The sequence below is a fragment of the Pteropus vampyrus genome, unplaced genomic scaffold (genome assembly GCF_000151845.1).
Source record: "Pteropus vampyrus isolate Shadow unplaced genomic scaffold, Pvam_2.0 Scaffold1000000569, whole genome shotgun sequence".
NCBI lineage: Eukaryota > Metazoa > Chordata > Mammalia > Chiroptera > Pteropodidae > Pteropus > Pteropus vampyrus.
Window position 1 is genome coordinate 129,912 of NW_011914971.1, and position 59,150 is coordinate 189,061.

At 39.3% G+C, this 59,150-nt stretch overlaps 1 protein-coding gene and 1 pseudogene across 1 annotated transcript; both read right to left on the bottom strand.

The window, feature by feature from the left end:
• Positions 1-28,693: 28,693 nt before the first annotated feature.
• LOC105311139 (spermatogenesis-associated protein 31C1-like) lies at positions 28,694-34,714 on the bottom strand. Its single transcript, XM_023526949.1, has 5 exons — positions 34,420-34,714; positions 33,822-33,905; positions 33,628-33,685; positions 32,962-33,022; positions 28,694-32,721 (listed from the first exon to the last, which is right to left on the bottom strand). The coding sequence occupies exons 1-5, from the start codon at positions 34,603-34,605 to the stop codon at positions 28,794-28,796; spliced, it is 4,317 nt and encodes a 1,438-aa protein (XP_023382717.1). The 5' UTR covers positions 34,606-34,714; the 3' UTR covers positions 28,694-28,793.
• Positions 34,715-35,360: 646 nt separating this feature from the next.
• Positions 35,361-54,186, bottom strand: LOC105311141 (annotated as a pseudogene).
• Positions 54,187-59,150: the final 4,964 nt, after the last annotated feature.

Genomic DNA, 59,150 nt, shown 5'->3' on the forward strand with positions numbered 1-59,150 from the left:
TCTCAGGCACCGAATGGTGAATTCTGAGTGTGGGGGGAGCCGGACATGCACGCCATGCTCCTGTCAGCAAAGTACCAGAGTGACTGGGATGCTGACGGAAGCAGCAGCAGGACGGGGCGAGTCCCGCTGCTCATCAGTGGTTGCTCAGTCTTTCATAAGGCACAGTAAGGCCAGCTATAGAGAAACCCACACAGGGACCTCTCACACAGAGATGGCACACACAGACACCTCCTAACAGAGACTTCTCACACAGAGACCTACCTCCCGGACACGTCCCAAAAGAGAACTCTTCACACTGAGGCCTCACAGAGATGCCTCACAACAGACATGTCACAGACACATACAGAGACATACAACACAGAGACCTCACAAAGGTACCTCCCAATAGACACCTCTCACAGACACCTTCCAGAGACCTCTTGTTTTCCCACAGAGATCTCATAATAAGACCCCCACAGAGATGTCACAGAGACATCCCACAGAGACCTCCCACATAGCCTGACCCAGAAACAACACACAGACAGCACATGTGGCCTCACGGAAACCACCTGAGCACCACCCACTGACAATTCCTTCTTAGTGAATGCGCAACTCAGACAACTGACAGCAAAGAGAGGTATTACTTGTGTCTCCTTGAGATCCTCGAGACACTCTGACATTGTCAGGTCACCATCATACTAAATGGGGTTCTCTACTTGGAGAAATGCTTGGGAATTTTTGTTCTTTTGTAATGTCATTGCTTCAACAAAAAAATTACAATTTCCACATGTAGATTTGCAAAATTAATTATTCTGCAGGTTTTCAGTAGCTTGCGAATCGTAAATTTTAAACACGACTAAAACACTGTCATCCTCCAATGACAGAAAATCTTATTCGGTTTTAGTGATCGCAGAGCCAAATTGTATGACTGTCGCATATTTTTTGTTGTTGTTGTTGGGGCTACACCTGAACTTGAGATGGCTTATTTGTTTACTTTGGAAACATAATGTCGATGTGCAACAAATGGATTCTAGGAATGAAATAAACCAGGAAAGAGGCATCTGAATGTTGACTCACTTCCCAGAGGGCTTGGTAACTACCACATTTTGCACATACAGTTTGATTGTGGAGTTTGTTTTATTTTTTAACAAGTAACAAATGTGAGGATTTTTTACAAATAAGTCAAATTCCTAGCAACATTCCTATTATATCATCTGACAAAATCATACGTAATATTATTTTTCTTAAAATGTAGTAATCCCTCAGATGATGAGATTACACATTTCTAGGATATGACACTGTCCTAATGTTCAGCTAACATACTTCAAGACAGGTTATTTTTGAGTAATTCTATGAAATCCACATTTTCTGAGAGTCAGGAGACAGTCTGGATCCTTTTTGTATTCATTGAAGAGCTAAAAAAGGACATTGTTTAAAATGATTTTGAAATATTACAAAATATATCTCTAAGTCTATGCTTGAGATACATACAGCCTAACAAAGTTAATGAGAAAGGCCATTTTAACTTCTGAAGACTGTACATTTAACCAACATTTGTATTATGATAGTAATGAAAGGCCTCACTTCTTATATATCCAGGACTTTCCAACGTGTGCACTTTGATAAGACCACTCATTTCACACTGCTCATAACCACCCTGTTGTCCCTGCCTCGGTAAATCTGTTTTCATGACACCTGTCAAACATGTATCATTGGTTAAGTCTCTCAACTCATCCATAGGGATGATAGCATCACAGTCCTTTCTCTAAGAAGAGCAGGGCTGACACGAGGACTGCTCTGACCTATTTATTTCAACAAGATATTCACTTTTTCTATTCTCCATAATTAAAAAATGTATAACTATCCATTTTTCTACTCTATTCCCTTATGAGGTCATTGATTAAACAATGATCTATAATCTACAGATAAAAGCCTCTCTACATGATATTTTGGATATATTACAAACTTGGATCTAAAATAGGTTTTGTTTAAAACAGGTCTCACACTGATTGCAATAAACTAGGCACTGTAGAACGCAATGTGGAGGGAGGCTATTATGTGATGACTTCTTAACACTCCAGGGGGTACAGACCTTTTCCCAGAGTAATCGGTCCGCAGTGTTAACTTTAAGAGTGACTCCCCTTGAAAGGTTACAATATTATTTTCAGTTTCATACACTTTATAACAAATGTTCACAGGAAGACACTTGGGGAAGTGTCCCAGATACGTACAGCTGCACTTTCTGAGGTGCTCATGCCAAGGGAACATTAGGGAACACCCAGGTCCAGAATGACCCAGGGGATCCACAGCTGTGGCCACATCTTTGAGGTTGGGAAGATTCATGATTATTCCTGGAGCAGGATCAGTCTTTATGATTGTGTCCCTGGCCACTTGGATTGTCGCGTTTCTCAAAGGGGCACAAGTCATCTTCCCTACTCGGGTCTGCCACTGCCCCTCAGCCTGCTGCTGCCCGGTGCCCATGAATTATAGTGACCAGGAGCCGCTTCCCCAGGGACACACACTCCGTGCTCTCCACAGCCACATCCTCTCACAGACATGCAAGTGGTGCCGATGGAACTTCCAAAAAGCTGTAAAATAATGTACGCCAGGCACAAAAGATGAGCTTTTTAGAAGATGATAAATTCTACTGGAAGAAATATGGGTGACACAGCTCTCTGGTTCTAGGCATGTTAGCTCGCCCCTGGATCTGGAAATGCAGCTGATATTAGAATTTCTCACCCTGTAGTAATAACATCTGCAGTTCTTCCTCTTTCTGAGTCCAGAAGCTGGAGTTGACACCATCTGCTCCCTGTGATTTCACGATCTCTACCATTTGTATCCAACAACCACCTCAATTCAACCATCTCTCAGGTCAGGTATCACTCTTAAACTTCAGGAGGAAGATCACTGCCCTTCTATTGCCACCTCAACTTTATACTAGTAGCACTTTTTATACCAACTGACAGTGTCAATAAATTTATTTTGTAGAATGTAGGCCCAGGATACCATCTACTAGGTGTGTTACTTGAGCAAGTCATTTGATGCTTAGATTTAAAATTTTATACAAGTGCATTTTATGAAATAAATTTTATGAAATCTTATTTTCTTATTTGATAAAATCTGTAAATCTAGAGATTTAAGCTCAGTTGTTTTTTAAATATTGGTACTTAAATATTTGCCAATTTTCATCTCTTATATACATGAGAAAATATGTTAAGAATTAAGCTGTGAAGGTACCAATTTTTTGTTGGTTTACTTTGTATACTTATTTTTATATCAAACCTCTATTATTTCACAACAAACAAGTTTCGTCTCTTGGAAAACATCAGCCTTAAGGACTGACCAGGTTAAAACTTAGCATGTTAGATCTGAGGGTCACCTTACTTTCTTAAAGGTGTTATTCATGAAATGGTTAAAAAGCCCTATGAGCTTAGGAACAGAAACAAATTGAGAATTAAAAGCCAAATCATTGAAATGAAGTTTCAAAGAAGTTTCAATCATTGTTAGAACAGTTGTGCGTGGAGATGATGGTTCTAGGTACCTCAGAGAAACCAGCAGGAGAGAGTGTTGCCAAAATTGATAATAGCCAACGCCTTCAGGGCTTCTCACAGAGATGCTTTAATGCTGTGAGGTGACCTGATTGCACAGGGAGACCATGGAGAAGATGCAGAGTGTTAAATCACATTCAAGCACCTGTTTACCTGGGTGGTGAGTTCCTTGATATTTGTGGATCAGATGACATTTTGAGGGACAGTGGTGTGGGAAAGATGCATTCTTCTCAGTGCCTTTGCAACCACGAAAGTTTATACAACGGAGATGCTAGTAAAACAAATTCCCTACTACTTTTCTAGTAGGGAAAGCATCCAACACTACATTTTGGGACAGAAATATGTATTGGGAAGAATTTTTCACACAAGAACAGTGATGGGAGGAAATGATGCTTCTGGGCATGGCACAGAATATTCTTTCACAACTTTGTTGTGGTCTCTCCAGGCCTTGTGTGGCTGTTGCCGTCCTGGCCCCCAAGCTGTTGTCCTCACTGTCAGACTCAGGACAAGCCAGGAAGCGGCTTGTCTGAAGGCAGGTGCTCCCTTCCTCTCTTGCCCGCTTGCTGTCAGATGGACGGCACAGCATCATGCACAGCTGACAGGTGTTTATTAACTAGTTTTGTTTCACAAGACGCGGTTCAGGCACTCTATAGTCCTCTTTATCACTGCCTTTTGTTACCTCAAGGTAGAAGTAATCAGTGTTTAAGTCATCCTACTTGAATAACAAAACACATGATTTTTTTCCCCACAGGAGTGGTTATCATATTGGTTTGTCAGGGCTGCCATGACAAAATACCACAGACTGGGTGGCTTAACAACAGACATACATTTTCCCATAGCTCTGGAGGCTAGACGTCCAAGATCAAGGTACCAGCGGGTTTAGTTTCTTTGAGACTTCTGTCTTTGGCTTGCACATGGCCACCTTCTCGTTGTGTCCTCATGTGGTTGCCCCTCAGTCTGTGCACATCTGTGTCCTAATATCCTCCTCTTATTAGAACACCAGTCATTGGATTAGAGCGTTTCTATACAAACTCATTTTACCTTAATACTTTTTCAAAGTCCTATTCCAGATACGGTCACATTCTCTGGTCCTGAGATTTAGGACTTCAACATATGAAAGCTGGAAGGCGACATAATTCTGCCATCATAGTGGTCTAACCTAGTTTTTAAGTAAACTGAGTCTGTTGAAGAGACTTGACTAGAGGTCATGGTGACATAAGAACTAAGCAATGACAGCTGGTAACTGATACATATTAAGAAGCAAAGACCCTGAGATTTGGTAAGGCACAGAGGTTGCTGCTCCAAGATTTGACTCATATCATAGAATCAAATAATTTAAAAACACCTCCTCCACTCTCAGGGGCTGTAAAATCCTAATGTCTTACCCCCAGCGTAACAAACTTTCACTACATTGTTTTATGATAATAAATGTCTTATCAGAAATGGCTTAAAAGTAGAATTATTATTACATGAAAGCAGGGTAGACTTGCTCATTTTAAAATAACAATTGAAACAGTCTACAATCCAAAAAGTAAACATTCTTATATTTTCATTTACTTTTTTTTTATCCTGCTGTGATTCTTCCATTTTATAATCATCTTTCAGTTAAAAGGTCACAGTAATTTAATGATGATATACCATAATTTTATAAGTGGGTGTTAAAGAATACTGCTTTGTCAAAAGAGTGTGGAAAACTTTGGGTAAAGCAAAGCAAAAATTAGTGTTTTATATTTTTAGGCTGGATTGTCAGAGACTATGATATACATGATGGACAGATGTGTTATAATATTCCTTAAACATATTTGAGTTGTATCATTTTGTTTTGTTTTGCTTTGCTTTGTGGAGAAATTCCAAAAACTTTGTGAAACAATTTTTAAGAGTGATCAGATGCTTATTAATCAAGATGGCAAATCCTAAAAATATGTACACAAAGTATATTATGATGAATATTAAATGAACACACAGTCTTTAGTCAGTATTATTTTAAAGGGGTTCCAGCAATATAAAATGATGTTTTATTTTCTCTTCAGTAACATGATGCACGTGATCTTTATTCACAGAAACTTTTTTAAAAAAAAAGATATTTATAAGTATTTATAATTTATTGTAATTTGGTATTTTCTCAGGACAAAATTATAATGTAAATAAAACCAAAACCAAAAACCTCCTTTAGAGAAATTTTCACCTTCTGGGGATTAATTCAAAGGGCTTAAAGTGAAACTGCATTCCCATGTCGGCTGTGGCCTGGCCCCGTGGTCACTGCCATCCCATCACTACAAGACCATTGACCTGGATGCCAGAGTAACAGAACTATGAAAATGTGGCTTTTGCCCCTTAAAACTTATAGTCTCAATGCTTCAAAGAACAAATTTTTATTTAGTGCCTCTTTAATGTAAGATAGTAATGCTGGTACATTTTCAAGATAACCAAATAATAGAAAAGAAACATGTACTAAATATAGTACTTGAATGGATGTGAGACATTTAAAATTTCCCCAGAAACAATTTTTTATGCGTATAAGGGAAAAACATGGAGATCATTTTTGATAAGATAAAGAAATTTATGGTGATAAATCTAATTTGAGAAGGTAGAAAAGAACACAATACACAGGCTCTATGTACTCCACTCTCAGAAAACATTGTCCCATTTCTTTGTAAAGTGCTCTTGTTCCCCATCCCCCATGTCTGTCTGTCTGTCTGGCTCTCTCTCATTCTCTCTCTCTCTCTCTCTCTCTCTCTCTCTTTCGCTCACACACACACACACACACACACACACACACACACACACACAACTCTCTCCAATAAAAAAAAAACAACACATTAAGGAAAGGCTACAAGGTAGGCACTGTGCTAGAACTGGGGATATAATAGTGAGTTAAAAGAGAAATAACATTCTCATTCTAGTGATGATCTTAGCCCAAGACGGAGAAAGCAAACACTAATCAAAGAGCCACAAAAACCACCATAATATGTCAACTACAACTAAGAACTGGATTAAGCTAAGAGAGCCACCATTGTCAGCCCTCTCTCAATCCTCTGTAAAGTGTGTTCCAGGAAACGGCCTCAAGTGAGTCATGCTCTGTAGAGATCAAGGAAAACACTCAGTCTCTCACATCTGAAATTATGTAGTTGGGACATCAGGAACAAAAGTGGGGAAGGAACATTCAGAACTGCAGCTGAGCGGTCTCTCTCTCTTTCTCTGTCCAACTGCTGCAGTAGCCCCCTAGTGGATCCAGTTTCACTCCAGTTCCCCTGGCCTGTTCCCAGAGCTGTCAAAGTGGTTTGCCACTCCCTACTCAAAATCATCCAGTGGTATCCCACCTAACTGTAATAAATCCAAAGGCTTACCCGTACGTCAAGTCCTGCCAGATCTCGTTCCCTTGTCCATATCTCTCTGGCCTCACCATTCTCCCCACTTGCTTGCTGGGATCCAGCTAAATTTGCTTTCCCTCCTAGCTTTTAGTCAAACACTACAGGTAATAAAGAACTCTTACAACTTAATAGACAAACAATTCAATTAAACTCGGCAAAAGATTTAATAAGATACTTCACCAAAGAAGATACGTGAATGGTCAATAAGCACATGTAACCATGCTCAGCATTATTAGTCATCAAAGAAAAATTACAACCACAATGAAAGTAACTTCACACCCCTAGAATGACTAAAATTAAAAAGATTGATTATACCAAATGCGTTAAGGATGTGCAACAACTAGAACTCCCATCCACTGCTCATGAAAATGTAAAATGAAGTGCTACTTGGAAAACAGTTTGGCACTGATTTACCCTGCAACCCAGAAAATCTCACTCCTAGAAATTCACACGAGAAATAAAAACCTATGTCCACACAAAATTAGCACACACATGTTCATAGCAACAACTTTATTCATATTGCCCCAAACTGGAAGCAACTCAAATGTCCATCAATTGGTGAATGAGTAAATACATTTTGGTATATCCATATTCCTGCTTAGCAATAAACAGGACTGGAAGGTTAATATGCACAACAACGTGGTTGAATCTGAAAACATGCTGAGAGAAAGAAAATGAACACTGAGTACACACTGTAAGATTCTATTTACATAAAATTCAAGAATGGGAAAATCATAGTCACTGGAAGCAAATAATTGCTTTGCTTTTTTACAAAGGTGGAGGTTGATCTCCAAGGGGCCCGAGGAAACTGAGTAACAGAAATTTTCTATATATCAATTGCTGTAGTGATTACACAACTGCATACATTTGTCAAAATTCCTCTAACTGTGCTATACTCTTAACATGAGTACCTTTAACTGTATGGAAATTATACCCCAATAGATTTGATTTGAAAAAAAAAATCTATATTACATATGACATAAATATGTGTTAACATATATTACATATGTTTTATCCAAAGAAATAAAATATGTTCTTGTGTGGTTAAATTGCCACTTAGCCAACATCCAGGATGCCAAATAGCCATATCCTTTTCTTGTTCCTTTCTTTAACCTTTTCTAGCAGCATCATTTTGAATATGGCCATATCAACATTATTAATTATATCTGCAATAAACTGAAAACACAGAAGACATTCCCTATAAAAGTACGAACAAAAGTTTCTTCCATCTGTTCTCTAGGTTGTTTTTATTCTTATGTCAAGTTCTTTACACCAATTGATCAATTGACACATATCATACAATTCTGTAAAATGGAGGTTAACTTTTATTTATGCTTTATCTCCAATAAAGGTCACCAGGTGCTCAATCGATGCAACTCTTGGATGGTGTTTCAAAACATGATGATTACATTTCTAATAAAGTCAGTGAGAATTGCATCAATGTTTCAAACAACAGAATGCCTTGTAGCATTTTTCTTTTTTTATTAATTGATCAATTTGTCTGGATTGGAAACATTACCACAAACATAACTGACTTGGGGAATATAATAAAAATGTTGCCCTAAAGGTAAAAAGTAAGGTACAAAGGTAAACCATCTCGAAAAAAAAAGTCTCACATATTTCTCCAGCCTAAAGAAACAGTTTTGCATCCTTTTGTTGCCCAGGACGGTTCACAGGCAGTGTGACATAGCAAATTCTCATCATACAGTCCTTCTTTTTCACCTGAGACTGTGAGATTGATCAAATGGCTATTTGAAATCTAAAGATGTACTACAGTCCAAGGTATTTATTCTTTTTAATCTTTATTCTCTTTATCAAGTAAAATTACTTGCATTTTTCTTTTTATAAATTTCTATTCTTTTGCAACATTTTCAAAGATAAACATTGTTAGCATTAGATATTTACAATTTTTCTCTCGTCTTTATCAAATGATCAAACAAAACGACACTTATTTTATTCAACAAGCCAAGGCATGAAGTTTTTCCTAAATGGTTGTTGTTGTGGGGTGCTGGTAGCGTCATAGAGAGCGGTACAGTGAACGTTTGTTCAAATAGTTTATCTCCAATCTTTTAAGAATATTGATTATTGAACAATTTGCATAGTTCTATAAACATAAAACTGGTTCACGTAGATAAGTGAAATTAGTATTCCATTTTCAACCAGTTACTTTGAAATTGTTGCAAGAGAGCAATTTTTCTTCTAGTTGATTATACATTTTAACATCATGCATGGATTTATACTTTGAGTTTATAGCCCACATAAACTTCCAACTTGGTACACAAAATCAATTACATTCATTAAACGGCCAACTACTTAGAAAGGCTCAAAGACAGTGGTATACCCTTGGAGTTGCTCCAACTCAGTCTTTCAGACTTCAGGCTGCCCAGTCCTTCTCCATAAGCCACCCCTCCTTCAAAACTATAGGAACCATTTAGATCCATGACTTTCCCTAGACACACAATCAAAACGCCAACCCCTAGCCTTTTATAAGAGGCCAGGTCTAAGCAGAGAGAGGATGGGTGCTATCCTTCTCCTCTGGCTCCTTTGGCTCATGAGCCCTCAGAGTATGGAGTTATAACATGACGCTTTCTGTGTCCCCAGCAGTTTTAGACATGGTTTTATTATGCTAAAGCTGTATGATTAACTAGTGATTAGTTCTAAACGATTTCAAAACGAAATGTCCAGGTCGATACAGATATAAATAGAGATGATAGTCAACATATTTAACCTCTACTATGGATAAGCAATAACCAATAAGGACAGCGATGTAGGGCTGGTTTGGGGTTCTCGATAATTTAGCTGCCTAGAGGGTGCAAAGGTTATAGCTAGTCCCAGGTGAGAGGACAGTGCACAGAGCAGCAGGGGGCAGTCAAGGCTCAGGGAAGAAGCTCTTCGCCAACCAGTACAAAGTGTAGGAATGTTGTTACAACTTGACAACTGGAACAGCCTCACTTCTGTGTGCCAACTGAATATCAGCTCTAAGAATACTGACATTTTTCTCACTATTTCCTAATTTGCTCAAGGTTTTCATTAGAAATTGCAATAAGGTTTTAGCAGATGAGTTTTGTGTATTTATTCAGAATGGCTTTTTTTCTTTTTAATCTATTCTGAAATCTAATCACACTGCTTTCTAAAGATTAAAGCAACCTGGCATTCCTAGGATAAACACTACTTGTGTAAGTACTAGCGTTTTTAACGATTGTTGGATTCCATTTGCTAAAATTGTGTTAAATATGTTTCTGTTTATATTCATAAGGGATATTGGCCTGAGGTCTTCTTTTCTTTCAATGTCTTTGGTTTTAGAATCTGGGTACTGTTGGCCTTGTAACATAAATTGAGAAGTAATCCCATCTCTTCCAATTTTCTCTTTAGTTATATAGAATTGGCATTATTTTTTTCCAAATGTTTGGTGAAGCAATTCACTGGTGAAGCAACTTGGACCTAGAGTTTTCTTTGTGGGAAGGTTTTAAACTACAGATTCAATTTAATACACACAGGACTATTGTGGCTATTTCTTATCGAGTGAAATCTGGTAGTTTTGTCTTTTGAGGAATTTATCCATTTCATGTTAGTTATCAAATCTGTTAGCATAATCTCTTTATAATTACATTATCTTTTTAATAACTGTAGAATCTATTATGTTAATTCTTATTCCCAACATGCTATTTTTGTCTTCTTTTCTGATCATCCAGAATAGATGTTTATAAATAATATATATTTCTCATAGAACAGATTTATTTTCATTATTTTTTTATAATTTTTTGCCTGTTTCTATTTTTTTGATTTCCGCACTGTTTTTAATTTCCTGTATTCTTCATACTTTTGGTTTTATTTGCTCCTTTTTCTGGTTTTTAAGATGGAAGCTAAGGTCATTGATTTGAAAGCTTATTTTCTGAGTGACATCAGAAACATGGCAGAGTGAGAGATGTCCCCAGATCTCTCCCCTAGAAACAACGAGTTGATATTCCAAAACTCAACAAAAAACACCCAACCTGCATATCAGCACGTCTGAGCGTGGGACCTGCGAATAAAGGCTACCACAGGACAGAACCACGAAAGTGGGGAGGTACACTGGGAGAAACAAAGAAGCTGCCTCTCACAGCCGGAGCTCCCTGAAGGAGGCAGGGGAGTGGAGACAGTACAGTGGATTCCCTGAATAGCCCTGCCTGGAAGAGCATTGAGTTCCATGTAGCAGCAGTACCCAGGGATAAGGGTAGAAAGCAGAGAAGTGAGGATGGCAGAGAAGTGGGTACGGCAAAGACGCGACAGTTGATTATTACCAGCCACAGTTGCAAAACGCGAGGCCGAGACGCAACCCACATCCATCAACCCAGAGAGCCCCTCCACACATATCCTCCAAGACCAAACACCACGGAGCCACAGGGGAATCTGAACAAATGCTACCAAACTATCCCTAACACTAACAAGGACTGAGTCTGAGTGTAGCGAGCATGATCAAATAATTGTAATAATAATAAAAAAAAAGGCCTTGTAAGACTTTATATAAAGCAGAGATCCAACAGGCTCAGACTCCACCTACTGGAAACAAAATGAAAAATGCCTTCTCTGCAACAGGATAAAGAGAGACCTTTATATAATAAACCTTTCTGGAAAAAAAAGGCAGAATACACTTCCATTAATGCCTAGGCAGAGAAATAGTACATTAAAAAATATGAACAACCGAGGTGACAGGCAGCTGAGAAAGAAAGAGAAAAATCTCTAGAAAATAAGCTTAAAGACTTAGAAATATGCTACATAAATGACACAGCATTCAGGATGGTATTTCTGAAAAAACTCAATGAGATCCGAAACGAGTCATATCAACAATTCCAGGAACTGAAAAAAAAACTAGATCAGCAGAATGAGTTTTTTAGCAAGGAGATTGAAAACCTCAAACAACAACAACAACAACAAAAAACAGGAGAAAACTTCTAGAGATGAAGAACACACTGAAAGAGATGAAAAAGGAAATAGCAAGCTTGGGAAATAAGAGTCAACAAAATGAAAGAAAGGATCAGTGAGATCGAAGACAGAAATCTAGAAATAAATCAGAAGGAAGACCAGAGAAACTAAAGAATGAAGAATAATGAAAGAGAAATACAAGAACTAGCTGATATCATCAGGAGCGGAAATATAAGATTAATGGGCATTATCAAAGGTGCAGAAAAGGAGCAGGGATTAGAAATCATTTTCAGACAAATAGTTGAGAATTTTCAAATCTAGGGAACGAGCTGGAGTTTGGAATACAAGAAGTCAACAGAACACCCAATTATCTCAACCCAAAAAGGTCTTCTCCAAGACACATTATATTAAATTTATCAAAAAATCAATGACAAAGAAAAAATTCTCAGGGCAGCCAGGGAAGACGGTAACCTATGAAGGAAAACCCATTTGATTATCGTCGGACTTCTTAGCACAAACCTTACAATCCAGAAAGGAGTAAAATCAGATATTCGAACTATTAAATGAAAGGAACTACCAGCCAAGAATAATGCATCCAGCAAAGTTCTCCTTTAGGTAGGAAGGAGAAATAAAGACGTTTCCAGACATATAAAAATTGAGGGAATTCTCCATGACGAGGCCTGCATTACAAAAATACTGAAAGGGGTAAACACACCAAAAATAAAATGATGAAAAGAAATACATAACTATGAGTAAGGTGACTAGGAGGGAGATAGAAGCAGAAGAGTGCAACCCTTACTAAGAACAGGGCATTGAAAGCTTAAACAGTAAGAAGAGATTTGCTATGCAAGATAGTAATGAACGTGTAGCATACATAGGGACAAATTGAGACAACAATAACAGAAAAGGAGAAGATTCAAACATCCAAATTCGCAAAGGGGAATGGAGATAAGGCACATGCAGAAGAAAATGGACTATAACATATTTATATATATATAACTATCCTCTACATACTCCTAATGGTAACCACACGCCAAAGATTCAGAACTGCAGTATATAACATAAAACAAGGACCAAAGCAAAAATCTAGAAAATCCAACCAAAATTTTAAAAAAAGGACACGGAGGACAAGGAAGCAACAGAAACACCAAGCAACTAGAAAGCAAAAGATAAAATGGCTATAAGAAAGCCTCATATTTAAATAATCACCCTAAATGTAAATGGACTGAACTCACCAATAACAAGGTACAGAGTTGCAGATTGGATCAAAAAATAAAACACAACAAAATGCTGCCACCAGGAGACACATCTCAGTTACAAAGACAAATGGAGACTCAAAGTGAAAGGGTGGAAAATGATATTTCAGTCAAATGGCATTCAGAGAAAAGCAGAAGTAGCGGTACTAATATCGGATGAAATAGACTTTGAAATAAAAAAGGTAAAGAAAGATACTTCATAATGGTAAAGGGAATCGTACACCAAGAAGACATAACACTTATTAATATCTATGCTCCCAAACAGGGAACCCCGAAATGAATAAAGCAGTTACTAACAGAACTAAAGGAAGAAACAGACCAAAACACTATCATTGTAGGAAACATAAATACCCCACTGCTGGACATGGACAGATAATCCAAACAGAAAACCAATAAGGAAATAACATTCCTAAATGACACTTTAGTCCAACTGGACTTAATTGACATTTACAGAGCCTTCCATCCCAAAACAGCTGCTTATACATTCTTCTCTAGTGCACATGGAACATGCTCAAAGATTGACCACATGCTGAGACATAGAGATAGCCTCAACAAATATAAGAAAATTTAAATCATACCAACTTTATTCTCTGATCATAATGCTTTAAAGCTGGAGATTAACTGTAAAAAGAAAATGGGAAAAACCACAAATATATGGAGATTAAACAACATGCTACTGAAGAATAACAAGGTCAGAGAAGAAATAAAAAGAGATCAAGAGATACATAGAAACGAATGATAATGATAATGATAATGATACAACATATCAAAACCTTTGGGAAATGGCAAAAGCAGTCAAAAAAAGGAAAGTTCACATAATTACAGGCCTACCTAAAAAACAAGAATGAGGCCAAATAAACAACCTAATGCTTCATCTTAAAAAAACTAGAAAAGGAAGAATAAATGAAGCTTAAAGTCAGCAGAAGGAACGAAATAATCAAAATCAGAGCAGAATTGAAAGAAATAGAAAACAAAAAACAATAGAAAAAATAAATGCAACAAAGAGGTGGTTCTTTGAGAAGGTTAATAAAATTGACAAACCCCTGGCTAGACTCCCTAAAGAAAAAAGAGAAAGGACACAAAGAAACAAAATCAGGGTGAAAGAGAAGAAATTACAACAGATACTGCAGAAATAAAAAGAATCATATGACAACACTGAAAAAGCATATAATACCAAATTTAATAATGTAGAAGAAATGCACAAATACTCAGAAAGATGCACCATTTTAGACTGAATCCAGAAGAACTGGAAAATCTAAATATGCCTATCAGCAGTATGGAAATTGAAACAATATTCAAAAACCTACCAAAAAGTAAAAGCCCAGGACCAGATGGCTTCACCAAACATTCAAAGAGTATTTAATACCTATGCTCCTCAAACTCTTCCAAAAAAGCAAAGAGGAGGCAATACTTTCTAACTCATTTTATGAAGCCAGTATTACCCTGATACCAAAACCTGGTAAAGATAACACAAAAAAAGAAAACTACAGACCGATATCTCTCATGAACACAGATGCAAGAATCCTAAATAAGATACTAGGGAACCAAACACAGCAACATATTAAAAAGATTACACACCACGATCATGTGGACTTCATCCAAGGGCACAGGGATGATTCAATATATGCAAATCAATTAAGGTGCTATACCACATTAACAAATTAAAAAAGAATCATATGATCATATCGATAGATGCAGAAAAAGCCTTTGACAAGATACAGCATCCATTTATGATCAAAACACTTAACAAAATTAGTATATTAAGTACCTTAACATAACAAAAGCCATATAAGACAAAACCTCAGCCAACATTATACTTAATGATGAAAAACTAAAAACAGTCCAAGATAAGGAACAAGGCAAGGATGTCCACTATAGCCACTCTTAGTCAATATAACACTGGAGGCCCTAGCGAGTGCAATCAGGCAAGAGATAGATATAAAAGGCATTCAAATAGGAAATGAAGAAGTCAAACTGTCACTAAAGACTCCACAAGAACACTACCAGAAACAATAAGCAAATACAGTAAAGTTTCTGGACACAAAATCAATCTTAAAAAATCCATAGCATTCCTATTCTCTAATAATGAAGTGTTAGAAAATGAAGTGGAAAAAATGATTCCTTTTGCAACTGCAACAAAAAGAATAAAATATCTAGGAATAAATTTAATGAAACATGTGAAAGACTTATATGATGAACACTGTAGTCCCTATTAAAGAAATCGAAGAAGATACAAAGAAATGGATAGATATTCCGTGTTCTTGGTCTGGAAGAATCAACATAGTTAAAATGACCTCATTACATAAAGTGTTATACAGAGTCAACGCAATCTCCATCAAAATCCCATTGGCATTTTTTAAAGAAATAGAACAAAAAATCATCAGATTTGTATGGAAGCACGAAAGACCCAGAATTGCCAAAGTGATCCTGAGAAAAATGAACGAGGCTGGAGGCATCACTCTGCCTGACTTCAAATGTACTACAAAGCGGCAATAATCAAAACTGCATGATATTGGCAGAAAAACAGACACACGGACCAGGGGAACAGAATTGAGAGGCCAGAAGTAAACCCATTTTTTATATGGGCAAATAATTTTTGACAAAAAGGCCAAAACATGCAGTGGAGAAAGGAAAGTCTCTTCAATAAATGGTGCTGGGAAAACTGGAAAGCCATCTGCAAAAGAATGAAACCAGACTGTTGTCTATCACCACACACCAAAATTAAATCAAAATGGATTCAGGACCCGAATATAAGACCTGAAACATTAAAATGTATGGAAGATAATATGGGAACTAAACTCATGGATCTTGGACATAGAGAAGATTTCATGAATTTGACCTCAAAGGCAAGGAAAGTAAAAGCAAAAATAAATGAATGAGACTATATCAAACTATAAAGCTTCTGCACAGCAAATGAAACCGTCAACAAGATAAAGAGACAATCATCCAAATGGGAAAATATATTTGCAAGCAATCCCTCCAATAAGGGCCTAATATCCTAAATATGCAAAGAATTCATACGACTCGATTACAACAACAACAACAAAAACAGTCCAATCAAAAAAATGGGCACAGGGCTTGAACAGGTACTTCTCCCAAGAAGATATACAAATGGCCAACACACATACCAAAAACTGCTCAACATCGCTAGCTATTAGGGACATGCAAATCAAAACCACAATGAGATACCATCTCACACCTGGTAGAATAGCTGTTATCAACAGGCCAAGTAATAACAAGTGTTAGAGAGGATGCAGAGAAAAAGGAACTCTCATACACTGGTGGTGGGACTGCAAATTGGTACAACCACTATGGAAAACAGTATGGAGGTTCTTCAAAAAACTAAGAATTGATCTACCATATGACCGAGCAATCCCTCTGCTGGGCATTTACCCCAAAGACTTCAAATCTTGCATCCGAAAAGATATTTGCACACCGATATTCATAGCAGCATTATTCACAGTGGTCAGGACATGGAAGCAACCAAAATGTCCTACGATAGATGACTGGATAAAGAAGTGGTGGTACATATCTACAATGGGATATTACTCAGCCATAAGAAGAGATGAAATATTGCCATTTGCAACAACATAGATGGACCTCGAGATTATCATGCTAAGCAAAATAAGCCAGACAGAAAAAGCTGAAAATCACATGATATCACTTACATGTGGGATATAAACCTAAAAGGAGCAAATGAACAGGACAAACAAACAGAGACACATGGACAATGGACTAGTGTTTACCAGAGGGGAGGTGGGAGGGGGGAAGGTAAATAGGGTAAAAGGGGTCAAATATGTGGCGACAGAAAGAAATCTAACTATGGGCAGTGAACACACAATGTAATATATATATATGCCTTACTGCTAAAATGTACAGCTGAAACTTACTGGATTTTGTTAACCAATGTCATCATAATAAAAATGTTTTAAAACTAAAGATAAAAATAAGTTAAAAAATGAAATCTTATTTTCTAACATTATCTGTTAGTGCTATAAATATCCCTCTACGTACTCAATGAAGCAGCTCCCACTAATCCTGAAATGCTTTTTCATTTTCATTCAGGTCAAAATATATTTTGTTTGGCTCTATTCCAACCCATGAGTTGTTTATACCTGTTTTACTTGGTCTTCAAGTATGTGAGAAAATTCTAGCGATCTTTCTGTTAACAGCTTCTAATTTAATTCCATTATTGTTGTGCTAAAATATAACAAATCCTATTAAATTTGAGAGTACTATATCTTTCACAGCAACAGCCAGAACATACATGGATACTGTTTTTCCAGGAAGGTTATAAGGTCCACATGGGCAGAATATATTCCCAGTACCTTGTATAAAGTCTGTTTTATACGTGTTTAATAAATGCTCATTATTATAAATATTCAAAGGTCCCGCACTTCAAATACCATCACATTGGAGAATAGGGCTTCAAAATGTAGATTTTGGGGGGCGACACATTCAGTCTATTGCACAGGAGATGAAAAAGGATATCACATATAACTCATCCCTACCTCACAACAATTTTCTATTTCAATATCAGATTTGGAAGTCCTTATGATGGGGCTAAAATTAAGATCCAAGAGTCTAGAACCTTCCAAAACCAAACTTTGTGTATTACTTTGACTAATGGCAAGAATTTCAAAAAGATTGATGGGATGGATAATCTCTCCATATTTCATCAAGTTAGGCCTGACTTTTCAAATATTCTGTTGCATTGTGGGTGGGATTGCCATGTTTCTCTATACTTATCCAACACAACCCTATGTGACTGGAAATGGCCCAAAGAGGAAGCCCTGGTCATTTCATCTTGCTACCATCACTATCACTGACATCAAGGGGGAAGACTGATTTTAAAATTAATGGTAATTGAGGGCAATGTGAGATTGTTGCTGGGTGGAGAGGAACCAATAAATTGTTGTTATAAAAGCAAATAATCTAAAATAACATTGATGCCTTAAGAGAGGCTTAGAACAAGTGAAAAATGCCCTATTAACTTAGACTCAGATGCTTTTTGGGCAAAAGACTGCCAAAACTTCCTCTACTTTTAAAGAAATGAAGGAGCTATGCAATGGGCAGGCTAATATGCATATTTCTAGGATTGATCCATGTCCCCTCCACCCCCCCAATCAATGAGCAGATCAGAGCCCAATGACTATGGAATGATACCAATGTGGTTGTCTTGTATGGTTCTCATTTCACAAAACATTATGTATATGGAATAGAACTAGGTCTAAAGATTTAGACTTAAATCTTCACAAATTCATTAGGATTCTTAATTATTCAACAGATATATACTATAAAGTGTAGACAACTATAGGTCAGGGAAGCCAAAAAGAAAAGAGGAAAAGTGTAAAATTATGAAAATATGAGACAATTTGTGCCCGTGTTCTAGGATGGTTTTAAATTATACAATCCTTCACTGATTATTACAACTCTTCAAAATCTGTATGTGTACTTTGATGATCTATTGAAAGGCAAATGACTGCTATCAAACCAAAGTAATGGGTTTTTTTTTTGTAAAAGGCTTTGACTAAAAATCATGAGGGTGACATATGCTGTGAAGGTTAAGTCCATTGGACCTGGAATAGGCCTGAGCTAACGTATCTGTATATCACTATTTGTTACTCAAGAAATGAAATACATTGACTAATAGTGTTGCTTTGTAACCATGGAACCAAGCTGTTTGGGGGCAGGTTTTAACAGCTTATCAGCAGTGTTTGATAACAATGCTGATAATTTACACCAGTTCTCATGTGACCTTCAGAGACTTCTGATGGGGCTGGTTACATGGCAAGAATATGTCTGTGTATCCAGCACAGTATAAGAAATCTCAGCAGTGAATCAAGTTTTGGCTTCTGGGGTACTCTGTGCACATGTCTGTACAATAGAGGAAAATGGGAGCTCATGCCTGGCCCTCATCCAAACCCCTTGCTGTGAAGCAACCTTTGACAGTGATGCAATGTACCTTTTTTCCTTAAAAAATTGTAGATTTGTAATTATTACCCTTTGGGATACTTTGAGTCTTTAGCAATTTAACCTTATTTAACTGTCACTGTTAGTGCACCACATTATTTGGAATGTGGCAGTTCTATAGTTTCAGACCTTGAAGCACTTTCTTATGTGTAACCTTTTTCTTTCTAACGAATTATGTATCTATAAGACGTGCATAACCTAGTTCTTTTTTTTTTTTAATGCTATTCATTCAGTGATCTCTTTCGTTGCTTCCCTTATTTTCTGTGCCAATTTTCTCAGTGTACTTGTTGCTTTCTATTTCTCTGGGATTTGCTGTGCTCTCTAGCCACCAATAATGTTATGTTTTCCTGAGCAGTCTAACAATAAAGTCTTATTCCTGTTTATCATGATAGAGACATGATTACATTCTACCTATGCTGTTTTTTAAAAATAACTTTTTTTTCAACTACGGTTGGCTTACAATATTATATTAGTTTCAAGTGTATAACATGGTGATTAGACACTTATATAACTTACTAAGTGATCACTCCAAAAATCTAGTATCCATCTGATACCGTATATAGTTATTACAATATTACTTACTATATTCCTTAGGCTTCACTTTAGATCCCCATGACTATTTTGTAACTAACAATTTGTACTTTTTAATCCTTTCCCCTTTTCAACCCCACCCCCAAACTCCCTCCCATCTGGCAACCATCAAAATGTTTTGTTCTTTAGATCCACATGTCAGTGAAACCATATGGCATGTCTCTCTGTCTCACTTACTCCACTCAGTGAAATACCTTCTAGGTACATCTATGTTGTTTCAGGTGGCAAGATTTCATTCTTTTTTAATAGCCGATTAATATTCCATTGTATATATGTACCACCTCTTCTTGATCCATTCATCTATTGATAGACACCCAGGTTACCTCCATATCTTGGCTATTGTAAATAATGCTTCAAGAACATATGGATTTACGTGTCCCTTCAAAGTAGTCTTTTGGGTGTGTTTGGATAAATACCCAGAAGTAGGATTACTAGGTCCTTCTTTGTCTCTTGTTATATAGCCTTTGTTTTAAAGTCTACTCTGTCTGGTATAAGTATTGCCACTCTAGCTTTTGTTTGTTTCCATTTTCCTGAAATATCTTTTTCCATCCTTTTACTTTCAGTATGTGTATGTCTTTCAATTTGAAGTGTCTTGTAAGCAGCATATGTAAGGGTCTTGTTTTCTTATTCAGCCACCCTATTTTTCGATTGGAGCATTTAATCCATTTACACTGAAAGTAATTGTTGATAGATAATGTAGTTATTGCTATTTTATTTATATTTTTAATATTTTTTCTTCTTCTTAAAGAGGTCCCTCCAACATTTCCTATAATACTGGCTTGGTGGTGATGAACCCCTTTAGCTTTTTCTTGTCTGGTAAGCTCTTGATCTGTCATTTGATTTTAAATGATAGCTTGGCTGGGTAATCTTGGCTATAGGTCCTTGCTTTTCATCAATTTGAGTATTTTGTACCAATGCCTTCTGGCCTGCAGAGTTTCTGTTGAGAAATCAGCTGACAGTCTTATGAGAGTTCGCTTGTAGGGAACTAATTGCTTTCTCTGCTGCTTTGAAAATTCTGTCTTCATTTTTAGCCTTTGGTATTTTAATGATGATGTTCCTTGGTGTGGGTCTCTTTGGGTTCATCTTCTTTGGTACTCCCTGTGCTTTCTGGGCTTTTATAGCTATTTCTTTCACCAGGTTAGGAACGTTTTCCATCATTATTTCTTCAAATAGGTTTTCAAATCTTGCTCTCTCTCTTCTCCTTCTGGTACCTCTATGATGCGATATTTGGTACACTTGGTCTTGTCCCAGAGAGCCCTTAAAATACCATTTTGGATTCTCTTCTTGCTGCTGTTCTAATTTGGTGTTTTATGTTACCTTATCTTCTAAATCGCTGATTCCGTCCTCTGCCTCATCCAGTCTATTGTTGATTCCTCCTAAGGAATTCTTCATTTCAGTTATTGTAGTCTTCATTTCTGACTGGTTTTTATGTTTTCTATCTCCATTTTTATATTGTATCTCTTTGTTAAAGTTCTCACAGAATTCATCTATTCTTTTCTCTAAGTTCAATAAGCATCATTAAAACCAGTGTTTTGAATTCTGCATGTTAGATTGTGTCACCATTTTTTTTTCTGGAGCTTTATTGTGTTCTTTCATTTGGGACGCTTGTCTTTCCATTTCAGCTGTTTCTCTGTGTTTCCTTCTATGTACTGGATAGGGCTGCTATTTCTCCTAGTCTTAGTAGAGTGGTCTTGTACAGTAAGTGTCGTGTGGGGCCCAGTGGCACAGTCTTCCCTGGTCACCTGAGCCAGATGCTCCAGCTGTGTGCCTTCTATGGATTGTGTGTGTCTCTTATTGTATGTGAGCTATGGATTGTGTGTGTCTCTTATTGTATGTGAGCCTTGGTTGTTGTTTGCACATCACTGAGAGGGATTGATCCTTAGGCTGATTCATTGTGAGAACTGGCCGGTGTGGGGCTGACCCCACATAGAAGGATTTGTTTTACCAGGGCTCTAGTGCCTACCCGGTCCGCCCATTATGTGTGTTGTGTTCAGATGCAGCCCCAAGTGCTGCTCAGACTCGGTCCACAGCCAGCCCTTGGGTGTGCCGGCCCTGTGGCCTGCTGCACGAGGCCTAGCTGCAGGACACATTCAGCTGTAGCCGATGCCCTACCCAGGGCCACCTGCCAAGAGTAACCAAGCAATTTGTAGGTGGCTACCACCCACACGAGGCTTAGGGGCACATCAAGTGGCCAAGCCATGAACCAGGCAGGCGCTGCTAACGCCAGACTTAGGTCTGTTCATCAAGAATTACAAGGTACACTGAGGCCAGATACTGTTTGGGTTTTGAGATCCTTTGAGAAGTTTTAGGAAAGTCTGAAGCATGAACCAAGGCAGGCCGTTTGTATGGAAAAGCTACTGGAAGTGGCTCAGTGGGACTGCAAGTTCAGTGAGGCAGGGTATCAGGATATCACCAGGGCGGATCGACCAGTGTTAGCCAAACTGATGGAAATTCAGTCATAATGGCTACCTGCAAGTGCATACCAGGTATGGGTAGGACTCACTGAAGAAATAGTTGCCTCCACCAGCACTTCTGCCTTGAGAAAGCTGTCCCTCTGGCCCCCTCACTGAAGCTAGATACCTCATTTCCTCTCCTTATGTCCCTGGAGCCTTTCGATCTGCTGCCCCAGACTTGGAGCTGATGCAGAGTCCATTAGCAAATAAGTTCTGCAAGCAAAGCCTCTTAAAAGGAATGTCTATGACTCCATTCACCTTCTATTTCATTCAGCTACAATCTTCACTGGTGTTCACAGTCAGAAAACATGAGGACTTCTCTTCTTGGCACTGGAACCCTAGGCTGGGAAGCCCAGTGTGGGGCCAGGACCTCATGCTCCTCTCAGGGGACCTCCATAGCTGAGATATCCCTCCCAATTCTCAACTGCCACACACAAATGTGCGACCAGCCCGGTCTATATCTCCACCCTTACTACCAGTCTCAAGGTAGCCTTTTCTGTATGTTTCCAATTGAAAGACTTCTGTTCAGCTAGACTTCAGGCAACTCCCCATGATGACTGTTCTGCAGTTTAGTTGTAATTTTGGTGTGGTTGTGAGAAGAGGAAAGCATAGCATTTACCTACTCCACCATCTTGATCAGAAGCCCAGGTTATTATCCTCTATGATAAATGCATGCCTGTTTGGAAACACGTTGTTTATCAATAGAACTGCTTGCCACATTTCTTCCAATTAACTTTGTTCTCTCCCAGAGGTGTTATTTTATGAGTTCCTATTAGATTTTCATCCACACTTAAGTCTGATGATATGCATTGTATGTGTGTAATAACATATGCTCATGTATTCTTGCTTCACTAGGAATTCTTGCTGCTTTAGAACCCTTCCATAGTTTCACTATTACACTAATATCTGGGAGTGACCATCAGCTCATAATCTTATATGTATCCATCTCATTATGTCAACTGCCAGTGGCCCATATGTCCCAAACTAATGATAACATAGCCATTCTTTTAAAATCTTATTAGTACCATAAATTTATCAATGCTTTTAAAAAACTCTATGCAGGCATTTGGCTTTTGATACCCCATCTAGCTCTTAAGACTGATTTATTTCTCCTACCATCATAGATTTCTTAGTTATCATGGCTGGTCATTTTTGTATTGCTTCCATTTTCTGCATTAACATAATCAACTCTGGGCTGATTGGCTCATAAAATGCAAACAAATTTCTGTCAATCCTTTCCTTACTCAAGCTCTAAACTCCAAGATTAAGAGGTATTATGAATTGGATACCTCTCTCCTAATGAGATGTGAAGATAAATAAAATCCTAAAGTTAAATCCTGGGGAACAAAGAAAAGGGCAACGATTCATTCATATTCTAATAAACACTAAAAACCAAAAATTTGGACTCTGAACTGGATCGGCTTGAGGCTATTTTTAAATTCTGGGTGTTGTTATTTTCTATTTATATTTTTTCCAACATTAAAATCAGAAACATGTAAAAAATCTGATCTTATTTTATGTACAATTTGATAAACAATTTATAAAAGAAATCTTTACCAAGTAGCAAGCACGGTGCTTTACCTGCTTTTAAGTTGAGGGACACTACTCCAACCAAGTGATCAAGTTTAGCATTATCAGTGATCATTCACATTGACATCATATACTACTGATAGGATGAGAATAGCTTCATTCTGTGGTCTTCCTACAAAAACCCTGTAACACCAGTGCAATCATAAAAAAGATAATAGAAACCCATATTGAGAGATATTCTACAAAATACTTGACAAAGACTCCTCAAAACTGTCTGGGTAATCAAAACCATGGAAGGTATGAGAAATTGTCACGGACCAGTAGAAGCTAAGAAGCCATGACAATTCAATGTAATGTGGTATCCAGGATGAAATCCTGGAATACAAAAACACTAGAGAAAAACTAGTGAAATCAGAAAAATAATGTGTTTAGTTAATAATGTATCAAAGTTACTTATGGCAAATGCACCAGAGGTATAAAAGATGTTAAGAAGGGGAACTGTGTGAGGAGTATATAGGAATTACCATTGTAACTTTTCTTTATATCTACAACAATTCTAAACTGAAGTTAATTTTTTTTTTTTTAAATTTTAAAGTATTCCAAGTTAGATAATTTTCTTTGGTTTTCTATAAGTCAAGTTTCCTGAAAAAATCAAGCATGTAGAAAAAGATGCTTTTTGACTTTCATTTCCCTTTTGGTACAGTGCAGTAAGCTCACATTGCATTAAGCTGTCAGAATGAGGAGTAAACATTCCCATAGCTACTTGAATTCTCCTGCCAAGAGTGCTGATCCAGTCTCTGGTGCGCTAGTCCTAGTGGTACTATGATACAGCCTTCATCCAATGGTGGGTTCTTACTCCTGGCTCTTTTCTTTGGCAGTGATGCCACTAAGTTAAGTGATAATAAGCCACTGTCGAAGAAATACCTGTCTTCCAATTAATGCTAAAGATATACCATCATTTTCCCTCATGCCGTATCGAAAGGAGATGGGGAACGGAAAACTTACTCGTGGGAATCGACTGACATATTGTCCACATACTCAATCTACCAGATCATACTTGCAGAAAGCAATTTGCCAGGATTGAGAGAAACTTTTAGTGGTCCAGGTTTAAAAATGAGAATCCCATTTATGTCCTTCTCTGTGCTGACCAAACCACATCCTGAAATGACAAGCGACTGACCAAATATTTTCCTGGCTAAGACTATACTATACTGTTTCCCCCAAAAGTGAGTACTTTTCAATACTATGTGGTACTGGACATGAAAGTAGCATTGATTTTATTCCAATTCTAAAACCTGCTATCCAAGCAAGGTAAAATTAACTGGTTTGCAATGCTGCAGTGTGAGCAAGCATCATGGAGTTAAGGAAAAGGTCCCAGATTGGATGCTCAGGTTACATGCATCCAAGACTGCTAGGAAGACTCGCTTTTTAATTACTCGGTGAAAAACGAACCATTAGAATGGCATAAAATGAAAGCCAAAAGAACATGTAAGAACCAACACCTGGGGATCACTTCATAAATAATATATAAATGTCAAACCACTATGCTGTACACCTGAAATACAAAATAGTGAATAAAAATTGTAATTGAAAACTTTAAATTAAAAAATCAGCATCCACCTCCCTCCCACCCTTACCCACCCTCCACCTACACACACAGCCTTGAGAAATCTCATGGATCTACAAGATCCTAGAAACAGGGCTAGATCAACATTCTGACATAGCAGGCAGGGAAAAATCTAACAGCATTAAGTTGAAGGACACCAACAGAGGAAGGATAGAGATTGTCACTCAAAAACAGAAAGTGAACAGATCCAGAGTTCTCCATTACAAAGATTCATATAAATGTACCACATAGCTCAGAAACTGGCTCTCTGATGTCTACTGAGGTTTGATTTCTGGGAGAAGGTTTTCCCACATTCATTACATTCATAGGGTTTTTCTCCTGTGTGAATTCTTTGATGGACTATGAGATTCAACAATGAGTTCTCCATTACATAGGTGCATATAAATGTACCACATAGCTCAGAAACTGGCCACAAACATATACTGGTGATGTCATTCTTCCATCTTTAAAACTTCACATTCCTCAGTGAATTTGTGCACAGCAAGTGTTTTCTTATATATTTTCTATAAAACAATATTACATATAAAATGTAGTTTTGTTATATTAGTTCTAGGTAGATTTTATCTTCAATTCTGAAACTGATACATTTCCACAGAAAAAAATTATGACACAAACTCAGTATGTATTCAAAAATGTAAGTTACCAATATACAAGATTTTAGTCTAATCTTACTTGATGTTTACTGAAGCCAACTTCACAGTAAAGGCTTTTGTTTTTCCCTGAGGTTTCTAAGATTTTAATGGTCTTCAGCTCAATCAGGACAATGACAGAAGTTTTATTCCTCATGTAAAGTCTTTGATGTACCGTATGTTGAATTCTGAAGGTCAAGCTACTGAAAACCTGAAGAATAATTAATTTTGCAAATCTACATGTGGAATTTGTTATTTTTTTGTTGAGGCAATGACATTACAAAAGAACAAAAATTCCCAAGCATTTCTCCAAGTAGAGAACACCATTTAGTATGATGCTGACCTGACAATGTCAGAGTGTCTCGAGGATCTCAAGGGGACACAAGTAATACCTCTCTTTGCTGTCAGTTGTCTGAGTTGCGCATTCACTAAGAAGGAATTGTCAGTGGGTGGTGCTCAGGTGGTTTCCGTGAGGCCACATGTGCTGTCTGTGTGTTGTTTCTGGGTGAAGTCTATATGGGTGGTCTCTGTGGGATGTCTGTGAAATCTGTGTGGAGGTCTTATTATGAAGTCTCTGTAGGACAACAAGAGGTCTCTCTGGAAGGTGTCTGTGAGAGGTGTCTGTTAGGAGGTACCTTTGTGAAGTCTGTGTTGTGTGGCTCTGTGACATGTCTGTTGTGAGGCATCTCTGTGAGGCCTCAGTGTGAAGAGTTCTCTTTTGGGAGGTGTCTGGGGTTAGGTCTCTGTGTGACTGGTCTCTGTTAGGAGGTGTCTGTGTGTGTCATCTCTATGTGAGAGGTCCCTGTGTGGGTCCCTCTATAGCTGGCCTTACTGTGCCTTATGAAAGACAGCAACAACAGATGAGCAGTGGGACTTGCCCCTTCCTGCTGCTGCTTCCGTCAGCATCCCAGTCACTCTGGTACTTATGCTGACAGGAGCATGGGGTGCATGTCCAGCTCCCCCCCGACTCTCAGAATTCACCATTCGGTGCCTGAGACGACCCATGAGCACAGCCAGGCTCAAGGTCTCAGCTGTGTGACACCCTCTCCCAAGCACTCGAAGACCTGGGGCACTTCCTGCCCTGGGTCCCACCCTTCCACAGGTCCAGGCTGCACTGCTGTGCCCAGCCTGGTGGCTGCTCAGGATCCCAGAAGCAGGAACTAGCTCCAGGAAGATCCTGTGTCATGAGAATGCCTATGCTCCTGCACCCCTCAACCCTGGTCCTGGTCCCACATGTTGGGGTCCTGACAGGTGTGGGAGCAGGACCATTCCTGCTGTCATCAGATCAGGGTTGTTCTAGAACAGGACTCTCCACCACTGCAAGGACACCCGAGCTGGGCCCCCTGTGTGCCAAGTGTGGCACAAAGTGCAGAATCACTCTAGAAAGATTGTTCCTGGTCTCCCTTTTTTCTGTGTGGTTTGGGGCCAGAGAGGAGGCAAGCGACACTAGGAGCAGGCCACGCCGAGGACCAATCCTGGACTGCACCACCCATTGTGGACAGGTCACTTCTGCGCTCCCGTGTGATAAATCCTGTGTGGTGTCTTCGTCTCCTGCAGGGCTCTGGGATAAGCAAGGCTAGAATCACATAAGAATTATTACGTGATGGCAGGCCAGTCTCTCATCCTTTTAAGTCCCCAACTCTCCCCTGGAGCAGACCTTGGGCCATGTGTTTATGTAAAGGTCACCAGACTGGGAGTGACACTGAGTTCTCTAGTCCTGGCTTTTCCACCTGTTGTTAAGTCATCTTTTCTAGAATTCAGGAGGCAAGGATGTGCAAGCTTAGAAACTGTATTGTGGAGACAATTAACCATTCCTGACTTGCTTTAATTCTGCAGATTTGGCCCTAGAGGTGGCTTCTTTATATCTGTGATCTCAGAGCTGAAGAAGGTGGAGACAGAGGTTGGGGCCCTTTCCCCTTCCCTCCTCCCATACCTGTAGATGATGATGGGACATCAGGGCTTCTCGGTCGCTGCGTATTTATGGACACTCTGTGTCACTTTGCCTCCTTTCTTGGATCCAACCTTTTCAATTCTTCACCCACATCCCACCCAAATTTCACGGTATCCGACTGTCAGATAGTTACCCACATACAGTCACACACTGTTCTATTCATCCAGAATTCCTCCCCTGGGGTTAATAGAGGGAAAGGCAGGTCACCAGTGACCATGACCATTCACTCATTTGTGGCAGGAGTGAACACAGCCCTCATCATCATCCTCCCTGAGGCTCACACCTACGCACACGCAAAGCAGGAAGTGCCATCTGTCTGGTCTCTACATGTGGGAAAGGCAGAGGTGGAGGAGGGCGAGCTGTACATTTTATTCAGGCTAAGCTGAGAGGGGTTCACAAGGCCATCCCCATCGCAGCCTTCATTAGAGTGAGAAGGGACCTGAAGGAGCCTTTAGGGCCCAAGAGATCCAGGGGCAAGATTTCTCTTGCTTCTGAACTCAGGGCCCAGGAGCTCCCCACCCCAAAACTTCCTGACAATTCTTGGAGCCTGAGTGGGAATGTCCAACCCTGTGAGGCCCCTGTAAACCTATTTCCTACAGCTGCACGATTTCAAAGCTGAGTGGAAGCAGGAGAAAGATGAGTTGAACCAGATCCTCGAGTGGAGTTTTTATGGGTTTTTTTCATCTTGTTTTAGAGTAGTTTTTGTTGTTTGAGTAATGAAAGTATTGTGAAAATATCAGGGGCAATGAAGGGACTTCGGATAAGGAGTAAGCTCGCAATGCCACGATCAGCCTCCCTCCATGCCCCTTTCTTCTCGAGGCCAAAGCACACACCTAGCAAGCACAAGAAGTCACTACACCACCCTTTTATGAGAAAAAAAAAAAAACATATATTGGGGAAAAGTAAATATTTTGAATATGCTAATGAGAAAAACGTTTTTCTATATGGACTAATTTTTTTTTTCTTGGAGACATATTTGCCTACTAGAAAAGGCTAGTGAAGCATGGACCAGGCAAGACCCTTCCTCGAAAAAGATAATGCCATGGGCAGTGTGGTTGGTGGCCTGGCGTGCACGGCATCCTTGGCCTATACTGGCAGGCACTGACTGGAGACAGTGTTTTCTTGGGGGCCAGGGAGGGGGTGCGACTCACTTCCAGCTGCTCATCATCGAATCTGACACTTTTCAAGGACTTCCCAGGTCTGACTTGCTTTTCCCTGATAGAACAATTTTGGTCTTTGGAGTCAGCCTGCTGACTGTGAGGGGTGTAATTCATCATTCTCGCTTGCTCTGTGGAGTAAGGAAGGCAGCAGACACACACACATACTGGGGCTGGGTGTTCCCGTTTGTGCTCCTTTAACTTCGTGGCATGAAGTCCATGGTGAATGGCCATTTTCTTCTCTAGAATCTGTCCCACAGCTGTCATGAGCTCCTGAGCCTCCACATTCTCGCTATCCAGAATTGATCTGCTTTTGACTGACTGTTGGCTCTGGGCAGTGGCTGATTTGGGCTTGCACTTTTGCAAAGCATCTTGACCTTGGAATTTTTTATGGGGGAAAATCCTCATTTTTCTTTTGAAGAAGCTTTGTAAAACACTTTGTTTTTTCTCTGGCAGCAGCTGGAGGTATTTCTTCCCAACAGAGCCTACAGTTTTTCTGGCTTGGGCAGAGGAACTCATACTCCTGTCTTGACAGGTCCCCAATTTCTCGAGCTTTTCTGCATGCTCTCCTGGGTTGGGCCACCTGCAGTCCTCTCTCTCATAAGTAGGGACAAACATCTCGCTCTGATTCTTCCAAAAGCCTTGATATCTTTTGGTCCTGGGCTCCTGCTGCTCTGGACTGCTGCTTGAGGCTGCCTTGAGGCCACACAGCATCTGGAAAACTAGCTTGTTTCCATTGGGCACTCCCTGGGGATGGCACTGAGGCACCTGAGAGGCCAAGTTGTCAGTAGCAAGGGGCTTGTGTCTGGGACACTCGTGTGGCAGGTTCTCTGACTGTACCTTTACGTTGGACTTAAACTCACTAACCATCTCTGTGTTAAGGCGTGGCTCTCCTGGATCTTGGAGAACAGTCATTCTAGGGTATAGGGGACTTTTACTGGTCCCTGGAGCCTCTAAACTACCCAAATGTGCATTTTTGTTTTGGGACTTTGTCAGCACATTGGTTCCCAAGATGTCTCTAGACTCTGGTTGAAAAGCAGGGGACAATGTGGCCTTCCCTGCCTCCCTGGCTTCCTTGGCCCTCAAAGATTGGGGTCCTATGTTCATCTCTGGCACTGTTACCTGATGGCTGGGGTCTCGTGAGGCATGTAGACCACTCTTCCCTCCTGGCTCGTTCCTGGACATTGTTGAACCTGGACTGGGCTCTGTGCTGTCCTTCATGGCCCACTCCACAATCCCACTCTGCCAGGTGAGTGTGATGGCCTGAGGTGGCGACCTGCCCTCCTGTCTAGCCAGAGAGGCCTTTGTGGTCCCATGGTCATCACCAAGTGGGATCTGTCCCAGAGCCCTCTGGATTTCCTCACACACAGGTAAGGGGGCCAGGAGAGTCCTCTCCAGGGTGGGAACTGACTCCTCTCCTATCGCTTTCTCTCCCAGATGGGGCTGAGGAAGTTTTCCAAGGACCTCAGCAAGCTGGACTATCGAGTGGTCTCCAGGGACACAGGGAGCTGAGGGCCGAAAGGCAAACTGCAGAGTGGGTGAGGGTTGAACCTTTTTCAACGTAAAGTGATTAATGGACTTGATGAGCTTGAGGGGCAGGCCCCACATGTGCCTCACCCAAAACTTTGTCATATGTGCTTCCAGCATCTTTTGAGTGTTTGTGTCGAGGAAGGAAACCCTGTGGGAGGTGTTCACCCAGGGTTCCCAACCCTTTAAGATTCCCAAATTCCTGGTTTCCATGTGAGCGTTGGACTTGGGAGAAGCATGGTTGACAGCAAGCCAGGATCGACGCACACTCACGGGGATTAAACCCTCGCTGGTTTGCCCCCAATTCCTGCCTAAATGGCCTTTTGGGATGTTTTCTAGATTTTTGTCTAAGCTCCTCGGCAAACCACTTGTCAAGTCCTTTCTTAAAAGCATCCAGTCATTTTCTGACCCTTCAGAGTCTACTTCCTGAAATGCCACTATAGGCCTCTCGGAGGACCTGGAGAGGTTTTTAGGGACCTTGCTCATGTCTTGCTTTAGCTGGAACCCCACCTTCTGCGGATCCTTGCTGCTTTCACCTGTGAAGGAAGAGGGCCGTGAGGCCCCATGCTTGTCCTTTACCGGACATTTCCCTGGTAATTCGCTCTGAAGCTGCCTTAGTTCCAGAGATTCTTGTATCTTCCGAGGTAGCTCCCAGCGGTTTTGGATAAGCCATTTTTGGAGGTGTTGCTCCAGTTGCTTCCGGAGCTCTGGACTGATTGGAATATTCTCGGGAAGGATGGAGCCCACCCAGCTGTCCTCAGGAAGGTTGGGAGTGAAGATATTAAAGACTTCCTGAGATCTTTCGATCACAGACGGCGGAGCCCACCCACTTTCTAGTTGCTTCGGCAACAAGGGCCATTCTGTATTTTGAATCTCAATTGAGGTGAGAGATTTTAGCTCATTCCGGGCTGTCGGGCAAGACACACCACAGGCTCTAATCTGGGATGGAGAAGAAGGTCCTAGGATTTGTACAGGAGATTGGAAATGGGCCTGGGCCTGAGCCAGAGGTGGGGCCTGTAATTGCAGCATCCTTGGAATCAAGGCTTGAGGTTGGAACTCCAGCTGGGGCAGGGGCTGGGAATGGGAAAGCAGTGGAGGTAGTTTAGCCTGCAGATGAATTGGGCAGGGATTTGAGATTCCATTGAATAAGAATGAGGGAGACTGTAGTGTGGAAGAATTCTCAGAGATCCTGGAAGTAGCCACCGGGGATTCGCTGTGCAGAGAGGAGAGACCCCAAAAAAGCTGGTTGTATTTTTGCTGTAGATGGTCCCCCAAGACCTTAGGATATGAGAGCTGCTGAGGACTAGGCAGTTGCTCTGGCTTATCTTTCGCGGTCCAGAAGGGTTGGGGGATTGTGGTGTCCTGCTCAGCACCTAGTGATGGCAACATTTTCCCCAAAGAATTCAGGTGGTAGTCTGGGCTCATTTGTTTTGGATATAATCTGTCTTTGCCTTTTTCCTTCGAAATCTTTATCTTGATTCTCTCTGTGACTTGTATCTCCAGGAGATTCTGGTCATCGGATTCGAGTAAGGAGGGGCTAACAGCCTCTACCATTCTGTCTGTGGAGTCTCTCCTGAGCAAGGCCTCTTGTGAGTGGTGGGACAGGTGCTCTTGTTGGGATTTGCACTGTGATGAGTTTGAGAGGCACAAGGCTTTGGCAGCTGCCTGCCACTGAGACGGGGTTAAAATGGAACAGCTTGAGTAGTCAAGGCCTGAGATGGCTGGGACTGCGACAGGAGAAGCTGACAAAGGTGTGTGTGGAGATGAGCTTTGTGGGATGGTCCTGAGTGGGAGTGCCATCAAGTCACACTGGGGAGGTGTCATAGTGGAGTCTGACAGTGGTGGTGCAGAGGAGGCTGTTGGAGGTGGAAAGTGGGCCTCTGAATCATGGAGGCATGAGGTAGAAGGGGAAAGTGCAAGTGGCTGTGGTGAAAGGTCGTCCAGCGGAAAGAAAGGCTCTGGTGGCTGAGAGCCACTCAGGGATGAGCGTGATTGAACAGAAATTGAAGAGGTAGTAGGACTTTGTGACAGGGCAGAGGCCAGAGGTAGCAGGCGTTCAGTCGGAGGAGCTGGGGAAGCCAACGGGGACATGACGGAAGCAGCATCTTCCACAGGCTCTGCACAGGGCTGGCGGGCTCCCTCAGGAACTGCTTTGCACGCCTCACCAGTGGCTTCTTGACCTGAGCTCTGACAAAAGCTGCCTTTGTCAGGGAGCCTTCCCAGGTGGCTGCAGGACACGGAGGCACAAGCTGCAGCCAGGGGCACGTGGGGCCAGGAGATCCTGCAGGGTAGGCACCTGGTGCCTAGGGTCCTCCCCATCCCCGACATTTATTCCACAGTGCTCCTGCTGTCTGTCACCCCAGGGCTGTAGCCACACCCATACCCCATTGCCCTCCCTTCCATGTCAGTTCGAGGTGTCCAGCAGCCCAGAGGGTGGTGGACCCGAGAGAAGGGGAAGATTCTTTACCTTTGCAGAAGAGAAATCAGGCTCTGAGCCTCTTCCAGTTCTTGCAGGCAATCTCTGCAAGCTGGAAATCAGGAGACCGGGTCATGTGGTTAAGGCAGGGCCTTAGGGGTCTTACAGGAGGCTAGGGTAATGGCCCTTTAGGGGAGACACTTTGAAGGGAGATCTCTGGAGCCCAAGCATCCAGGTCAAGGATAACAATTCCTGACAGTGATCACAAGGCTCAAGAAGGGTAAAACTTTTTCTTTTACAAAGTGCTTCCACATCTATTACCCACTGCGGACCTCACAACTGCCCCATAGGGGAGCAAGAGGTCAGGGGGCACCTTACAGAGGAAACTGAGTGATGATAAACAACTTGTTCAAAGGTGGACCTGGCGGAGGGGTGGGGGGTGGGTTCTCACCTTTCAGTCAGATACTATTGATCTACGACAGTCCAAATGCCCCTGCTGGGTGACACCCATTTCCAGGCTCTCAGATGCTTCATTCAGAATACAATTCTGGGATGTATCTGGATTTTAATTTCCTTCCCAAGAGCCTTCCCGATGGCTCTGTTTCCTGTGAAACAGGCTCCGCTGCTGGCATCCTTGGAGACCTGGACCTGGACCCTCAGGGACCAGACAGGTGGGGGGCAAACCCCTTGGCACAGGGCTGAGGGGCAGAAACTCACCTTTCGAAGCTCTACTTTTCTTCCTGATCTTTCTCTTCCTCTTTGGCTCCACCGAATGCTGAGACAAGAAAATGTGAGGAGCTAGACTCATTCTTACTCTCCTGTCTCTAGACAAGCTACAGAAGCTCAGTGTTCATGAACAAAGTGACTTTCTACATTTAATTAATGAGACTCTCTAATTTTTCCCCTTTTACCTTTTTTGTAAAGCAGATAAAATATTTTGCTTTTCTTCTTGGATGAATGGAAAAAAGAATCTTGATGAGACCCACCATGGATTTCTTGCTCAAGAAAAAGAAAAAAACACACATTCTCAGAACTACAGGCCCCTCTGAGCTCAGTCAGGTAGGACTCTGGTTTCCCAGGCCAGAGCCCCACTCCAGCCTTTGCTCAGAGACACTCAGTGGCTCGGCACTGATCTCGGATCAGCCCCAACAGAGGAGAGGCTCGACTTAGACACCTGCCATGGGAAAGCAGTTGGTGAACTAGTGCTCAGGGGCCTGTCACTCTGTAGAGATCCAACTCTTACTTAGTATCCAGTCCTTGATCATTGGTCACTGCATCTGGGACTGTGCCCTGGAGCCCTCCACCACACCTGGACTCCTGATCCAAGATCTTCAGATCAAAATCCGTGTGCTCACTCTAACCCCTGCTCGGCCTGGCTTGTTCCTAGAACGTGATGTTCTATTCATTCCCAAGAATTCCCGTCTCACCATTTCCTCTAGGTGATTCAGAAAAGGTGAAATAATAAGAAAATAGATCAGCTTTGCTGGGTCTGGGCCAAGGGTTCCTTACCTTCCTGATGTTTCTATGTTTCCTAGGCGGTGGTATGGATGGATTACTCTGGAAGCAGAAGAGTAACAGGAGGAAGAGCCCCAGTCCACACAGGAAGGCGAGGATGGTATCAATCACCCAGGGAGTGAAACTGAGGCTTATCCATGTGTCAATAATGCTCTTCAGAGAAGAGAGAGGATTTTCCATGATGTGAATATCACTGCTGCCTTCTGGCAACTGAGCACTGGAAGTTCACTTGGGAGCAGAACCCCAGGCCCACCCACATCACAGAGCTGTGGCCTAGTCACAAAGGTTCCTGAGGGCGGGGAGGGGACAAGAAGAAGAGGAGGCTGAACTACTGCCCTTCTCTCACCATCCAGCTACATGTACCTCTGCACCCTTCTGGGCCTTCTAGATCTCTCATTCCACTCTACCCTCAATCTGTCAGAGAGACCTTAGATGATTTTCTCTTAATTTCATGTGGAAACCAGATGTCACCTAGTTCCATTGCCCCTTAGAGATCTTGACTCGAGGCCCACCAATTCCATAATCCTTGAAAATCTGAAGTTGATTCTGAAAATTTGGCTATTTCCTGGGGAAAATTTGGCTATTTCCTCAGCTCCAGCTTCCCCACATAAAGTTTTTTGTCTTGTATAAACCCAGACACAGAACTTTTACACTTACTTAGTTGTGTGAATTTTAAATAGTGTTTGTTTTGTCACATTTTCAATCAGAGAGACCTATATACAAAAAATTAAAAATGTATTATTCAAATTCAAAGATCTAAATATGAAAGAATTATATGTAATTAAGCCTTTAAATGATAACTTTATAAATTTGGATCATTTATAATTTTGGAGTTCGTAAAGCTTTCAACGGCACAAAGACTTTTGGGACATTAACACACACACACTCATCCTTTTACAGACCAATTCAGTATTTTCAAATCCAATAATCCATACTTTTCTACTTAAGATTTTTTTATTCGTTGACTTGACCCAACTTTGTATTTGCCAAAATGAAGATAGTTCTTACTCTCCACGTAAGTTTTGAAATACGTCTTAGTCCATTAAAGTTGCTATAATAAAATACCAAAGACTGGGTCGATTAGAAACAATAGAAATTTACTTCTCATAGTTCTGGAGGCTGAGAAGTCCAAGATCAGGTGCTAGCAAGTCACTTTCTGGTGAGGGCTCTCTTCCTGGTTGGTAGCCAGCACCTTCTGGCTGTGTCCTCACATGGTGGGAGGGGGCTAGAGATCTCTCTGGTGCCTCGTTTATAAGACACCAATCCCATTAATGAGGGTCTATAAGCACCACCCAAAGGCCCCACCTCCTATCATTTTTAAGAGTTAGGATTTTAGCATAGAAATTTTGGGAGAAACACAAATATTTATACATATGCACATGTGCTACACCCAGAAGCCAGGAATGGGTTAGGGTGAGCTAAGGTACCAACTCTTAAGGTCTGTAGGGTGGAGGGTGAGACTAGGATTCAAAGCCTGGAGCTAATTCAGGTCTTGAGCAGTCTCTTCGGATATCCCTAGTGTGTTTCATTCATATTCTTCTTTTCTGAGTGTGCTCTGCCTTCCCCCGCCCTCCTCTCCAGACCCCTGCGACCCCAAGTCCAGCCTGAAGCATATAGAGATAGCTTTGAGTCCTATACAGAATTCCCTTATGGTTAATTCTGCATCCCCTCAGCAGCAGTCATAAGGATTCACTGAGGAGTTCACATGGGAAATCTGTCTTAACACTCCAGGTGCACTTAAAAGTAATGTGTGTCCCCTGCTTGCTGGTCATAATGTTTTTAATACAGCTTTAGTGGGAACAAGAGCACTTGAGTTTATTTGATGGTATTATTATGAATAAACACATTCACGAGCACATCTTCTGCATCTACTATCGCTTCTAAGGTCCTCAGTCTCTTCCTCCTTACCTTAAAGTAAGAATATATTACTTTTATCAAACTTTTATCAAAATTTGAGCTTTAGTCTTGTATTTATATTTGCCATGTATATTTTCTCCATTATTTTCAATATGTTTGGACAAAGTATGGAAGATTTTTATTACAATAACAAAGGAGAGTGTAAATTACATAAGATTTGACTAAATAAACATCCACCTGTATTACATTCATAAGGTTTCTCCCCTGTATGAATTCTCTGATGTGCACTAACATATGACTTCAGAGAGAAACTTTTTCCACATTCATTTCATTCATAGGGTTTCTCCCCTGTGCAAGACCTCAGATGTGCTCGGAGGTTTGAAGTACTAGAGAAAGTCTTCCGACACTCGTTACATTTATAGGGTTTCTCCCCTGTGTGAATTCCCTGATGCATACTGAGGGTTGCCTTCTGAGAAAAAGTTTTTCCACATTCGTGACATTCATAAGGTTTTTCTCCTTTGTGAACTCTCTGATGTCTACTGAGGTATGATTTCTTGGAGAAAGTTTTCCCACATTCACTACATTCACAGGGTTTCTCCCTGGTATGAATTCTCTGATGTGCTTTGAGGGCTAAATTGCGGGTGAAAGTTCTCTCACAGCCATTACATTTATAAGGTTTCTCACCTGTGTGAATTCTCTGATGTGCTCTGAGGGCTGAATTATCAACAAAAGATCTCCCACAGTCATTACATTCATAGGGTTTCTCGCCTGTGTGAATTCTCTGATGTATTTTGAGGGATGAACTATTGACAAAAGCTTTCCCACATTCATTGCATTTATAAGGTTTCTCCCCAGTATGAATTCTCTGATGTATTCAGAGGACTGAATCACGGGTGAAAGTTTTCTCACAGCCATTACATTTATAGGGTTTCTCCCCTGTGTGGATTCTGTGATGTGCTCTGAGGGCTGAATAATGGGCGAAAGATCTCCCGCAGTCAGTACATTTATAGGGTTTCTCCCCTGTGTGAATTCTCTGATGTGTTCTGAGAACAGATATATAGGCAAAAGACCTCCCACATTCATTACACTCATAGGGTTTCTCCCCTGTGTGAATTCTGTGATGCGCTTTGAAGGTTGAATTATCAGCAAAAGTTTTCCCACATTCATTACACTCATAGGGTTTCTCCCCTGTATGAATTCTCTGATGTACACTGAGGTGGGTCTTGTTAGAGAAAGTTTTCCCACATTCAATACATTCATAGGGTTTCTCCCCACTGTGAATTCTCTCATGTTCTTTGAGCTGTGCAATTTCGGAGAACGATTTCCCATAGTCATTAGTTTGATAGGGTTTTATCCCTGTGTGTGTTCTGTGGTGTACTAAGACAGCAGAGTTCTTGTAAGATTTCCCACATCCATTGTTATCATAAGGCTTCTCCTTATGAACTATCACATGTTCACTGAGGTTTGATGTCTGACAAAAAGTTTTCCCACATTCATTACATGCATAGAGATTAACGCCCATATGAGTTCCAGGATAATGAATAGGGTGTGAATTTGACCAAAAGGATTTCCCGCATTCATTGCCTTGAGTTTTTTCCCCTGAGCAGGTCCTCTGATGCTGAATGAGGTGTGCATTCTTGTAAAATAATCTCCTGCATTTATTACTTTCTCATGACTCCTCTCCTGTGGTACTTTCCTGATGTACACTGAGGGGTGAGTTTTGATGCAAGAATTCTCCATATTTATCAAATTTGCAGAATTTCTCTTCTGTTTGAGTTCTCTGATATACTCTAAGGTCTAATTCCTGGAAGAAGGCATTTGAACATCCATTAAAAACACAGTACATATCTCCAGTTGGTGTTTTCTGGGCTGAGCTCTGGCTCAAGTTTTCTTCACATTTACTTCTTTCAAAAGCCTGTCCTGGAGCAGCTCTCTGAGGTTGAGTAAGGGGTGAATTCTTACTGAAGTTATTTTCATTTTTATTACATTCATAGTGCATCATAACCATGTGAACTTGATTGTATTTCGCAGTGGTGGTTTTGTCACAGGATCTACTACATTCATTAAGATCAAAGCATTTCTCCTTTGTGCCGGTTCTCGCGTGGTTAAAGAGAGTTGCTTTGTCACAGTTTTTCTTAAATTCACAATCCTGACAAGATTCTTCTCCTATTAGAGAACTCTGAGCTGTAACACAGACAACAGTCTCATCATGTGAAACTTTTCCAAACTCACTACATTCAGAAGATTGCTCCAGAGTTTGAATTTTCTGATGATCCTGCCTAAGACTGAAAGCTTTCACGTTTTTATTATATTTGTAAGACCTCTCTCCAGTATGAGTTTTCTCATGATTAATAACAAACTGTAACTTTTCACAGACATTCATGTAATTGGCCTTCTTTCTGGAACAATTTCTATCACTAATAATTAATTCAGAAACAAATGGTGAACTCGTTCTACATGAGTCACATTTACAAGGCATTTTTCCTGAAAAATCTGGAATCGAATCCAAGTTAATTCGTTTTCCTAAAACTTTCTGACCTTCTTTATTCAGTGTTTTGTTATCAATGAATGTTACTACTTGCCACAATGGTTTCTCTTGTTTTTCCTGATTCCCCTCAATGTGGACATCAACCTTATAATATCCTAAAATGAGAAAAATTGAAAGTATCTTATGAACCTTATATTTCTCATAAGGAGCTTAAGGCCACGTTTTGTTATCTATTGTATTGTTTCTGGTAATTTTCAAAAGATTAGTAATTCATGCACAGAAACAGACACACACACTCTCCTCATCCATATCGTTTAAACAAAAAACAGCTATTATATTCAGTGCTGGCCAAGATGAAAAAAAAAAATTAACAAACAAATGAAGATGCTACAAAATGGAAAGGTGGACTTTAGGACTTAAGAAATGGCACTACAGAGAATTCCAAGATTTTCTTTCTGCGTGCTGGCCTGCTGGAAAAGCCTGCAAACCAAAGTCAACAATAGGCGGAGACTAAAAAAGTTCCAAGAAAAGCCTGTTCCTTCTAGCCAACGATCTGAGGAAAAGATGGTCTAACAAAGAACTGTTCTGACAATATCCACTATACTCAAGCCTCCCTACTTCCAAAAAAGAAAAAAAAAAAGAAAAAAGAAAAAGAAAAAGGAAGACAAGATTCTTCTCTGTGGTTCTGCCATAAATATAAAGGATGTGAACACTCTTGCAAAATTTTCCGCCACGAGCCACAGCAAGAGCGCATAGAAATGGTCATGAAGAATCCTGAGAAATTCCCATTCAAAAGGAATTCTTGGACATGGTTAACAGCAGGCATTGCCAAAATTTCACCTGGAAACATATTCCTATCTACTCTATAAAATCTGCATAGGCAAGAGGAACAAATCTGTTGCTTTAGGGTACTCATGGCTAACTCAGAGCAGGTAGGAGGGAAAAAAAAGAAAAAAAAGAAGTATAGAAAAAAAAAAAGGCAGGAATACACAGTAGGCCCAATATTACAACTAGAAGAGATGAAGCAGTACTTGTGAAAACCATACCCTGAAAAACCAAAGACACAATATATTAAAAAGCAGCTGAATTCACATTATTGTCAAATGCATTTGAGTGCTCATAAAGACAGATCATATTCTGGGCTATAAAACAAATATTTATAAAAGAAGAGAAATCATATACAGTGTGATCTCAAGCCATCAAGAAATTATGCTGGAAATCAGGTGCGCAAATTTATTTGGAAAAATAAAACATGTTTGTAAATTAATATACTTTCAATTAAACCATGGGTCAATGAAGACATCTCAGAAAAAAGTAAGATATTTTTAAGTAAATGAAATCTAAAACTGTTCAAACTATAGAAATTTATGAAATACAGCTAAAGTAGTACTCAGATAATTTTGTAGTTTATAGAGATAAATTTGTAGTTTAAAATTATATACATTAGGGGAAAAAAAGACCTTTAACCAGTTACCTAAGCTTTGAGAAACTATACGAAGAGAAGTGAAATATAAAGAAAGCAAAAGATAGAAAATAATAAAGATCAGAGGATACAATGAAATTGAAAACACTCAAACCAAAGCTTACTTCTTTGAAAAGATTTTTAAATAATAAAAAGCCAGTGGAGGAAAATCGAGAAGACACATTCTCAGTATCAGAAATAAATGCAAAAGAAAATATAACTACCAACATAATAGGCATTAAAAAGATAATAAAGAATATTAAGAGAAATTCTATGCCCATAAAGTTGATAATTTACATAAAATGTACACATTCCTTGAAAACAAAAAACTACTAAACTCTCTCATGAAGAAGAAATAAGCCAAATAGATCTATTTAAGAAATTGAATATGTGGTCAAGAAATATGTAATTGAAAAAGCAGCTCTAGGACTAGATGGTGTGAACTAGTGAATTTTACCAAACATTGAAAGACGAAATAATACCAATTTTACATAATCTCTTCAAGAAAATGCAAGATGTGGGAATATTTCCTAAGTCATTTTATGAGGCCTGTATTATCTTCATAACAAAACCAAAGACAATTCAAGAAAGAAACCCTATGTAATATTCCTCATAACATAAATGTAAAAATACTGAAAAACAGTAAGCAAAAGGACACAGTGCTATATTAAAATAAATAATAAATCAGGACCAAGTGAGATTCATCCCAAGAATGCAAACTGTTGCAACATTCAAAAAAATCAATCAATGTGATTCACCATATTCATTGTCTAAAGATTAAAACCGCAATCACATCAATTACAGAAAAAAAAAATTTCACTAAATTCAAAATCCATTCATCAACCTAATAAAAGGAATCCACGAAAAGCCTACAGGTAACATCACATCTAAGAGTGAGAGCCTGAATGCTTTAACCCTAAGACTCAGGAAAAGACAAGGGGGTTTACTCTCAGCACTTCTACTCAAGACAGCAATGTAAGTTGAAAATGAAAGAATGAAAAGAATGAAAATGAAAGATACAGAGTAAGCCTACACAGAAAAATCACAAAATGATCTTTAAAAAAGCTCCTTGAACTAATAAGTGTTTTCAGCAAAGGCAAAATACAAAGCCAATACATGAAAGCCAATAATATACAAATAATAATCAACTGGAATTTGAAATCAAATACACAACATAATTTACCATAGCACCAATACACGCCATTTGGTATCTGTATGCTAAAAACTATTGATGAAAGAAATCAAAGAAATACTAAATAGAGAGGTACATGTTATTTAGGAATTAGAAAACTGTATTTTTTTATGCTGATTTTGTTTGATTTATAGTCAATGCACTTCAAGCTGAAATTCCAACATTTTTATAAATATCAGAAGCTTGTTTTAAATTTCATAAAGTCATCTGAACATCAAATTCCGGTGGATTCAGTACTACCTGATGTCAAAAATTAAAAAGCTAGTGTAAGAAAGTTAATATGGTATTGGCATAAGGAAAGATATGGAGATAAATAGAGACGCCACAGAAATATGCAATCTCAGACATATAGAATGCAATCTTAGACACACACATACTGAAATGCAATGCAAATATACACTCATCTGTTTTCTAAGATCAAGCAAATGTTACTCAAAGGAGAAATGATAATCTTTTCAACAAACGCTGCTAGAATAACTGGACTCCCTTTTCAAAAATTTTAACTTGACATATAACTCATACTTTCTATAAAAATTAATACCAAATGGAACACAAAGTGTAAAATGTGAAATTTAAAAATTTCTAGGAAAAAAAAAATCACAGGAATAAATCTGTTAAGAGTTCTGACATTTCTAGACAGGACGACAAAAGCATAGTCCTTACGGAAAATTAAAAATTGTACTTTATTAATGTTAATGTTCAGTTTCAGCCGAAACCATGCCAACAGAAGTAGAGCGCAGCTCACTACTGTCAAGTGGGGAGAGGTTCCCCACTAAACCTCCACTGAAACCCATGGGAGATAGAGAAGGTTAACACTGGGCAGGGTTGAGAGATCGGACTCTCACTGGCCTTCTGCTTGTACTAACCACCCTGTATTCCATTAAGTGCCAGCAATACTACCTCATCTTCATTCTTCTTTCCATTTTTCAGAATCTTATTGGTTTTTTATGTATAATTTTAAGTATTTAACTGTAGTTAGTGAATAGGAAAGAATGTTTATGCCATCATTCTCATTTAATGCTTTCTATCTTATTCTTTTCCTAAGCACAGTTATGAACATGTTTTCCTTAACATCACATAGACTATATCTAGTTCTGCTCTAAGCCACCTGAATCCGATTTTTTGTTTTGACCCATAAGTTTACCTCAGGATTCTTTACCCACTGTTCTGATAGGACAGTGGACATGTCAAAACCAATTGTCTATGGATCATATTTGTTTCCCTGAACTTTTTGTTTCACTAATTTATTAAACTATCCCACCTCCAGCTGCAAACTACTTAACTACTCAGAGCTTTACATAAATCCTTCATATCTAATAAAGCAAGTCCTCCCACAGTGCTCTTCTAAAGGGATTTAGTTTGATATTACATCTTTACAAGTATGTCTCCACATGAATTTTTATGGAAAAGTGCTTTTTGGTTTTTTTAGGATTAACTAAAGTTGCAGCCATTTCATTGCTTTATTCTAAGATATAGTCTATAATTTGTCTTCCAGTTGATCAATTTTAAATTTCACTTTTAAATTCTTCATTATTATATTTTTGTTATTGCTCTTGATTAGGTTCTTAATATAAATGAGACTACAAATTACCTCTGTTCACTAATTCAGCTATAACTAAAAGTTTCTAGTATGCACATTTATTTTTATTACTTTCTAAATGTCATGCAATTTTGAAATTGATTTCCTTCTTAATATACTGTTTAATAGAGATAATTTTCCAAAGTTCCATATCAAGGTTTTTTGTCTACTCATTTTATCATTACTTTCTACATTTATCGAACTATGTTGAGAGAATATTATTTGTGGTGATTCTAATTAGTTGAATTTATTGGTGTTTAGAATAAAACTATATTTTCACTGTCTTATGATAATTCCAAGGGAACTTGAAAGGCTTGTCCTTTAATTTCAGCATACACATATGCAACTATGTGGTCCACTTTAATACAAATATCATTTATATCTTCTATAGCCATATTTATTAAATATGCCACAGGATTTATTATTCCATCAGATGAGGTACAGCAGGTCCTCAAATAAATTCCTTTCATTAAATGTCATTTAGTTACAACGTTGATGAGAAAAAAAATCAATTCCCTACAAGGACCACTGTCTGTGTGGAGTTGGCATGTTCTCCCCACGTCTGTGTGGATTTCCTCTGGGTCCTCGAGTTTCCTCTCACATCCCAAATGTGCACGTTAGGTGAACTGGTGTGTCTACATTAACCCCATGTCTGAGTGCGCGTGGTGTGTGAATGCACCCTGAGATGGAATGGTATCCTGCCCAGGGTGGGTTTCTGCCTTGAGCTGAGCTGCGGGGATATGGCCACCTGAAAAACGGAACTGGAATAAGCGGGTTAGATAATAATGATTAATCTTTCTTAAATGTATGTCTAGCTCAGATTTACATCAATGGTAATATTAGAAGTCTTTTGGATCTTTATTTTGAAGTTTGGTGATGTTTCTGCCCTAACAACTCAGTTCTTCTTTATATCAGTCAAGACTGTAATAAAGGTGGTTTTATTACAGTTCATTTCACTTAAGTCAATTTCCAGGAACCTACTGACAACATTAAGTGAAGAATTATGATCTCATAATTCAAGCGAATCTTAAAGTCTTAGAAATTCATATTTTGTTTTATGATCATTGATATCATATTGCTTAGTGCAGCTATTCAAATACTCTTGCGCTATCAGGATTTCTTTAAAGATAATGAATTTATTGCCTAAATATAAACCTGAAAGATAACAGAATATTAGACCCTAAATTATTTATTTTTATTGACTTAACAACTTTACCATTCTTTTATTTTATAACCTTTCTAACATACTATTGAGGGATATCTTTTTTAGCCAATCAGTATGATTAGACAAAGGCCAAAAGGCACATGAAAGAACTGCTTGGCATCGTTAGTGATCAGGAAAATAGTTAAGGACTAAATTATGTCTCAGTCAAATTCATGTTTTGAAGCCCTAACTCCCAATGTGACTGCATTTACAGATAAGACCTTTAGAGAGGTAACGGAGGTTAACGTGATAAAGGAGAGGCCCTATTTCTGTAGAACTGATATCCTTATAAAAACGGGAAGAAACATCAGACACCTTTCTCTCTCCATGAATGCAAAGAGGAAAGGCCCGGTGAGGACACCGTGAGAAGGTGCTCATCTGCAAGGCAGGAAGAGAGGCCTCACCACAAATCAACCCTGCTGGCACCCTCTTCTTGGACTTTCAGCCTCCAGAACTCTGAGAAATAAATTTGATTTTTAAGCCACCCAGGCTATGGTATTTTGTTTTGCCGGTCCAGCTGACTAATACAGAAATGCAAATCAAAACCTCAATGACATAGCACCTCACATCCACTCAGATGACTACAATCAAAAAGTGAGATAATTAAGTACTGGTGAAGATGTAGAAAATTTAGAACCCTCATATGCCATCATTAGGATTATGAAATGATACAGCGCCTTTGGAAAACAGTTTGGCAGTTCTACAGAGTTATCACATAGCCAGAAATTCCGCTCCTACCTATATAGTCAAGAGAAATAAAAGCATATGTCCATGCAAAAACTTGTAAATGGATTTTACATCAGCATTACTCAATAACAGCCAAAAGGTTCACGGACTGATGAATGGACAAACAAATGTGGTATATCCAGACAAAGGAATATTATTTCGCCATGAAAGGATGAAGTACTAATACATGCTACAATATGAACCTTGTAATGCAAAGTGAAAGAAACCAATCACAAAAGAACACATAATGTGTGATTCCATTGACATGTCCAGAATACCCAAATCTATACAGATAGAAAGTAGATTAGTGGTTGCCAGAGCTAAAGCGGCAGGAAATAAGGAGATAATAGCTAAAGGGCATGGGGTTTCTCCCTCTGAGGTGAAGAAAACTGACTGTGGTGTTTACATATATCTATGAATACACTAAAAGCCACAAAACTGTATGCTTTAAATGGGTAAATTGTATGATATGTGAATTACATCTCAATAAAGCTGTTTAAAAGGAAAAACGACTTTGGAAAGTGGTTCCCTCTAAAGTCTAACTACCCCAGGAGTTTCCTTCTGTCCGTGCTCACTCACCTGGGAACCTCTGGTTTGGGAATTCTTCCTCTAAGGACCAGGGCTCTTCACCTTGCTCCAACTTGAAGATCACCTGGGGTTTGGTAATGCAATACCCTGTGAACGTAACAATCCACAACAAAGACTTTATATATAGACCAGATCCACGTGCTTTTTAGATTCTGAAGGTGGAGAAAGATATAGCAGCAAGAGCAAAATGAAAGTACCCATATGCAGGTTTCAATGGGAAAGCAATGACACAAACATCGTTTCTGTTTCTCTAAAGGTTTCAATTACCCAGGCCTCTTAAAAGCCTGAACAACATTAATCTCTACAAAGGGTCCATGTGTTTTGATGATTACAACAAAAAGGATTTGAATTCCAAGGGGAGTCACATAGTAAGGCCTGCTCACCCATGGAGACAAAGTGGCTGCAGTTCTCCAGCATCACGTCTCTGTACAAGGTCCTATGAGCAGGGCCCATGTACTGCCACTCATCTGGGGTGAACTCCACAGTCACGTCTTCGAACGACACTGATCCCTGCAATAATACATTTTGTTCAAAGTTCAGAATTAAGTGACAAAGAAAATACCTTTGAGAACTACTATTTTCCTGTTTACTCTTAAGGCTCTAAAACAAATAGCTATAAAGAATGTCTACTCGTGCCCTAATTTGTCTTTAACTTTGGAGTTACTCAATTAGTTAAAAGGGTTTGTAATGTACTGTAATTCATTCATATATTTTTATGAAAAATTTCAGTGTAAAGAGTTCCTACAACTCTTCTACGTCCCGAGGGATTACCCTGGGTAGTCTAGAGAATTCTAGAGAATCCTAAGATGTTCAATCCCTCCAAGGACATCAATACCATAAATAATGGGAGCCAAGGAAACAGTTCATGTAAGTTGTGGAGATCCCGTACATGATTGAACTTATGTATCAATAAATGTATAAAGATATATAAATCTAGAGCTCATGGAGAACAAAAGATGACTTACCTAGGAGATGGAATCAAACAGACTAGTATGAGAACACTGCCTACACTGAAGTAACAGCGATAGATATAAATAGAAAGATCTAATCAGCAGAAGCAGTAACCAATTAGCTATCCAATCTAGCAGTATGAGCAGCTTCTTGAATGCTGGTGCCAAATACCGATATTTAAGACATACAAAAAAAAATATCTTAGAAGTTTTCATGAGACAGACCTGTTCATGTTGCTACTGACTAGTCTGTAGAACAAAAAGCTGGGACTGTCCCTTAAACTACGCATGGTTTTAGAACACAGACGGGTGCTCTAGGACAAAGACAAGCATTAAGGAGACACTAGCAATTTAGGTGGTCATGGAAATTAACAGAAGCAGTCAGACAACAACTTGAGCACATAGGGATTGGACAAAAAAAAAGTACCAGAAACAGCATCTGAGGCACCGTGAATATTAAGGAGGCTGGCAGTAAAAGTAGAGGCCACAAAGCCAGAGAAGAACTTTTCTGAAGGTAATAATGGAATCATGAGGGAGTAGAGTATTGAAAACTGAAAAAAGAGAAAGTTTCCACAACAAAGACTTTAAAGGGGGTGGGAGGAGGGAGCCGGGGGAGTTGCCGTTCAATGAGTATAAAGTTTCACTTGTGCAAAATACTAAGTTCTAGAGATCAGCTGCACAACGTGATGCCACTAGTGAATGATACAGCACTGTACATGTAAAAATTTGTCAGGAGGGTAGATCCCATGTTAAGTGTTCTTATCGCAAGTAAACAGTAGAAAGAAAGGGAAGTAGATTAAGAGACAAGAGGACAGAAACACGTTTTTTTCCAGTATTATGTATCCGGTTATATCCTCACTCATGTCTTCGGTATGACTGAGTGAATACCTTCTTTGTGTGAAGTTCAGAGCCAGTAGCTGGGAACTTAAACAAATGAATAAAAGATGAGGAACTCCCCTCATTAAGTTTATCTTAATATAAAAAATAAAATAAAATTTAACTATATTTTCCACAACTAAAACATTAGTGAGAAAACTGTTGTTTTTTATTCGTTTCTGCCAATCTCTCTAATATGTGACTTAATAAACAGCTGGATAAAAAAAAATTAAGCTAACAATGACAGAAGTGCAAATGGTGAAATGGGAACCCCAGAAAATTCTCTCTTCCACAAAAACAATGAAAAAACTGGCGAAAATTATAGAAGTTAACAAAGATAATTTCTGGAAGTATACAAGAAAATTGGCTGAATCACTCTAAGTATAGTAATGTTGTATCATTTTAATACACCCTGTTCCCATCCCTCTCAAACTCTGCCACAGTTTGAGAATCCACAGGCTCCAACCTGCAGCCTGGCAACTACATGATGGGTTGTAGTTCCATCAAAGTATCATTCCCAGAAAACTGTCATCATTTGGGCTGTTTGGTAGTTCGATGAATGACCCCACTACAAGGATATCTTTATGTGTGCTAATTTGGAGCTCATACAGTGTGTGAAAAGTCTTATCCTCAGAAGCATCTGGCCAAACATTTAAAGGCATTTGTTTAACTTATGTGGTGGGTATTAACTGAAGTGGTGGATAACAGCAGGAGCAAACAATGGCCTGATCGAGAAGCTTAAAATAGGAAATGCTGAAGAATGAGATGGCAAAAAAAGATTTTGAAAAGCTCTGATATACTCCTGAGAATCTAAAAGGCTACCCACATGCATAGAACTATGTATAGGCCCAGGGCTGACGGCATGCTCAGGAAAGACATGGGAAAGCCCTAACCTCTAGGTGACTATGAGGTTTGGCATAAGAAAGAAGTAAAGGCCACTACATGCTTATAAACTGCCTGACTGAACGTTGAAGGAATGCCTTCACATGCACAGAGCCCTGAAGCAAAGACTGGGAGACTACTGGTTCCAGGCATTTAACGAAACTTCTGAAGAAACTTCTACTGCTACAGACCACAAAAAATATAGGTTCTACAGAATTAGTTCAGAAAAGTCACTGAACAAATAAATATCAAGGATGATCCCTATGGAGGGGAGACATTCTGATTTCTAGAGCTGCCTCATCTATGTTATTTTAAATGTCCAGTTATCAACAATAACAACAAAAACAACAACAAACTATTAAACAAGGGGGGAAAAAAAAAGAAAGTAAGATTCATATGCAGGAAAAAGTATAATCAAAAGAAACTGCTCCTAAGGAAGGAGATGTTAGACTTCCTAGGAAACAACTTTAAATCAGTTGTTTTAAATATGGTCAATGACCCCTAGGAAAGAATGTCTAAGGATAAAAGAAAAATATAGGAATAATATTTCACTAAGTAAAGAGTATCGATAAAAAGGAATCAAAGAGAAATTCAAGAGCTGAAAAGTACAATAACTGAAACAAAACTTTCACCAGAGGAGTTCAATAACAGATCTGAGCAAGTCGAAGAAAGAATGAACAAACTGTATAATATGTCTGTTGAAATTATGCAGTGTGAGAAACAGAAAAAATGATGAAAAATAACTATGAGATAGCATCAAGTTTACAAGTCAATGCATAGAGTCCCAGACAAAGAGAAGACATACTCTGAAAGAGTATTTGAAAAAATAATAACCAAGAAGTCTCCAAATTTGATGAAAACAATCTACACATACCAAAAACTCAATGACCTTCAAGAAGCATGAACTTGGAGTAAGAGAGCCACACCTGGGCACGTGTTAATCAAACTGTCAAAAAGACAAAAAGACAAAAAAGTTTTTGAAAATCTCTGATATACTCCTGAGAATCTAGATGGCTACACACATGCATAGAGCTGTGTATAGGCCCAGGGCTGACAGCATGCTCAGAAAAGAAAGCCTTAAGTTGTCACCTCTAAGTAACTATGAGGTTTGGCATAATAAGGAATAAAGGCTACTGCAGTCTTGTAAACTGCCTAACTGAATGCTGAAGGAATGCCCTCTCATGCACAGAGCCCTTAAGGAAAGATGGGAGACTTACTAATTTAAGGAAATTTCTGAAAAAATTTCTACTGCTACATACAAGAAATACAGGTGCTAGAGAATTAGTTCATAAAAGTCATTAAACAAATAAATTTCAAGAATGACCCCTGTGGAAGGGAGACATTCTGATTTCTAGAGTTGCCACACTATTTCGTTTAAAATGTCCACTTATCAGCAACAACAAAAAACCCTGCTAATCAAGAAAAAAAAAAAAAAAACAAGAAAGCAAGATCCATATATATGAAAAAGTGTACTCAACAGAAACTGCTACTGAGAAAGCAGATGTTGGACTTACTAGGTAACAACTTTAAATCAGCTATTTTAAAATAGTCAAGAATTCGAGGAAAGAATATCTAAAGGCTAGAGGAAAATGTCAGAACAATATTTCACAAAGTAAAATGTATCAATAAAAGAAACTAAACAGAATTTCAAGAGTTAAAAAGTACAACAACTGAAACAAAACTTTTCCCTAGAGTTCAACAACAGATCTGAGCAAGTGGAAGAAAGAATGAAAAACTGTATAATATGTCCATTGAAATTATGCAGTGTGAGAAATAAACAGAAAGAAAAAATGGTAAAAAAAAAATAACTACTAGATAGCATCAAGTTTACAAATATATGAATAATGAGAGGAGAAATAGTCTGAAAGAATATTAAAGAAATAATACCCAAGTCTCCAAATTTATGAAAAACATTAATCTACACATCCCAAAACTCAACAAACTTCAACTAGGATAAACATGAAGTAAAAATGCCATACCTGGACACATGATAATCAAACTGTCAAAAAAGACAAAGACGTTCTTGAAAATAGAAAGAAAGAAGTGACTCATCACGTACAATAGCAGTAACAGCTGGTTACTAATCTGAAACCATGGAGAAAGCAGTGGAATGTCAGATTAAAAGTGCTGAAAGAAAAAGGTTGTCAACCAAGAATTTAATACCCAACAAAATTGTAAGAATTAAAACTTTTTGAGATAAACAAAAACAGAATGTGCCAAAAGCAAAAATGTCCTGCCAGAAATAATACAGGGAGTGGTTCAGCAAATCTTTGCAGACTGAAAGTAGATTAGTGGTTGCTTGAGGCTTGGGGTGGGGAGGGATAAGATAATGGGATGGGATAAAACCTACACACTTTTTTTTTAAGGCGATGAAAAGGGCCTATTTTGACTACAGTGATGTTTGCCCATATTTGCGAGAACACCTTAAAAAATCATATATTACACTTTAAATGGGTGACTAGCATGATACATGTATTCAATTGCAATAAGCACACCTTAAAAAATTGTATATTACATTTTAAATGGGTGACTAGCATGATACATGATTTCAATTGCAATAAAGCTGTTTTAAAATAAAAAATGAAAGAGGATGAAATCATTACAAAACATTAGAAAAGATTTAAGGGCCAAGGATGAAAATGCGGATAAAGGAAAGAAGGTGACTCTATGAAGATAGCAGCAAGGGAAAGACAGAGCCAGTGGAGGTGCCACAGACACTAAAAGAGAAACTTTTCAGAAGGACAGAGTGAGAAGTAGAGGCAAGAGACACAGTAAAGTCAAGTAAAGAAAGGATGAGAAGAGATCTAGTGAGTTTGATTATAATCAAGTCTGTGGTCACGAGGACACAGGCAACCGGGCTTCATGCAGAGGTTTGAAGTATGAATGTAAAGTGTTGAAATATTTGAAAGAGAACAGCATTTTAAACTGCTGAGTAAGTTGAATATCATAGGTATTCAAAATATTTATGTAATTTTAAGGATATTCAGTTTATTCTTCAGAAAATGTCTTAATTCAACCCCTATGTCTGAGTTTCCGAAAGACAGTATTGACCAAGTTCACATTCAGCATTAAGTCTTCTGCTTTTATTGTAGAACAAGTAGAGGCAACATTCTATATTAGTTTAAGATTATTACTGGAAAGTTAACTGGAACACCTATTTGAAAACAACAAACATATTTTTTGTCATCAATCTCTTTACATTCTACGAAGACACTTTGCTTTATCTTCTCACTAATGTCAGCCGTTAAAGAAATACTGTCTGACACTCTGACATGGATATCATGAACTACAGAGATACATTTGGAGCTCCAATTTGGCAATTCCTTACTGAATTCTTTCCTGTAATACCAGAGAATCTGCATATATTCAAATACCACCACCCTTGCCCTGCTATTCATCTGTATTTCTACATCTTCTCTGAATGCATGTGATCCATTTCTATTTCTACTTCCATGTTAACAAAGAGACACTTAAGTCCTTATAAAATCCATTGTAAAATAAACGGGTTATTCAACTGAACTCACCTGAGCTATGTTCATTTTCTGCTGCTCCTGGAAGAAGGTTAAAAACTGTAAAGGTTCCACTAGGGAGGAAGAAAAAGAAATGGGGTCATGAGAAACCTGGCTGCTTTACAACTCCTATATTCATGGCTTTGAATATCTCATAATACCAGCAGGAGAAAAGGCTTCCCTATGGAATAATGGCCCCTTGAGAAGGAACAGGAAGAACCACACAGAGGCAGCACCGTCTGAACATGTGCATGTCTTATGGGGGCTTAACCTTGCATTTTCAGAGTAAGGTAAACTGCTTTTTGTCAATCATATAACAATGTATGCCCTCCTATGACCAATTAAAACAAAAATTTTTTAATATGTAACTAAAATAAAGGATGAGTTAAAAAAAAAAATTCAGGTACCACATAGGTGAAACCTTCTAATTTCATTAAAACTAGTCTCAAAAAACTACTCAGGCTGGATTGTTCATCAAGTTCTTGTTGTCTTTACACCTTAAGAATTTGCACAGAAAACTCTGAAATTAAAATGGGATGCTTTATGCAAGAAATATATTTTTTAACTTTTTGTTCCAAGTTGTTTGCAGTTTCTAAAAAAGATCTCTTAATAAGATGTTTATAGTACTTACCTGTGTGAGTAAACAGCACTGTGTTGCTGTTTGGTTCTACCCAAAAATCTTTCATTTTTGGCCCGATATTTTTGGGCTCCCAAAAGGTGTCCAATATAAAAAACTTTTCTTCTACTATCATTTTGTCATCTCCATGTTCAGGAAAGAGGGAGCATCAGCATAACTCTAAATGCCACATGTAGTGATGCACATGGTATGAGAACAGCTCAGAATCTGGAAGAGTGGGGACAGAAACAAAGAAAACATGGTGCTGTTTAGGATTTCATCAGCTCTGCTGGATACACCTTCCCTGAACATCATCTTCACTAGCCATCCAGTGAAGTGCTTTTCTCTGCAGCCTGACAGTCACCCATCCCTCTCAACCCCAAGCTGGTCCACAGATTCCACTGTCACACAGTCTGTGGTGGCTTCTGGACATGGAGGCTTCCGGACGTGGAGGCATCACCAGGTTTTACTCATGCTACTCAGGGATCAAAACCTGCTTCTGGTGTTGCAAACCAGGACCTGCACCTTTCCAGCAGGGATGAAGGGTTGTTCTTCCAAGTGGCAGTTCGTAGGGCTCCTCTTTCCGGACTTAAAAGAGTTACTCTGCACCACGGAGGGGTGGGATCTAAGCCTGAGAAACAAATTCACTTCATTTGATACCTTCATCCAACACTCTAAACCTGACCTTTTGGAATTCACCAGAAATGTACTATCCAGTACTATAGCCATTAGCTGCACGCAACTACTATACCTGAAGTGTAGCTAGTGCCACAAATCAAAATAATATTTTGAATGTACTGAATTTAATATCATCAGTAGAATTAACTTCACCTCCTTTCATTTTTACTGTTGCTACTAAAATTTTTTTAATAATATTTTTTGTATTATATTTGCATTATCTTTCTGTTGGCCCAAAAATGCATAAGAATATCAGACTGGGCCTTTGAGGATGGAGACAGCCTGGACAGCGCAGGAAGGTGCAAGAAGCTCAGTATGACCCAGAAGCTATGGAGAAAACCCACAAATCCCAGGATATACTTACCACCTGATTAGATTCGGTCCGCATTCATGTCACAATCGTATCTCTGGGAAGTTGAGGGCAGACAATTCGGTTAACTGCTCCAAAGGTTGCAACTCTAGATTTGGGTCAGGGAGGATACTAGGAAGAGCAAGAGAGAGTAAAATCTATATTTGCATCCTACCTCTGTCACCCACCAGCTTGTGCCCTGGGGTATAACATTCCGCCCCATGAAGGTCCTTTCACCTGAGGAATGTCACGTTTATACCGACAAGTAGGTTTTTGTGAGCGTTAAATGAAATAAATGAAGGGAACAAAGTGTTTTCTGATAGCCCTTTACATAGTGATTACAAGCATCTGAGAAAATGTTTTGCAAACGATACCTTAATTCTCAAAAGAACTGCACGAATCACCATTAGTAAGTAGCCTCACGTTCATCGTGAACGTCATAAAGATGCAGTCTCCTCTCGCCACCTGCACTCCCCGCACCAGGCCTCAAGGAGCACCCTCTCCACATCAGGACTCAGCCCCACCGGCGCCGCGGGATCTGAAGGGGCGGACCCCGTAAGCACGGACTGGGGGAAGGGAGGGCCTACCTGACCGTCCGCTGGATTTCCCGTTCCTGCACCCCAGACAGACGCCTATATGACCTTCATAGGCCCAGTGTTCTCACCGTGGGCAGGGCAGCGCAGTCTCCGCAACCGCACACACCCAGCGACCTGATGACCGCGAGCCTCTCAAGCCAGTCTGGGCGGACCGAAGGCCCCGGGACTGGAGTGCACATGCGCGGAGTGAGAGCCGAAAAATCTGTTCCCAGAGGGCTCCGCGGTAGCCCCACACCTTCAAGACTACATTGCCCATGAAGCCTTGGGAGCGTGGGACGTAATTTTTGAAGCGTTTTCGCTTCGTTAGCCAGTTGGAAGACGTGAAAATTGGACCTGACCCCAGGACACTCTTGAATACCAGAGACTTGGGTTTAAAATTCAACCTTAGAGCCTAAAACCACACTGCAAAACGTGGTTATGGATCAGATCCTGGTTAGAAAAACAACAGCTGCAAGAGACAATTGGGGAAACATGACGATAAATAGATATTAGGAATATTAAAGAAAATTGCCATTACCTTGGTTAGTGAGATAATATTTGGAGGTATAGGAAATTATTTTTTGACGCTACCTAATGAGATAGTTAAAATTATGAAATCGTGTATTTGCAATTTATTTTTAAAAATTAACCAAAAGAATAAGAGAAAGCAAATAGGGCTTACTCATTAAATCTGTGTAATATGTGTGTATGATGCTCATTGTACTATGTCTGCTATTCGGAGTGTTTGAATTTATTTTTAATCCGTAATAAAAGACTTGTGCTGGGTGGGGAAGGGCGAAAGGAGGTTAGGGAGTTTAATGCCACTCCAGAAGTGTACCTTTTAAAATCAAGTTGCCAAAAGAAGTAAAGGTGCACACAAGTGTCTCTTTCATAGCTATGAAATAGAACACATACGACAATGTGGTGCCAGCATTACATCAAAAGAGGAACATCTGTGACCAGCAGGGCGGGGGAGGCAATAATCTACTTTGGTTCAAATTATACAAGTCATACATGAAAGTATATACAATCGGAAATAAGAAAAATATTATTGCGTCGATTTCGCATTTCCATAGGTAAACTTTCTTTGAAATTTAATATGTGCACACATCAAATTGAGACATATGGACAATAACATAATTATGCTTTCTAGTAGACTTTTTGAGAAATTTTAAGCTTACGGAATAATTGAGCAGAAAGCACAGAGTTCCCATGTACCCCTCTCTCATCACCCCACACAGTTTCTCCTGTTATTGACATTTACATTAGTGTGGTATATTCAGAAAAAGTAGTAGATGATATACTATTACTAGCTAAAGCCCATAGTTTACATTAGCAGTCACTCTGTTGTACAGTTTTATGAGTTTTATCAAATGCATAATGTCATCTGGCATGATATCCAGCGTTACATTATCATACGGAATAGTTTCACTGCCTACAAATCTCCTGTGCTCTTTATTCAAACTCTCCCCTCTTGCTTGCCCATCCTGAACTCCTGGTAGCCGCTCACCTTTTTACTGCCTCAACAATATTACCTTTTGGAAATGACATGCACTTAGAATCATATACTAAGTAGCCTTTTAAGAGTGGCTTCTTTCGCTTAGGAAATGCATTTAAGTTTTCTTCATGTCTTTTCGTGGCTCTTTTTTTATTCTTTGGAACATATTCCATTGTATGGATGTACACAGTCTGTTTATTTGCTCATCTACTGAAGGACATCTTGGTTGCTGCCAAGTGTTTCCAATTGTGAATAAAACCATAGACATTTTTGTGTAAGTTTTCAAAACAATTGAGTAATTGCCAAGGAGTGCAATTGCTAGATTGTGTAGTAGAGACTAGGTTTAGCTTTATAAGAAAGTGCCACACTGTCTTCCAAAAGTGAATGTATCATTTTGCATTCTCACCAGTAATGAAAGAGAGGTCTCCTGCTCTATAGCCTCACCAGCATTAAGTGTTGCCAAGTGTTTTGGACTTTGGCCATTGTAGTAGGCCAAAGTCCAAAATAATAGGTGTGTACTGGTATCTTCTAATTTGCAATTCTCTAATGACATCTGATGCTGGGCTTCTTTTCATAGGCCTATTTGCCATAAGCATATCTTTTGCGAAGTGTCTGTTCAACTCTACCCCAATTTTTGTCGAATTGTTCATTTCCTTATTGTTGAATTTTAAGAGTTATTTGTATGTTTTGGATAAAATTCCTTTACCAAATATGTCTGCTGCAAATATTTTCTCTCGGTCTGAGACTGTCTTTTCATTTTCTTGACATTATTCCACAGAGCAGAAGTTTTTAATTCTGGTGAAGTGACACTGATCAGTTTCTTAATTCATGGATTACACTTTTGATATGATGTAAAACTTTGCCAAGCTCAAGGCCACCTAGGTCGTCTTCTATGTCATCTTCTAGAAGTTTTATACTTTTCCATTTTATTTCTAAGTTTCTTGTAGTCCATTTTGAGTTTATTTTTGTGACTGTGTAAGGTCTGTTTCTATGTTTATTTTTCTTTGCTTTAATCTTTTTAACTCAAGGAACTGCCAAACTCTCATCGAATATTCTCATTTCTCAGCAGAATATATGCTATGTCTATTTTGCAATTATATTACAATTATTTCATGAGTTCTCCTTCCTATGTATTTCTATTACCATTGGAATTGTAATAAAATATCCAAAATAGCCACACACTCTTCACTGAATATGTCATATTAAAATGTTTTTGTACGTATTCTTCATAAATTTGGTAATTTATTATTAAACAGAGATGTAATCCTATTGCAAATTAATTGTATCCTTTTTAGATAATATATTCAAGGTATTTAGCATAGTCCCCATTATTAAATTTTATTAATGTATAAATAAACATGTATTTATCTTTGCATTTCAGCTTACCATATAGGACAATAAATAAAATAATTCCTTCAATGTGAACACAATATTTTTACTGAAAAAATTAAATATTGCTTGAAGGAAGACATCTGAGTGCAGCAGAGACAAGGGTTGAAGTTCTAGCCTGTCTCTGTGAACGTGGGAAAGTTATTTAAATTATCTGAGCCTCATTTTCCATGTTTGGTCAGTGAAGGAACTGGTCTATTATTTCAGCCAGTTTAATCTTGGTTCTTAGATTTTCAAGCCAGTATCTAGACATAGCTATTTTACTGAAATTCCGTTTTTCTTTTCAGCAAGACTATTCACCCTGATCACTGGCAAATACTCGTCATCTAAGGAACAGCTCAAGACATGCTACATAGCTTACGAATGAGCAAGGAAATAATCCTGCTTGAAGCATTTGTATTTTTTCTTTTTGGAGAAATCGATAGGGACTTCCCATTGCTGGGCATACAAGATTTAGGGCTTACTTTTTCCTGAAATCTATAGAAGGGTAAGCCAGAGCAATGTTCATAGTGGGAGAAGAAGAAATTTTACAGATAAAGGGTATCATGTTCGACAATCACAGAGTAGGCTCCTTAAATTATTATTATTATAGTCTTGTCTTCTTTTTTCTTGCCATTCTGATTGAGTGTCCTCGGCTTCCCATCCTCTATATCAGTGGTTTGATCCTCTTCTCCATCCACTCTGTTTATTCCATCTAATATACTCTTCATCCCAGATAATGTGTTCTTCATTTCTGACTGGTTCTCTTTTATAATTTCCATTTCCGTTTTATGTTTTTTATCTCTTTGTTGAATTCATCTACACTTCCCCTAAGTTCAACGAGCATCTTTATAACCAGTGTTTTCAACTCTGCATCTGTTAGGTTGCTTGACTCCATTATTTCTGGATCTCTGTTCTGTTGTCTCATATGGTTTCTGCTTCTTTGTCTTCCCGTTTTGGCTACTTTTCTGTGTCTGTTTCTATGTACTAAGCGAAGCTCTTAGGTCTCCTGGTCTTATTAGTGCAGCTTTGAGTGGTAGGTATCCAGTGGCACAGTCCTGAGAGGAGTTCACCTCCAGGCCAAACTTAGCCCCTACCCCTCCGAGGTCACCTGTTAAGATTCAGCAAGCAATCCCCAGATGCTGTGCTTATTGTTGCCTCAAAAGGCCACACCAGAAGCTGAGGCTAGCTGCCACCAGTGTGAGTCTAGGCACTGCTCGGCAAGGGGCACCTGTCTAAGCAGGGACACAGCTGGATGTGGCTTGGGTGGAGCCACAAGAAGGGGGAGGCACAGTTTCAAGGATTCTGCAACCTCTATTTTCCAGTTTGATGATGTCTCAGATGTGGCGGCGCTGAATCTACACACTGGAGCAGGAAGGAATAATGGATACTGAAGGCACTTCTGTACAGAGCGAGTCTCCCTTCAGCCTTCACTCCAACAGCTCAGTGTTCCCCTTTAAGTCCCTGGTGACTTCTGTGCAGTCAAACCAGTGCTCGTGCTCAGAGCAAGTATGTCCGTCGCTGCAAAAGTTCGCTCGGAGACACAGCCCCTTTAAGAGGCATCTGCTGCTGCCTCTGTCCCACTTCTCCGCTTGGGTCGGTTAGCCTTGCGTCCTCACCCGGTCCTACTTTCTGCTGTTGCAGGGTGAGTTCTTAGTTCTCTCCCTAGTTGTATGGCTTGTTCATCTAGATCCCAGGCAATTTTCCATGCTGTTTGCTTCTTGTTTCTGTCACAACTTTGAGTCGGTTGCCAGAGGGATGAACAGAGCCTCTACCATCTTCACCATTTTTTTCTGACCTGTTTTTCTTACTGAGAATTATGAGTTTTGACAAAAGCATAGATACATATATATAAACTGATATAGACATAAATAATAAATATCAATCTTATTAAGGCTTCTATATTTGAAAGAGCAGGGATGTTAAAATAATTTCATAGCAATTTATTATCTATATTTTGTTGCCAAACAGATATGAGTCCACACAATTATTTGAAATATCATGTATCAATTTTCCAGGAAAAATTAAAGGATTTGCCTTATCAAAAATACACAGTTGTGGGGGGTGGCTCCATTGTGTAGTGGTTAGCAGTCTGCTTTACACGCAGAAGGTCCTGGATTCGTGACCCAGGTGGCGTCACGGATCATACCCTGGGTGCGCCAGGCCCCCCAGGTGCACCAGGCCCCAGGGGAACCAGGCCCCCAAAGTGCACCGGGGGAGCCAGGCCTCGGGTGCACAGTGTGTGCAAGCTAGGACATGTCACACTTCTGAAATTGAGATACTAGAGTGGCAAGAGCCGGAAAACATCTCTGTGTATGGATGGGAGTC

Bases quoted from the DNA above. Each gene is read 5' to 3' on its own strand.
- LOC105311139 (XM_023526949.1), bottom strand. From the start codon at position 34,605: ATGGAAAATCCTCTCTCTTCTCTGAAGAGCATTATTGACACATGGATA. The intron at 33,906-34,419 runs GTAAGGAACCCT...TTCTTGAGCAAG, and splicing joins AACATAGAAACATCAGGAAG to AAATCCATGGTGGGTCTCAT. The intron at 33,686-33,821 runs GTAAAAGGGGAA...TTCTTGTCTCAG, and splicing joins TTATCTGCTTTACAAAAAAG to CATTCGGTGGAGCCAAAGAG.